Genomic DNA, 71413 nt, shown 5'->3' on the forward strand with positions numbered 1-71413 from the left:
AATGTTTTTTGTAGATCTGTAGGCCTATAGTGGGCAGGGTTTCATCACACCTACAATTACTTTCAATAGATACAAATATGTAATCTCTTTGCAGTTTGCACAGTTAACAAAAGCCCTTCATAGCATCACATCAGATCCCAGGTTGGAGTTGTGTTGACAGTAGTCATGGCCGCATCTGCGCAGGAGATGGCACCCTGGCAGGTGTACCTTGCCAGTGGCGCTAACCGGCTCTCCCATGATCACAGAGCGGGACGCTGGAACAGCATTTGCAGTGGTGCAGGAGGATATGGAACCCGCATCTCAATGGAATATGCATCAAGTGTCCCTGTGAGCGTCACCAACGTCTCAAACTCCCTGTGCATCAATGAGAGGGAGAATATGCAAGATCTTAACGATCGCTTCGCCTCCTACCTGGAAAAGGTAAATGAGATATCTTTTCACTTAATCTTTTTTTCAAACGGCTCAGCTGAAATAATTTCCTTTAACAAATGTAGGGTTTTCTTTTTTGTGATGTTAGGAGAAAGTTAGTTGTATATTCGTTGAGAAATCGAAGGACGATATTCTGGTCAGATGCGACGGCCACCCACTGCTTTTAAGTACACTCGGCCTTTTAGTTTAAGTACACTCGGCCGTCAGTTGCTCTGGTGTGATTCCTCTCTTAGTGGATAAAACAGTGAGAAGCCTACCTAGGATGTGTGTTGTATGAATGTGTAAGGCTCTATGTTGATGTCTGTGTGTCTCAGGTACACCAACTGGAGGCAGCCAACGCGCAGCTTGAGCTACAGATCAAGGAACATCTGGAGAGAAGCTCCCTTGGTGACTGTAAAGACATGGGTGGACACTTGGGAATGATCGATAACCTTCAGAACCAGGTAGACCAACATGGGGACCTATCACTGAACACCTTCCACAGTTCAACTTCTCCTCATTTTCATTCTCCTCTTAAGCATCATCTTGTGACCAGACTCATTCTCCTGTTCCTTTGTGACCTGTAACCTCTGATTTAGAAAATACTTGACAGATATAGAATTCTATCCCATCCTTTCAGCAAACAGTAGTGGGAAGAAGTAAAGGCAAATAAGTGAAAGAAGGAACCCACTGGGTACAAACGTCAATTCAACATCTATTCCACGTTGGTTCAATGTAATTTCATTGAAATGACGCTGAAACAACATTGATTCAGCCAGCGTGTGCCCAGTGGAAAGGAAGGTGTAACAGAGTTGTGGGATACAGCCAACATCTCACGGGGAAAACATTTTAAAAGCCTCAGGTCATGGCACAGTCCTTTTATGTCAGGTTTTGACCTGAGTGCATGTGCTCTTAAGTTAAAATGTTAGATTACTAATTTCATTGGAACAGTTTAACTGCATCACTGACTTGCAATGACAAAGATTGATAGTAAACATGCTAATGAAAGGTATTATCTTCTGCCTATCTGTGTTTCTCCTATAGATTTCTGAATGGTACACAACCCATGCCCAACTCAGGCTGCAGGTCGCCAATGCTCAACTGGAAGTCTATGACTATAAATACAAGTTAGTTTGTTTATAGTGTATATGTGTGGAACCACTGTGTTCTGTAGGTCCACCATGAAGGATTACGCAAACAAAGGCATGAATTTTGGTCACAAGTAAATTGTATTATTTTCCTTGTTCATGTGATCTTTGAAAGGTCACACGTGTATGGACAAGAATGAAATTCACACAAACACACACACACTCTAAAGTTCATCTGCTGTCTGGTATAGGTGTGAACAGGAGGAGAGGCGTCTCTTGGCAGCGGAGGCAGAGCTGAGCCACCTGCAGAGTATTCAGCATGAGTTAATCGATAGGGAAGGAGATCTGCACATCCAACTGGATGGAAACCTAGAGGAAATGGACGTCCTCAAGAGCAACCATGAGGAGGTGGGGTCCTTATACTGTTACTGTTTCAATGACCGTTTTTATATTGTATGGTTCCATAGGTCTAGTACCATTACGGCACATACTGTTTGCATTGATTTTCTATTGTCAATGTTGTTTCAGAGCTTTTGGAAACAACAATGACATCCACGTTTGTATTTCCTGTGTCTGTATAGGATGTGCAGGGAGTGATGGCCCAGATGTCTGGGTTGGTTAACGTGGAGATGGACTGTGCTCACTCAGTGGACCTGAATGAGAAACTGAGTCGCCTAAGGGAGCAGTGTGGGGCGATGGTCCTGAAGAACAAAACAGAGGCTGAGAGCTGGTTTCAGAGCAAGGTGGGCCACTGTCAACACAAACACTGAGTCCTGAAAATGTTATAGATACAGAATATATGATAAGATATTCTCCATGTTTGTTTTGACCCTTCAGGTGGACAGCATGAAGACCCAGGTGACCGTCTGTTCCGATGGGCCCGAGGTCGGGCAGACAGCGATAGATGACCTAAAGAGAATAGTCCAGGACCTAACTCTGGAGTTGCAGCTATTGGAGACCCAGGTAATACACCACATACGCCCAGTAAATGTACACAATGAAGTTTGTAGTCTTTTTTGTTGCACTGAAACTCTGGAGACAGAATCAGAGATGTACAGGTTTAAAATGGCTGCTCTTTCACTTTACTCACTCGCTTACAGAACCTGTCAACGGAGAGGGACGAGATGGAAGTGAACGAGCGATACAGTGTTCACCTCAGTCGGCTTCAGCAGCACTTAGACAGCCTGGAGGAGGAGCTGCTGCAGCTATGTACAGCCACAGAGCAGCAGGCTGTCCAATACCTGATGCTACTGGACATCAAGACCAGGCTGGAGAGGGAGATTGCTGAGTACAGGAGACTGCTGGATGGAGGGGGAGCCAGGTAAGACCAAGAAAGGGGTTGTCACTAGTGATTACCCAAGAAATGGGAGCTTGTGATTTGACAGAAGCTAAATTCATGTCTGAGTTCTGACAGATATTTTTGTCTTCAGCAGGAAATCAAGCTCCAACGCCATGGCTAGTGTCACGTCTCACTGTGCAATGAGCAATGGAACTGCCTTCCAACACGTCTTCATGCCAATTCAGAGTTCCTCCATTAGTGTACCAAGAGCAAGTGTGCCAAGTATTAGTGAGACCTCAAGAGAGACCTCAAGCAATTTAGAAAATAGAGGACAAGTGGTAGGTGCAGCCATTGGGGAGCAGGTTACCCGTGTGCAGAAAGTGTTTCTGCATAATGCCTCTGATAAAACAGTGCAGAGTGTACAAACTACCAATCAGGTTAGCACTGGAAAGCACTGTATCTCAACAACTCAGATTAGCGAAGATGCATCTCAGATTAAAGACACAGAAGTTGTTCAGACCACTAGTAGTGATGTTGATGTTACCAATGTTAACTGTGGAGGACAGACTGCTAGCAAGGTGAATGAAGAAGAGATAAGCATTGCCAATGACACAGTACAAGTTAGCAGTGAGGAGGCCGTAGTGGTGGTTGGTGTCAGTGATGTAAAAAGCCCAGGTCAGATAAAATGTAGGGAAACTGAGGTCCAGGAGAGAAGAGTGGAAAGTGAACATGGAGAGCATGTTATTATAGAGGAAACTATCATTGAGGAGATCAGCTGTATATCCAGAAAGAGTGACGCTGTGGAGAGCAGCAGAGTTGAAAGCGTAGGACCGGTTGATGAGCTGGAAGTCACAGCTGTAGTTGGTGATGCAGAAGATGAAGGTCAAACAAACTGTGAGGAGAGTAGAGGTCAGATAAACATTGTTCAGGGTGGTGACCTGACTAGCACAATCATAACAACAAGTGTGGTTGAAATGAAGAGTGCTGATGAGGCTAATGACCTGACTAGAAGTGTGGTTGAGATGATCAGCACAGAAATATCAATGGCATCCAGCCCTGTGGAATCTGAGGTTCCAATTGTCCACAGGGAGTACAGAGCTCAAACCCCCTTGATGGAGAGTGAAGGTATGATTAGCAGAGATGTTCAAATGATTGACCACGTCTCTACAGGTGACATAAGCACTGTGGAAACTGTAGTAGTCTCGTTCCCATCCGTGTGTCAGACTACTGACAGCGATAATGCTAATAGCATGGTAAGCGAGGCTAAGGAAACTGTGATCCAGGTGAAGAAAGTGGAAGGTCCAGTTCCAATCAGCAGTGCAGAACATGGGGGTCTGATCACCAATGTTGTACAGATTAGCAGCGCTGCAAGTGACAATACGATCAGCAGTGCCACAGGTGTAGTGGTAAAAGTGCCAGCTAGCACAGTGGAGATCATCAGTGATATGAGAAGTGGAAGCCTGATAAGTACTGGAGGTACGACTAGTGTAGGCAGTGGTGGTTTGATCAGCAGGACAGAAAGTGGGTATATGATGAATAATGTGGTAAGTGGACACATGATAACTAGTGCAGGATGTGGACATATGATAACTAGTGCAGGAAGTGGACACATGATAACTAGTGCAGGATGTGGACACATGATAACTAGTGCAGGAAGTGGACACATGATAACTAGTGCAGAAAGTGGACATATGATAACTAGTGCAGGAAGTGGACAGATGATAACTAGTGCAGGAAGTGGACAGATGATAACTAGTGCAGGAAGTGGACACATGATAACTAGTGCAGGAAGTGGACACATGATAACTAGTGCAGGAAGTGGAGGAAGTGAAGAATGGATGGTTTATGGTGGAGGTACAGGAAGAGTCAGTGGTTCAGGTAGTGGAGGCAGACTCAGTGGTCCAGGTAGTGGAGGCAGACTCAGTGGTCCAGGTAGTGGAGGCAGACTCAGTGGTCCAGGTAGTGGAGGCAGACTCAGTGGTCCAGGTAGTGGAGGCAGACTCAGTGGTCCAGGTAGTGGAGGCAGACTCAGTGGTCCAGGTAGTGGAGGCAGACTCAGTGGTCCAGGTAGTGGAGGCAGACTCAGTGGTCCAGGTAGTGGAGGCAGACTCAGTGGTCCAGGTAGTGGAGGCAGACTCAGTGGTCCAGGTAGTGGAGGCAGACTCAGTGGTCCAGGTAGTGGACATAAGATAAGTGGTACCAGTGGTGGAGATCAAATTAAATGTAATAGTATCGGCAATGGAGTCTGGACCCATGTAAATTCCGAAAGTGTCACTCAGTTTAACAGAAACGCGGGCAATGAAAGGACTGGTAGACTTAGCAGTGCAGGAAGTGGAGAATGGAAGGTTTATAGTAGAAGTAATGGACAGATCAGCAAGGCAGGAAGTGGGGGAAGAATCAGCAGTGCTGGAAGTGGGGACATGATCAGTAGTGCTGGAAGTGGAGGTAGACTAAGTAGTGCAGGTAGTGGACATATGATCAGTAGTGCAGGAAGTGGAGGTAGACTGAGTAGCAGTAGCACAGGAAGTGGAGGTAGTGGACATATGATCAGTAGTGCAGGTACTAGTGGACAGAGAATTAGTAGTACACAGGGTGGTGTCAGGATCAGCAGTGGGGGTAGTCGAGTGATTACCAGCAGTGGTGGTCCAGCCAGCAGCCCCAGCAGAGTGACCATCAGGAACACAGGAAGTGGAGGCGGTGGAGGCAGAGAGCGAATCAGCGTCTGTAAAATGGCTGCCCTCTCCATATCAGCTGCCGTGAAAGAAAGAGAAAAGGCCCAGGAGGTCCGCCGGGAATCCTACACAAAACAGGTGTCAGGTGAGAACCCCAGTTTTCAAAGTGGATTAACAAGAGACACGTTTTCAGCTCGACTGTTCTTGTAAAGTCGTATTCAATATAAGATGAATGATTATGATTGATAAAGCACATGGGTGTTCTTCACAGTGCATTCTCTCACTGTCTCAATCTCTCAGTTCATCCTGTCTGTTTCTTTTTCTTTCTTTCCTTCGCTCCCTCTCTCATTCTCTTTCACAAGTCTCTCTCACTTTGCGTTCCCCAGCCACCAGTCCTCGGGTCCAGCGGTGGGTGAGGACATCGGTGGAAGAAACTGTAGACAACAGTAAAACTGATGACGACAGTGTGCCATTCTGAGTGGACAGAGGAGCAAGGCATAATGACAAAATAGTCACACTACTTATAGTTAATACATATCTATTACATTGCGTTCCATCAACGGAGCATTAATACCTTTTAAATGACCAGTATCACAATGCACCTTCATGTTAGAAAACATGTTTTCACAGGATCTCTGTCTGCAATCATTCCTGTTACTGTGCCTTTCATCCTTGCTGTGAGTTTTCTGTTTGAACAGTAATCTATAAAGTTCTGAAATATACTCTGACGTAGTTATAGGGATGAAGGGGTGATGGAATTTGTTCTACGCCAAACAATTTTATCTTATTGGATTCGGTTTCCTTGTAAAACGCTTACACTAACATTTATCTAGATGGCAGTACATGCATTTAGGTGATCAGTTGTGGAGCGAGTCAGCTAGTCATCTCAATTGACACATTTATGCAAGTTAGTATAACTTTTAGATTTTATTTTAGTAGTTTGAAATCAATGTATTAAAGCTTCTGATGACTTATTACTTTATATTATTTTTAATGATGAAGAAAATATTTTGTTGTTATTACTTCACACTTATGAACACAATTGTTCTGAAATATTCTCATCTTATTTTGTTTTATTGTGATACATTTCAAATGTGTATTTGGAAGTGTTCTTATAATAAAGTTATAATAAAGTTTTACTTTATTCAAACATGAAACAAACTGGCTTTGGGTGTGTTCGTAAATTCACTCTGGCTATCTACTCCGATTTCAGAACACTGAGTGTAAACATCGGCAAAAAAAACCATAATTAAATTGTTTCCAGCAGCACAGTTACAGTCACCAACGCTCTAGATAACATGAAAACAGCTTAACCAGCTCTGCTACAGTTGATTGAAATGGTCAGAGTGAAGTGCTCTCTCATTTGTGTCTGGAAGTAGTTAGCAAGCTAGTCAACTTTAGCCAGTTAGCTTGAGTGCTTGACTGCAGGTGTGAGGTCAGAACGCTCTGATCAACTCTACTCCTCCGCCAGAGCGTCCAGTGAGCGCTCTGAACTGCTCCTGACAATGCTCTGAATTTAGGAACGCCCAGAGCGCACTCTGAGTGAATTTACGAATGCACCCTTAGTTGGCTCATGCTATTTAATTCCAATGACACAGTCTAAACAGCTGACAGAAAAAAAACATGTTTAGTGAGGTAGTAAGGCACTGTCTACACTACAGAGCTCAGGCCATGAATGAACAGTGTTTGGGAAGCTACTCTGAAAATATACACTGAAAAAATATATAAACGCAACATGCAAACAATTTCAAAGATTTTACTGAGTTACTGCAGGTCATATAAGGAAATCAGTCAATTGAAATAAATTCATTAGGCCCTTATCTATGGATTTCACATGACTGGGAGACAGATATGCATCTGTTGGTCATAGATACCTTAAAAAATAAGGTAGGGGAGTGGATCAGAAAACCAGTCAGTATCTGGTGTGACCAACATTTCCCTCATGTAGCACGATACATCTCCTTCGCATAGAGTTGATCAGGCTGTTGATTGTGGACTGTGGAATGTTGTCCCACTCCCCACTCCTCTTCAAGTTAATAGATATTAGCGAGAACTGGATCCACGCTGTCATACATGGGTGACATGTCTGGTGAGTATGCAGGCCATGGAAGAACTGGGAAATTTCAGCTTCCAGGAATTGTGTACAGGACCTTGCGACATGCGGCCGTGCATTATCATGCGGAAACATGAGGTGATGGTGTCAGATGAATGGCACGACAATGGGCCTCCGGACCTCTTCACGGCATCCCTGCGCATTCAAATTGCCATCAATAAAATGCAATTGTCCGTAGCTTATGCCTACTCATACGATAATGCAGGGGTTCCCAAAAACGGTCCTCGGAATCCCAAGGGGTGCACATTTCGGTTTTTTCCCCCTAGTACGACACAGCTGATTCATTATTAAGGTATCTTTACCTCAATGTCTGGGATTTTATATTTCAGCTAATGAAACATGGGACCAACACTTTACATGTTGTGTTTATATTTTTGTTCAATGTAATTCAAATATATATTTTTTTGCTTGGGAGGAAGTGTTGGCAGTGCATTTGGCCAATGACAGGCATTCCACATTTAATCCCACCCATATGTGAAAATCTAAATTTGTACTTGTTTTTTAGATTAAATGCAAAAACGAGATAACAAAAATCAAACATTTTTGGGGTTTTCCAGTTTTGTCCAACAATAAAACATTTATTAAAAAACGGGCCATTTTCTCACTCATTCATGCTCCATTTTAATGCAGAAAAGGACCTGTAACACTACTGTAGATATACTTCTGCCATCTCCACTTCCATAAAAAATGACTTCCCTTATGCAACACTGTCATCTGCATACTGCAGAGCTATCCACACACTCCACACTGCCACCATGCGTCGCTGCGACACACTTCTGTCATTTCTCTCTACCACACTGGAGCTTTTAACATCATGCTCTCTACACTCAGAATTCTATCGTATGCTGATACTTCCACCTACAAGATAATAACTGAGTTCTGTATGTGTAGATCGATTTTTTAAGGTTAGATACATACGATTTCAGGCAATTAAAACCATAGTGATGTAAGGAAGTAGGATGTTGCATAGAACGACTGAGCAGCGACTTGAGCTACTCGTTCATTCATCAAAGGTCCGGGATGACATGAGGCAAGGCCAGAATGGGAGTAGATGAATGGGAGGGATTGTAAGCACCTGGAGGTGGCTCATCAAAATGTCCATGACTTGGTATGGAGTTGACTTTTGGTATGTAAAGGGCAGGATAAACAAATATGAACACACCCCTTACACACAGCTCAAAAGAACATAGGCACAAAAGCAGCCTGTGTGTGTTAATTACATGCCATTTATCACATGCCATTCTTTCAGCCCCACACTCAAACGACATACAATGAAGTAGCGGAGTTCTGCGTGGGTAAGGCGATGTAATGTGCATTGAAGGCTGCTTCTCATTACTGTTAAATAATGCTATTGTTCAACATGACCGTTCAAATGAGAACTTGAAACAGTTGCGAAACTTTGCCTGACGCTATACGGACACAAAAAGATTAAGCTGAACTTGATGACAGTACAAGTCATTGTGATTGAGAGGAATATAGCATGGGAGTGACGCTTCACATCAAACGACTTCGTTTAGCATTCTCTCAACCAGCTTCATGAGGAATGATTTTTCCAACAGTCTTGAAGGAGTTCCCACATATGAGCACTTGTTGGCTGCTTTTCCTTCACTCTGCGGTCCAACTCAACCCAAACCATCTCAATTGGGTTGAGGTCGGTTGATTGTGGAGGCCAGGTCATCTGATGCAGCACTCCATCACTCTCCTTGTTGGTCAAATAGTCCTTACACAGCCTGGAGGTGTGTTGGGTCATTGTCCTGTTGAAAAACAAATGATAGTCCCACTAAGCGCAAACCAGATGGGATGGCGTATCGCTGCAGAATGATGTGGTAGCCATACTGGTTAAGCGTGCCTTGAATTGTAAATAAATCACAGACAGTGTCACCAGAAAGCCCCCTCACACCATCACACCTCATCCTCCATGCTTCATTGTGGGAACCACACACGTGGAGATCATCCGTTCACTCTGCATCTCACAAAGACACAGCTGTTGGAACCAAAAATCTACAATTTGGACTCATCAGACCAATGGACAGATTTCCACCGGTCTAATGTCCATTGCTCATGTTTCTTGGCCCAAGCAAGTCTCATCATCTTATTGGTGTCCTTTAGTAGTGGTTTCTTTACAGCAATTCGACCATGAAGGCCTGATTCACAGAGTCTCCTCTGAACAGTTGATGTTGAGATGTGTCTGTTACTTGAACTCTGTGAGGTATAATTTTTTGGGGCTGCAATCTAAGGTGCAGTTAACTATAATGAATTTATCCTCTGCAGCAGAGGTAACTCTGGGTCTTCCTGTCCTGTGGCGGTCCTCATGAGAGCCAGTTTCATCATAGCGCTTGATGGTTTTTGCAACTGCACTTGAAGAAACTTTCAAAGTTCTTGAAATGTTACGAATTGACTGACCTTCATGTCTTAAAGTACTGATGGACTGTCATTTCTCTTTGCTTATTTGAGCTGTTCTTGTCATAATATGGACTTGGTCTTTTACCAAATAGGGCTTTCTTCTGTATACCAACCCTACTTTGTTACAACACAACTGATTGGCTCAAACACATTAAGAAGGAAAGAAATTCCACAAATTAACTTTTGACAAGGCACACCTTTTAATTGAAATGCATTCCAGGTGACTAATTCATGAAGCTGGTTGAGAGAATACCAAGAGTGTGCAAAGCTGTCATCAAGGCAAAGGGTGGCAACTTTGAAGAATCTCAAATATATATTTATATGTTTAACACTTTTTTGGTTACTTCATGAGTCCATATGTGTTATTTCATTGTTTTGATGTCTTCACTATTATTCTATAATGTAGAAAATTGTTAAATTGAAGAAAACCCCTTGAATGAGTAGGTGTGTCCAAACTTTTGACTGGTACTGTACATGAGCTATCGCAAACTCACACGCTAATGGTAAGGATATCTGTAGGGTTAGAGCTATTCTTTTGTCCAAGGAATGTTCTTTATTACAACTTGTGAATTAGTTGTGCAGACTGGTGTGGCTTATGCTTCAGTGTGTTTATGCTGTGCCAGCCCAGAGTCGATTTTATTGAAAATAATTAGGCGTCATGGACGGACATGATTTGATTATTGGTGTTCTCCAAGGCTGTCACGAATGCTAGGAGTGGTGGTAGGAGTCAGGCGCAGAGAGCAGAGGTAAGGAAAAATTTGATTTGTTTTCTCTGGTACGACACGGTCGACGCCAACACAACAGGCGTGTGAACAAAATTACCAACCCATACACAACGGGCACACAGTCCGGAAAGAAAATAATCCAAGCAGATTGCCAGCACATCAAACAAGCACACTGACGATAAAATAATCCCGCACAAACCTGGGCGGACTAAACAGGTTTAAATAACCACAAATCAACACACACAAATGAGGAACAGGTGCAAACAATAAGACATACCAACAGAAAAGGAAAAAGGGATTAGCGGCGGCTAGTAGGCCGGCGACGACGAGCAGGCAGGGGAGCGCACCTTCGGTGGGATTCGTGACAAAGGCTCTGTATTGGGGCCCGCTAAATTCACTTTTAACATTTGCAATCCCTGGTTAAGGTTTGGCATGTTAAACCAAACTTCTCAGGCTTCATTCTTAAAAAGGCACACAAACTCTCTCTTTTTGTGTGCGAACCAACCCTTGTGTATGGGTGTACCATTGTGTACATGCTGTTTTATGTGTTCATTTTTAGATTAGATGTAGACCAGGGTTAGCTGATCTGTTTTTGTAGGAGCCCTAGCTGTGCCTTCTGTGGGAAGAGATAGCTTGTAGCTTCATCCTTAAAGCTCACCCATCTGTTTTTCTTATCTGCGGGGTGAAAAGCATCTGGCTCTCGCTTTGATTGCTTGCATAACACTGTGGGCGGATGAATTCACCATGCATGCACAAATAAAAAACAGCGCAAATCTGCTGTAGAGCGTGGAAAGGTCAGGTATTGCATACATTCCTCAATTAAACCGACCGTGTCAGTTACAATGCTCCATTGACTGTGTGTCACCAGTTCTTGTCCCATCCACACTTCAAAAGTTGTTATACTTCATGCAGAGGCACGTTGCCAAAGCTTGCAGTTAAGCCTGAGGCAAGAGGAAGTAGCGTAAAGTTTTGTTTGGATTACTGCCAGAAATCAAAATAAAGACAAGCACCTACTTTAAAGGTTAAGGCTTGTTCTGGCATGATCATATTGAATTAAATCGACATAAAATAGTATCACTTGGCTTTTGAGAAAAGCGGGGTTAATCACATTTTACACTGCTTCACCTGTTCTCAGTAACTGATATAAGATATACAGGTTGGTCATAAGTAGGGAAGGCTAGGACAGGAAGTGGTTTACAGGTTTTCATGAATGGGTTGGGATGCAGCCATAGAGTCGACATTCAGACTGTGAATCACAGGTTAACAACCACTTCTCTTATCTCAGTAAGACCCAACCCTCCCTCCCACTCAGTCTCCCGACCCATACCTCCCACTAGTCACAACCAATGTCATTTATTCTTAAGACTCTCTTAGCAAATTGGTATCTTGCGAAACATCTGTGTACATGTTTATTCTGATTTGTGGCATAGGCCAATAACTGTGCATGGCTGTAATTCATTTCATTGCACACAGCTGTAAAATGATGTAGAAGCAGTTAACAGACAAATCATCTAATAATTCAGTGGTTCATCAAACAACTCAACTCCTTGCTATGGGATCAAGTGCTGCAGCTTTTTTTCAGTGGAAGGTTGGGCTCGATTGCTTCACTTGCTAGGCCCTTTGTTACATGGAATATTGCTGAATCCAAGATGGAGAAAAGACTGGGCTTAATCAAATGGCACTGTTGACATCACACTGCCTGTATTCATCTTTTACAACATCTCAATCGCGTTTATATTGGTTCACTCCTTTTAGACCAGTTTCTACTGCACCATTAGTGTCAAAAACGTATTGTTCGTTCCACGGTAAAAGTGTCAAGTTAATTCAACACTTTAGTTACTTAGATGGAAGTGATAAGGGGATCATGCATGACATTTCCTTATATGGTAAAGATCCCCCTTTCCAAAACTGCAAGGAGCTCACAGAGAAAGCCCACGCCTGATGAACATCTTGCAAATGAATGAGACAAGATAGAACAGCCTTAACCAGTTTACTCCAGGGTTTAGGTTTGACATCTCTAAATGTAACCCTTTAGATTTACTCTTTTTTTAAAAGCAAGTTACCATAAACTATCACTATGGTTACAGAGTATTAATATGCTCCGGCTGAACTATTTAGTTATAGAATATACACTGAGTGTACAAAACATGAGGAACATTCCTCATATTGATTTCCAGCCACTTTTGCATTCAAAACAGCTGGGGCGTGGACTCTACAAGGTGTTGAAAGCGTCCACAGGGATGTTGGCCCATGTTGACTCCAATGTTTTCCACAGTTGTGTCAAGTTGGCTGGATGTCCTTTGGGTAGTGGACCATTCTTTTTACACACGGGAAACTGTTGAGCGTGAAAAACCCAGCAGCGTTGCAGTTCTTGACACACTTAAACCAGTGTGCCTGGCACCTACTAACATACCCCGTTCAAAGACACTTCAATATTTTGTCTTACCCATTCACCCTCTGAATGGCACACATACACGATTCATGTCTCAATTGTCTCAAGGCTTAACCTGTCTCCTCCCCTTCATCTACACTGATTGAAGTGGATTTAACATCAATTTAACATCAATAAGGGATCATAGCTTTCACCTGGATTCACCTGGTCAGTCTATGTGATGGAAAGAGCAGGTGTTCCTAATGTTTTGTACACTCAGTGTAGTCTATGTGACTGAAGTGAAGTGACCTAGAAGTTGGCATAATTAGTTCCAACAGAGTAATGGGCTTGTGAGAGTGAGAGTTTGTGAGAGTATATAATGGAAATGTAGAGAAAAAGTAAATATTTCATGCATCCTGTCTTTACAAACCAAACATATTGATACAACGGTAGCTAAGATGGGGAGAAGTCTGTCCATAATAAAGCGTTACTCTGCCTTCTTAACAACACTGTCAACAAGGCAGGCCCTAAAGACCCTGGTTTTGTCACACCTAGACAACTGTTCAGTATTGTGGTCAGGTGCCACAAAGAGGGACTTAGGAGCATTTCAGTTGGCTCAGAACAGGGCAGCACTGCGGGCCCTTAACAGTACACGGAGAGCTAACATTAATGATATGCAAGTCAATCTCTCATGGCTCAAAGTGGAAGAGAGATTGACGTCATCACAACTTGTTTTTGTAAGAAGTGTTGACAAGCTGAATCTACAGAGCTGTCTGTTTGAATACCCCACAAGACATGCCACCAGAGGTCTCTTCACAGTCCCCCAAGTCCTGAATAGACTATGGGAGGTGCACAGTACTACATAAAGCCATGACTACATGGAACTCTATTCCACATCAGGTAACTGATGCAAGCAGTAGAATCAGATTTAAAAAACAGGTAAAAATACACCTTTTGGAACATCGGGGACTGTAAAGAGACACACACAAAGGTACAGACACACATACATTGTAATATTTGTTGTAATAGTTGTATGGTGGTATTATTGTCACGTCCTGGCCAGTATAAGGGTTAATTAGTATTGTAGTTTGGTCAGGACGTGGCAGAGGGTATTTGTTTTATGTGGTTCAGGGTGGTGTGTTTGTTTAAAGGGTGTTTGATTTAGTATTTCCGGGGTTTTGGTTTATGGTCTAGGTTTATGTATGTCTATGTGGAGTCTAGTGAGTGTATGTCTATGGGTGATTAATTGGGGTTGGGACTCTCAATTGAAGGCAGGTGTTTTCTCTTTGCCTTTGATTGAGAGTCCCATATATTGGGGTGTGTTTGTGATTCGTGGGTGATTGTTCTGTGTTTTGCCTTGTGCCTTACCAGACTGTTTTTGTTGATCGTTCGTTCTTTGTTATTTTGGTGTTCATTTTGTATTTATTAAAAAGCAAGATGAGCATACACATACCTGCTGCGTTTTGGTCCTCCTTCACCGACGACAACCGTGACAGAATCTCCCACCTCACCAGGACCAAGCAGCAGAGGAAGGAGCAGAGGGACTTCGAGTTGGACTGGCGGGAGAAGTGGACCTGGGAGGAAGTTCTGGACGGGGCCGGACCTTGGCACCAGGCTGGGGATTATCGCCGCCTGCAGTGGGAAATTGAGGCAGCCAAGGCAGAGAGGCGGAGGTACGAGGCCATGGACGCGCTGAGGGAGAAGCACGAGAGGCACCCCCAATAATTTTTTTTGGGGGGGCACACGGGTAGTTTGGCTAGGCGTAGGAAGAGCCGGAAGCCAGCTACCCGTGGTTATATGGAGGAGCGTATGGGGTGGAGAGTGCTATGTTTCGTTGAGGAGCGCACTCTCACACCCATACGCACGCACAGTCCGGTGCGAGTTATTCCAGCCCCTCGCAGGTGCCGTGCTAGAGCGGGCATCCAGCCTGGTAGGAGGATGCCTGCGCAGCGCATCTGGTAGCCGGTACGCCTCCGAGGACCAGGCTACCCAACTCCCGCTCTACGCACGGCTACCATCAGGCCCCTGCACAGCCCAGTCTGCCCTGTACGAGCACCCCGCTCGTACAGGGCTACTAGTTCCACCCAGCCAAGGCGGGTTGTGCAGGAGGTAAGATCTAGACCGACTGTGCGCCTCCATAGCCCTGGGTTTCCAGCTCCTGTCTCTCGTGCGGAACCGGAAGTGCGTCAACCCAGTCCGACTCGTCCTGTTCCCGCTCCCCGCACTAGCCTTCAAGTGCGTAAACCCAGCCTCGCCAGTCAACAGTCGTCGGAGCTGCCCGCCAGTCAACAGTCGTCGGAGCTGCCCGCCAGTCAACAGTCGTCGGAGCTGCCCGCCAGTCAACAGTCGTCGGAGCTGCCCGCCAGTCAACAGTCGTCGGAGCTGCCCGCCAGTCAACAGTCGTCGGAGCTGCCCGCCAGTCAACAGTCGCCGGAGCTGCCCGCCAGTCAACAGTCGCCGGAGCTGCCCGCCAGTCAACAGTCGCCGGAGCTGCCCGCCAGTCAACAGTCGCCGGAGTGGCCAGACTGCGCTGAACTGCCGGAGTGGCCAGACTGCGCTGAACTGCCGGAGTGGCCAGACTGCGCTGAACTGCCGGAGTGGCCAGACTGCCCTGAACTGCCGGAGTGGCCAGACTGCCCTGAACTGCCGGAGTGGCCAGACTGCGCTGAACTGCCGGAGTGGCCAGACTGCGCTGAACTGCCGGAGTGGCCAGACTGCGCTGAACTGCCGGAGTGGCCAGACTGCCCTGAACTGCCGGAGTGGCCAGACTGCCCTGAACTGCCGGAGTGGCCAGACTGCCCTGAACTGCCGGAGTGGCCAGACTGCCCTGAACTGCCGGAGTGGCCAGACTGCCCTGAACTGCCGGAGTGGCCAGACTGCCCTGAACTGCCGGAGTGGCCAGACTGCCCTGAACTGCCGGAGTGGCCAGACTGCCCTGAACTGCCGGAGTGGCCAGACTGCCCTGAACTGCCCCGAGCTGCCAGACTGCCCTGAACTGCCCCGAGCTGCCAGACTGCCCTGAACTGCCCCGAGCTGCCAGACTGCCCTGAACTGCCCCGAGCTGCCAGACTGCCCTGAACTGCCCCGAGCTGCCAGACTGCCCTGAACTGCCCCGAGCTGCCAGACTGCCCTGAACTGCCCCGAGCTGCCAGACTGGCCAGACTGTCCCGAGCTGCCAGACTGGCCAGACTGGCCCGAGCTGCCAGACTGGCCAGACTGCCCCGAACGGCCAGAACCGGAGCTACCTCCTGATATAGGTGGGTTGGGGAGGGGGGGTGTAGCACAGTGCCATCGTTGACGGCAGCCACCCTCCCTTCCCTCCCTTTAGTAGAGGGGAATTTTTGTTTTGTTGTTTGGGGTTGTTGTTTTTGTTTTGTTTTTTGTTTTAAAGGTGCTTCCGGGGTTAGCACCTTTAAGGGGGGGGGGGGTACTGTCACGTCCTGGCCAGTATAAGGGTTAATTAGTATTGTAGTTTGGTCAGGACGTGGCAGAGGGTATTTGTTTTATGTGGTTCAGGGTGGTGTGTTTGTTTAAAGGGTGTTTGATTTAGTATTTCCGGGGTTTTGGTTTATGGTCTAGGTTTATGTATGTCTATGTGGAGTCTAGTGAGTGTATGTCTATGGGTGATTAATTGGGGTTGGGACTCTCAATTGAAGGCAGGTGTTTTCTCTTTGCCTTTGATTGAGAGTCCCATATATTGGGGTGTGTTTGTTTGTGATTCGTGGGTGATTGTTCTGTGTTTCGCCTTGTGCCTTACCAGACTGTTTTTGTTGATCGTTCGTTCTTTGTTATTTTGGTGTTCATTTTGTATTTATTAAAAAGCAAGATGAGCATACACATACCTGCTGCGTTTTGGTCCTCCTTCACCGACGACAACCGTGACAATTATACATTTTGTATTGTACATTTTGTATTGTAGATATGTAGTGGTGTAATAATGTTATATGATGTACTGTTGAACCTTTTGTTTTATATGTAATGTAAGTGCTTTAATGTGTTTGGACCCCTGCAAGAGTAGCTGCTGCCAGGGATTCCTAATAAATACAAATACAAAATACAAATATTATAATACTGCATTCAATAGTGCAGGCAAGTAGCAAGGCCCTTAAACTGGCAAACGCTGATACCATTGTGCCTGCTGGGATGGTATGAATTGATGGGGTTGAATCAGAGAAAGGCTTGTGGAAAACAAATGGCTGCATAGGCAAATAGGCATGTGGTGGCTTTGCAAATTGGGATCCAATTTGACTTGAAAATAGGGTGTGTCACAGTTTTTATCGGTGGCATGAGTCGGGGGGAAAAAGCTAGCTCTCTCATTCTTTCTCTGTGGAACCATAAAGGGAAATGCATGCATTACAGATTGGTTATTGTGTCAAAGAGAGAGGCTCCAGACTGCTTATCTAACTAGAGCCACCATGCAATGTTTTATGACAGAAACGCCTCTTTCTTCATACAAACCAGCATTGTCACTGAGGCGTAGAGTTTCAAAATGCTTGGATTATCTGCACTGATGTTAACATGATGAAATATAATCCAATCTGGGTTTGTTGAACACTCTACTCTGTAATTAGGATGTGTTCAAGAGTTGTAGTCAATTTGTAGTGGGGATAAACACTGATTGTTAGCTCTGAAGTCATTCATTCGCACCAGTTTGTGGATGGAACACCAACACGTTTGTGCATCCTCTGTAGTTTCATGGCTCTACACTTGGTCTTATTACTACACAGAGTGATGTGGATTCCAACAACAGCTTATTGGGTACATTTGCATGAAATCATTTCAGCGATGTTTATCTACATTGTTTCAAATGGAATTCCGTAATTAGTGAATTACTCTAAAATGCACAGATGTAGCTTATTCAATAAATGTAGAAGTATTGATATTGTGCATGTCCCTTTGTGTGATTAGGCCTTTAGTATTGTACCCGTTTTTTCTTAATTAGTCTACTATCTGGACTAGTTTAGCCTGACAGCAGTTTGCTTGAGGCCCCATGCACAGCATTTCCCTATCACTGATTTAATAGCACTTCGGTCGTTAGTGTCCATTCTTAGTCTAGATGGGAGTGGGGATGGGTGTGGCAGAGAATGTTGAGAAGGGCAAAGGTTACTGTGTAGGCAACATGTCCAGGAAGGGTCAGAAAGTTACATTTTCTATCTTTGGGACTGGGTCATTCAGCTGTGGAGAAACTAGCCATTTAATGTATTATATTAGTACATTGGACTGAACATTGTACTGTACCTTGTAATGTGTTTATGTCTTTATGTTTGGCATGTTTTCTACACCTCTATACCGATTACAAGGAACATTTACTTACGGACACTAATTTAAAGCAATTAAGCAATAATAATGGAAAGTAATCAATACTGTTATTCTACTTCATTCTAAAAAGCTCCACAGAGGGATTTTACAATGCTTTCAGGCATCAGTTTATGTAACCTAATGGAGGCCAGCTTTTTGCTGCACAAACTGTCTGTCAACGAGTGAAAATGAACTCGTGGGTTCAGAGGCCTACTTTACCCTTCACTGCAAGATAGCTATGGCTCCAGACTTACTGCCTGCAGCTCCTTACCCTTCAACTAAGGATTACTATGACAGAGCTGAGGAAGCTTAGGCATCTTGGTTGGCCTGTCACTCCAGTCACTCAAGAGATCAGTGGTAAAACCCTGAGTGTGCTCAGTCCCCTTCCTTTTAAATATTCCTTTTCAAACCTTCTAAGGCAAATAACTCCAGATTGCGTGTTCAGAGCATATAGGCTAGTTCTTTAAAAATCAGCCAAGTCAGCGAATGTTTGAGATAGTTTCTGACAGGGCCAGGTGCCTTGCACTGTTTGTGTATAGTGTTTTAATGTTGAGATAGGTTAAAGTAAGAACCAAGACTTGAGATCGGTTAGACATTTCAACCGATAGATTTTTCCATTCTCTGAGGGCCGGGTGTTGACACATAGGTGTGGCATGTCAATGTTTAACCCACAAGATTTAAAGGTTATAAAAGCTTATTTGTGTTACTAGGAAACTAGGAGTGACTGATAGTGACTGCAGAAGTGATTTCTGGGTAACAACTACTGTTACATTTAGTTTTATCTTACTTTTTGCATTATGATTGTCAAGTGCTATATACCACACAGTGTGCACCCTTGTTGATTTTTTCTAATCTTCCACAAGTCAAAAACACCTTAAACCAACTTAAGCCCTGTAGTCCCTCTTATAGTGACACACCTCACAAACCAGATCTAGCAGGCCCACCATTAACCTGTTAGGTATGTTGCCTTTCACTCAGTCACACCGCATATTCGTAATGTATAGATTCCTTAACACATGCTTTAATTGTTCCCATCCCCATAGTTTATATAAAGGATCATAAGAGCTTTAAAATGGTTGTGGGCTATACCTTACCTATAAGTACAGCCACTGTAAATCATGGCTCTATGTGAGGAGATGAAAGGATCAAACAAAAGGCACCCTTTTCAATTACTGGCCATAAAGACTGCAATATGGGATGTTTTAGAGGTTTTCATGTGTTGCTGACAGTGGTGTAAAGTAACTAAGTAAAAATACTTTGCGGTACTACTTAAGTCGTTTTTTGGGGTATATGTACTTTACTATTTACTCCACTACATTCCTAAAGAAAATATGTACTTTTTACTCCCATACACTTTCCTTGACACCCAAAAGTACTTGTTACATTTTGAATTCTCAGGCAGGACAGCAATATGGTACAATTCATGCACCTATAAATATAACGTCTTGTCATCCCTACTGCATCTGGCACACTCACTAAACTCAAACACTATGTTTGTAAATTATGTCTGACTGTTGGAATGTGCCCCTGGCTGTCCGTAGACAGCTTAATACAGGCGTTTACAACCTTTATGCCTGGAAGAGGCATTTTCTACACCACTGGTTGTTGAAATGATTGTTAAAAGACAATAACCTTCACCCTCATTCACCTTTCTCTCAGTCCCAAGTGTTTTCTCGCTTGGCCTGAAACACTAAGTGCATTTTAACATGCAGAGACCCAGCCAGGTGACAGGAGAGATGCATTCCTGTGACACATACAACACATATACAATACACAACCAAACAATGAAGGACTAAGTAAAAACATGGTTGTGAATAATGTAACACACTGAATGCATTTATGGTATGACAGAGTATGGAGCTTATAGGCCAGTTGCAGTTAGTGGGGAAAATGTGAGTTTGGTGTTTGCACTGTTCTACCGTCAGTTACCATCAGACTCATTAAATGTTAGCCATGGTAAAGCCACACGATGCAGCGACAGAGGAAGCTTAGAGAGAGAAGACAGAGAAACGATTGTTTCAGTAGGACAAAGTGACAATTCTTTGGCTGAGAGGGATCCTGCTGGACGAATCGTAAAAGAGACTTTATTTACACATAACATTTAGAGAGGGTTTGTTAAAACGACCTCTACTGCGGATGATAAATGAAGAGGCCTGTATGGGGCTGGGGACCAATCTTGCGTGACCACAGGTTAGACTAGTTTTTGTACAAGCAGAAACCTGCAGTGGTCCACAAAGAAACTAATCAGATCAAGCCGTGAATGAGATATGGGTTCAATCAGTGTACATAGAATTATACAAGTGTTACGACAATTATATACAAACCCTGTAATCAAAGAGACTAAAGAATAATTATCCTGCGGTGACAAACATATTTTGATGTTTTTTTAATCAATGATAGCGACTTAATGGAGTCCTAAAGTGTTACTGTAGCTTGCTCAAAAGCAGGGCACAATGGAAAAATTCAAGATGGCAAGATAGGTAGAGGATGGCATGTACCGGTAAATAACATATTTACATGCCTGCATCATCGATGAATGAACATTTTTTAAGATCCATGTCATCCCCTTACGCAGAGATTCAGCAGCTGATGATGAGAACAGGCAAGTATCATCTTGTCTTACTTTTTTTTAGGTGAAAGGGCTTTATCTAAGTTTTGGCTTTGTTCCTCCCTCGCTAATGATTTCAGGTGCACTTGAGGCTGTTAGCAACTCAATATCGTTAGCTTATAACCACAAATGTAATGGTAGTATTTTAACTATAAACATGGTGAAAGGTAGCTCAGTAGCTCAAGGCTTGAGCTGTGGTATGTTTTCCTATTCAGACAGACACAGGTTACAACCAACAAATCAAAACGTATAAATGGCATTAATAAGACCCAATAGTGTGGCTTAATTTCATGCCAATTCTTAATAACTTATAGATCGATTATTAAGTGAGCGTAACAAAAACTCATGCTATCTTAGACTGGACCGGCTTTTGATTAATTTGTTTATTAGGGAAAAACACTAATTCAATTCAATCCATGCACTGTTATCATTGTTGATTCAAGATTATACAGCGCTTAAGTGTGATTCTGCAGGCAATGAATAGTGTGTGTTGTTGACCAAAGAACTGGTTTACTTCGTAATCCAGGTGTGCACATTGCAAAGCTGCTGCCAGAACATTTTGTGAATCCAGGGCACCACATTCCTTCATGGAAGGCTGAGTTGTAAGTAGTTGTTAAAAGTTTGCATGGAGATGGCCTTGACTCAATGAGCTATCTTTAGCCAGTCCACACACACTTCTCACCATTAGTGTCCTACTGCCACAGCTAGGATGCCGTGTGTAATCAGGGGGAAAGTTACTCTTTAACCAAGGCGCAAGTTCTAAATTGTGTTTTAAGTGAAATTATATTAAAGATGAACTTTCAATGGTTTAGTGTGTTTTAATCCTGACAGTACATTATTAAGCATGTGCTCTGCAGACTGATACTCTTTGACGAGCAGAATACATGACGACTGATAAGAAATGACATCTCAGAACACGCTGCCCTTTCCACACCCCCAAGCAATTGACAGATTGAGTCTGTCATGCCTGTGTGCGCGCGTTTGCTTTTTATGACTTAAATAGAAGACTTTGGGGAGGTGTTCCTCCCACGCCTTTTATTATCTTTTCCCTCCCACCTCTAACCCCCCCCCGTGAAGTTGTATAAAACAACCAGCCCTTTTCCTCCACTCTTCACTAAGTCCTCTCCAGCTAGAGCAGTAAGACTCAATCAACATGTCCTTCTCCAGCAGCAGCTTCATGTCCTCTGGTGGATCCATGAGGGGAGCACCTATGGGCTTCTCTCACCTCTCCATGTCTGGAGGCGGCAGCCGCATTGGTGGCATGAGGGCCGGCAGCGTGTACGGGGGTGCAGGTGGCTCTGGGGTCCGCATCTCCAGTTCCAGTGCATCCAGGTCCTTCTCTGCTGGTGGTGGTTTTGGCATGGGTGGTGGTGGAGGTGGCTTCAACCTGTCTGATGGCCTGGACCTGCACGTGTCTGCCAACGAGAAGGCCACCATGCAGAACCTGAACGACCGTCTGTCCTCCTACCTGGACAAGGTCCGCTCCCTGGAGACGGCCAACGCTGATCTGGAGCATAAGATCTGCATGTTCCTGGAGGCCAAGACCTCCCCCACTGGTCGTGACTACAGTGCCTTCCATCTCTCTATCACCGAACTCCAAGGCAAGGTATGTCAGTCAACTCGTTTACAACTACAGTACACCATTATGACTACTTTTACCACTTGTTTATAAAGGCTGGGTTTTACGGCCACTGATAGCTGTTACCTTACTATTGTGGAAGAGGAAGTGGAGTGCCAGTTACTCCAAGGCACAAAATAAACACCACTACTTAGTAAGCCTTCACCAGAAACCCGATAATGTCAAGGACAATATCATAAATCTAGTTCATGGCCATTACCGCGTTGATTATTCTTAAATGTAGCTTTATCATTAATACCATTGTGCACTGTGAATGCAGTGTATGTATCCCCAGGGTCATTGATCTCTGGTTCAATGTCAGACACACTAACACACCCAAAACTGCCTCAAAATCAGATCAAGTTTATAGCGCCATTCATTTAATCACTCCAGATAAAACTGTTAAACTCCAAAACTTAATTTTCTCTTTCAGATCCAGGATGCCACACGCATCAACAGTGGAATCTACCTCAGCATTGACAACGCCAAGCTGGCAGCAGATGACTTCAGGGTCAAGTGGGTGACATCATGAATGATCACAATAAATATGCATCAATCCATACTCTCTTCAATAGATAGAGTATATCTTTAGTCCAGTAAACAAAGCTGTTTTGATTTTGCTTAGGTATGAGAACGAGCTGTCCATGAGGCAGTCTGTGGAGGCCGACATCAGTGGCCTGAGGAGGGTGCTGGATGACCTGACCATGGCCAGATCTGACCTGGAGATGCAGATTGAGGGGCTGAGAGAGGAGTTGGTCTTCCTCAAGAAGAACCACGAGGAGGTGAGTCTGAGTGACTATAGATTTAGTCAAACAAAAGTAATTGCCAAGCTTCATGACTATTTGTCATCAGCTGATTGGGGGGGAAAAAATTCATCAATGTCATGCATAATGAGTAATGCATGACTGAGCTTGACCCAGACTATCCATGATTCCTTTAGGAGCTGTTGTCCATGCGTGCCCAGATGAGCGGCCAGGTCCATGTGGAGGTTGACGCTGCACCACAGGAAGACCTCAGCAAAGTCATGGCTGAGATTCGCGAACACTACGAGGCTGTCGCTGCCAAGAACAACAGAGAACTGGAGGGCTGGTTCCACGCCAAGGTAACACTGTTTCTCATTATAAAAATGATTCCATAATTTAGGTCCACGATATCCAAAATGTCCCATCAATTGAATTGTTCATGTAAAAACATTATTTTGGATGGTGTTTTCCACAGACCGAGGCGCTGAACAAGGAGGTCGCCATTAGCACAGAAGTTATCCAAACGTCCAGATCTGAAATCTCAGAAGTGAAACGTACGCTGCAGAGTCTTGAAATCGAACTGCAATCACAAATAAGCATGGTAAGACTGTTCAGAAATCAACCAAAATTATTTGGTTTCAATGTCTGCCACCCATCAATGAATTTGCTCTACTACTTCCTGATGTTTTGTTTTGCTCTTCATTTCTCTCCAATAGAAATCATCCATGGAACATACCCTTGCAGAGACAAAGAACAGATACTCCATGCAGCTGTCAGGTTATCAAATGCAGGTGACCAACTTGGAGGAACAGTTGGTTAATCTCAGGGCTCAGCTGGAACGACAAGGACACGAATACCGGATGCTGCTGGACATCAAGACCAGACTGGAGATGGAGATCGCCGAGTACAGGAGGCTGCTGGACGGAGAGGCTAACAGGTGAGCTTTGAGTCTCATGCCTCGTGTTTCAATTGGCATAGACATACAGTCAAAAATTGTCCACAGAATGATGGGACCTAACAGCATAGTTTTTTTGCTCTTCAGCATGTCATCCTCATCCTCGTCCACAACAACACGCAAGGTGGTGACTATTGTGGAGGAAATGGTGGACGGCAAGGTGGTCAGCTCCACCAGTTCCTCTGCTGGGACACTGGTTGACTCCCCATGAGAAACATCTTGAACCAGAAATGTCACAACAAAGAACACCATGTCTCTGATGACTGCTGTCAAACTTTCCCAAAGAGATTGAGAAATAAACGTGCTCTGAGCTGTTGAAACTGACTTTTTGTGTCTTGGCATTTACTTCACATCAACTCAATACACATTTCCTGAGCATTACCTGCTCATCTAACTCTGGTAGCCTTTCCTTTTGATGTCATGTTTAACACTGACAGTTAATTAGGCTATATGGCAAAATACACTTTCACTTGCAAAATAACATAAACTTGAAAAATGTCTGACCAAATACTGGAAACTCAGCAAGAGGATGTTGCATGCACAAAGTGAATACATAGTGGGTCAATTTCCGCAACAACTAAGAGTGTTGAAGCGCAAGGCTAAACTTCTCAGCTGTTTTGGTCCCGTAGCTACCACTTTGTAGCAGCGTGAAGTTCACCCGTGGACATGCGCAGATACTCTGTGTGACTGTATAAGAGCAAAGTATTGCATCACGCTCATCTCATTATCTACGGTGCTGTTTGTTGCAACATCATCTCGCTATCTTTACCTTTAATTGCACACACAATACATTTATTATAAGCTAAGCCCTTATCATAGGCTATTTAAGCCCTTTGTACCCTATAAAAGGCCTCACCCCATAAATGTACAATAATGATGTCTACACTGCAGTTAACAATGTAATATGTCTGCTTACACCATAATTAACCTTTTGGTGACATACTATAAAGTTATGGAACAGTAAATAAACTGATTATATCTGGTCAATTGAAAGTCAAACAAATACTGTAAATATAGTAATCAGTTGTTAAGTCTAATTGCAGTCTATTTGAAGATGACCTTTGTCCATTTAACCCAGCTGGCCATTTATTGGTGTGTGCATTCAACGACAAGTGTCAATTATTCATATAAGATCCCCATTTATCAGCTTTTCTCTTTCACTGTTGGATTAAACAATTAATACCACAAACAGTGTTTTGGAACTTCAGCCAACCCAGTAATCTGGGGATCCCTTGGCAGTCAGACAAAACAAACGAATGAAGCTTACCCAAGTGACAAAACAACGCACAAACTGTAACTTGTAAACAATGTTTCTCATGGAAAAACAAACAAAAGTAAAGACGAAAGAGACTATTACAGAGAACTATAAGACACACTGACCCATGTCAGTGGATAGCTTGATTTACGAGTCAACCGTCTGAAATACAAGTGTGGAAATCCACTCTCTGCAACAATCGCCAAAATCCGCTATCTGCAACAACTGACAAAATTCACTATCTGCAACAATCGCCAAAATCCACTATCTGCAACAACTGACAAAATTTGCTATCTGCAACAATCAATGAAATCCACTATCTGCAACAATTGACTTCTGGACTAACCAAAGTCAACATTGTAGTCGGGCTGTAAAATGTACACTATCGTTCAACAGTTTTTTTGTCCATTAAAATAACATCAAATTGATTAGAAATACAGTATCAACATTGTTAATGTTGTAAATGACTATTGTAGCTGGAAACTGACGATTTTTTATGGAATATCTACATAGGCGTACAGAGGCCCATTATCAGCAACCATCACTCCTGTGTTCCAATGGCATGTTGTGTTAGCTAATCCAAGTTTATCATTTTAAAAGGCTAATTGATCATTAGAAAACCCTTTTGCAATTATGTTAGCACAACTGAAAACCATTGTGCTGATTAAAGAAGCAATAAAACTGACCTTCTTTAGACTAGTTGAGTATTTGGAGCATCAGCATTTGTGGGTTCGATTACAGGCTCACTCAAAATGGCCAGAAACAAATAACTTTCTTCTGAAACTCGTCAGTCTATTCTTGTTCTGAGAAATTAAGACTATTCCATTAGAGAAATTGCCAAGAAACTGAAGATCTTGTACAACGCTGTGTACTACTCCCTTCACAGAACAGCGCAAACTGGTTCTAACCAGAATAGAAAGAGGAGTGGGAGGCCCCAGTGCACAACTGAGCAAGAGGACAAGTACACTAGAGAGTCTAGTTTGAGAAACAGACGCCTCACAAGTCCTCAACTGGCAGCTTCATTAAATAGTACCCGCAAAACACCAGTCTCAATGTCAACAGTGAAGAGGCGACTCCGGGATGCTGGCCTTCTAGGCAGAATTCTTCTGTTTACTGTCTGTGTTCTTTTGCCCATCTTAATCTTTTCTTTTTATTGGCCAGTCTGAGATATGGCTTTTTCTTTGCAACTCTACCTAGAAGGCCAGGCCTCCGTATGCCTATGTAGATATTCCATAAAAAATCTGCCGTTTCCAGCTATAATAGTAATTTACAACATTAACAATATCTACACTGTATTTCTGATTTATGTTATTTTAATGGACAAAAAATAAGCTTTTCTTTCAAAAACAAGGACATTTCTAAGTGACCCCAAACTTTTGAACGGTAGTGTAGGTTATAATCAGAATAATCAGTTAAATCCTAAAGGAAATAGCAACTTAAAGGTGTGGCCTAATGCTGGATTCTTCTGAAACTATAGGTGCAGTGTATGGACAAAGAATAAAAGCCAAGGCTCATGTTCCCTAAACAAGGACCAAACCCAGTGCACAGTTGGATCAGGTGTCAAACAACTCGCTTGAGGAAATATTTTTCAAGGCAAAGCAGCAGGACACACAACCAGTGTTCTACGGTTCACAATGTTCAGCGGTTGTTGCTCAGCAATGCTCTGCATTTCTTTTACCAATGGGGAAACTCTGCAATGGACTATGGTGGTCTCCTTGAAAGTAATATCTGCAAATTTGAGACAGTAAGCTTACTACCCAACAATAGCTGATGTACAAATAAAAAGAAATGAAATAAAGAGCAGTGATTTGGGGATTGCTGTTACTAGTGCTCTGTCACAAAATAGAACATTGTACAGAGCTGCTGCAGGGAACCTCAGTCTGCACTAGCTAGAATTTGGGTTGTGCCAATATGTATTTGGCAAATAAAAGGAATTACATCGGCAAATGACAGGAGTAGCAAGGAGTGGAATGTTAGCTAAAAAGACTGCCACCCAGACTAGGGTATACTACTATTTCTAGGCCCCTACCTACCTGCTTTATTGACATGTTTCTTATTTTTTCCCTGACTTACCGGTCTTGTGCTGTATGGATGGAATTTTCCACACATTCACCTGTGTATAAACCTCAAACCCCCCCTCTCCCTCCCTCATTGTCTGGCATAAAAGGAGCCGTGTCCAACCACTCTGCACTCATTCCCCTCCAGCCAGAGCAGTACGACAGCAGCCTCCGTCACCATGACCTCCTTCTCAAACCGCAGCTTTGTGGCCTCTGGTGGATCCATGAGAATGGGCTATCCTCGCTATTCCGGTGGTAGCATGGGAGGTGGACAGATCAGCGCCATTAGGGCCGGCAGCGTGTATGGGGATGCAGGTGGCTCCGGGGTGCGCATCTCCAATGCCTCTAACACTTGCTCTGCTGGTGGTGGTTTTGGCCTGGGTAGTGGGGCTGGTGGCTTCAACGTGTCTCACTCTGTCGATGTGAACGAGAACAAGAAAGCCACCATGCAGAACCTGAACGACCGTCTGTCCTCCTACCTGGACAAGGTCCGCTCCCTGGAGACGGCCAACGCTGATCTGGAGCATAAGATCTGCATGTTCCTGGAGGCCAGGACCAAGACAGAATTTCATGACTGGACTGCCTTCAAGGTTACCATCCATGAACTCCAAGACAGGGTAAGGCCACCAATTCCAGGCTTAGATACTATAAAATTAACATCTGGCAGAAAGCGCTATATAGCAAAGAAGTAACATTGTACATAGGAAGACAGATTAGTGTATAGTCTATATGAAAATGAGAGGTCAGTTTAAAGCAAATGCAAACGAAAAAATGTAATTCTGTTGACAGAGCAACGTAATGGTTTATTTATTTTTAAGGGTGTCGTTGTGGAGGGGTGCAGTCCGTTTTTTTTAGGAACGGGCAGTTTCTCAGATTTGACTACTTGTCCCAATAATGCTCAATGTTTGTGAAGATGAGCTGCATCAGCTGGAAGAGATTCCAGACAAAGTTTCCCGTAAGGAGTTTTTTTTTTCTTGTGTCTCGAGCCACACCCAAACAGAGCTCCGCAGAGTCAAAACGTTTTCACTAAGGATGAGGGGGTATTTAGAAAGGGATACTTCAATATTTAGCTGAAGAATAAATGTACGCTATATTTTAGTTCAGCTGTCAGTATGTGCATTATAGCTAGTTTTGCTATCATGCTTAAAATAAAAAAAATAAAAATGTATTTTGTCATTATCAGTTGCATGTAAGCAGATACATTTTTGTCCAGCGCAACCACAAAGCCTACATAGAAATGCCTCTTTCACAATAGATTTTTCCTATTTTTTGACCTATAGTGATCAACTTTCCATCAGATGACCGCAGCTATTTTGAACCGCCATTTTGCCCTCTGCTGTCTTCTGTTCCATTGTGGAGCTTTCACTGTGGTGTATTTACAGAGCTCTGTTCTCCTAACGTTGGATACACACCACTACACCCACTACACACTGCCAAACAATGCTTCTGGTCCACAGAAGACTTTCTATGTGAAATCTGATCTCAGTAATCCACCCATAAAATCGGAGACATACCTCTGTGCCCTCTTTCAGATCGTTGATGCCACTCATTTGAACGGAGGAATCAACCTGGCCATTGACAACGCTAAGCTGGCCACAGATGACTTTCAAGCGAAGTGAGTCTGAGGATAACTGACACAGAACAACCACAGGGTGGGACTAAAAGACATTTCATGTTGTGCCTAGATAGATTATTCTCAAAATGTGTTAAACAATAATGTTGAAATCAATCACTAATTTAGACAATAAACATACAGTGCATATGGCAGAAAAATATAATCTTTGCTTGCATAAATGATCAGTAAGATAAAATAGCTGACATGAAAAAAAGTTAGAACTAAGAACCTTGTTGATGCATTGATGTTACAAAGGTATGAGAATGAGCTGGCTAGGAGGCAGGCTGTGGAGGCCGACATCAATGGGCTGAGGAGGGTGCTGGACGAGCTGACCTTGGCCAGATCTAACCTAGAGATGCAGATTGAGGGGCTGAGAGAGGAGTTGACCCACCTCAAGATGAACCACGAGGAGGTGGGTTTGACATAGACCTCAAGCAGAGGCTATGGGGTGAACGTTGCTATGATTCAACATTAGGCTACTATGTGATGATGAGGCACAGGTTTGAATATTGACCAGATATATGTTAATGCTTTCTTCCCAGGACCTCTTGGCCATGCATAATCAGATGAGCGGCCAGGTCAACGTGGAGGTGGACGCTGCACCACAGGAAGACCTCCCCAAAGTCATGGCTGAAATCCGCAACCACTACGAGGCCGTCGCTAACAAGAACTGTAAAGATCTGGAGGGCTGGTTCAATGCCAAGGTTATACTGCATCCTTTCTTTCTAGCCAATGACATGTTTATGTTTTCCAGTTATAGTCTTCAGTGAATGTAATCAGTAATGACCCCCTACAGTCTGCTGTCTTTCATTCACAGTCAGAAGAAATCAACAATGTCGTGGCAGTCAGCACAGAGAGCCTCCAATCATCCAGATCTGAAATCACTGAAGTTAAGCGCACGCTGCAAAGTCTAGAAATCGAACTCCAATCCCAACTCAGCATGGTGAGATAAACAAAAAATACAAAGTTGAAAAATTGTCTACCTATGCACTTACATCCAGTCGTCTATAAAAGCCTCTCTCTATCTCTCTTTCTTTCTTTCTTACTTATTCCTGTCAGAAAGCATCCCTGGAAGGCACCCTGGCTGATACACAGAGCCGCTATGCCAATATGCTAGCCGGCTACCAGAGGCAGGTGACCAGCCTGGAGGACCAGCTTGGTCATCTTCGTGCTGACCTGGACCGCCAGGGCCAACAGTACAGAATGCTACTGGACATCAAGACCAGGTTGGAGATGGAGATCGCTGAGTACAGGAGGCTGCTGGATGGAGAGTTTTCCAGGTGAGCCTGGATCTTTACATAAATCATAGAAAAACTATGGTCTTGAAATGTGTGTGGCAAAAATAATTGAGCCAAAGTAGGCCTTCCTAACAATATTGTCTCTGCCTCCACAGTCCCTCAACCGCCACCACCACTAATACCTTTTTGCAGAAGGTGGTGACCTATGTGCAGGAGATTGTTGACGGCGAGGTGGTCAGCACCAACTCAGACGCTGTGCAAGAGATCGTGGATGAGGATAAATCTTGAATTGGGAGCCACACAGAACAGAACACAAACCCTCTGATGCCTGCTGTCCACCTTGCTCAGAGCGATTAAGAAATAAAAGTGATTCGAGGTGATGAAACTACATTTTTGTCTCTTGCGCTTTTTTATTTAAAAAAATGCTTACATCAAAACTGTTTCCTATAAAGTAGTGACAATTTTAACAGCTGTGGTTGCCATCGAGATGGTCAATACCAATTCTAAAATGTCACCACGTTTCTTGCCCTTGGTACATTTTTTATAATTTACTGTTATTGAAGGCCCATTTACTGTTATTGAAGGCCCGCAATCAAAATGCGATGTTCCGGTGTTTTATATATATTTCCACACTATGAGTTTGGAATAATACTGTAAAATTGTGAAAATGATTTTAATGGCTTTTTAATGTAAGAGCTGTTTGAAAAGACTGCCTGAAATGTCAGCCTGTTTTAGTGGAAAGGAGTTTTGGCCTACCTGGTGACAGCACTAATAATTAATCATTAGGTTAATAAGAAAGAGAGTTCCAAATCTCTCTGCCAATAACATTTAGTTTCAGTTTTCCACTCCCCACTCAGACCACTCCCAGACAGTCTAGCAAAATGTTTGTTTCTTTTGGACAATTTGAATTGAAAACAATCACAGTAAGGTACTTAATTGTTAACCAGAAATTATTTGACAGTGATTTAAAAACAGCTATATTGGACCTTTAATGCAATCTCAGCCATCCTGTCATAGAGCAACCAGGGAGCATCGCAAATAGCCAGGACGGCAGCCAGGCAGCCAGAATAAGTAAGGTAACAAGTAAATCTTCAGTTTAGTAAGAAAATATGTATGGTCCTGTAAGTGAGTTTGGCACATGCCACAGACTTCCTGTACTGCATGCTGCAGACAACCGATTTGGAATTTAAAACATTATTTTTTTTATCAATAGTTCAGTTCACAATTACACATTTTGCTTTATTTGACAAACATGCAGTTCCAACAAAAGTTACAATTATATATATGAATTAAAATATTTTGGGAATTATGCCATAAACCAATAAATTCATTTCTGTGAAATCTCTTTTCAAAAACAGCACTGAAATTACCACATTAAAATATTCATAAGACTAGCATAGGGATATTTTTAAATAGAAACCTCTCATATTACAATGTCCCAAAAAAAATGTTGATTGTTTGGAGGTGTACAATCAACCGACAGTAAATATAATTTGGAGAGTGTTACAGTGGACTGGTCAAGAACATTCTAAATTCTAGTTTCTCTACTACATTATTGAATTTTCAGGCTTTCTTCAACATGTTATTTGGTAAATATCCAGTTGTGTAAAAATACTTAAGAAAAAATACTTTGAAGTACCACTTAAGTAGTTTTTTGAGGTACCGGTACTTCACTTTACAACTTAGATTTCTATCAACTTTGACTTTTACTCTACCACATTCCTAAAGAAAATAATGTACTTTTTACTCCATATATGTTCCCTGCTAAAGTACTTAGCAGGACAGGAAAATTGCCCAATTCACACACTTATCAATATAACATCCCTGGTCATCCCTACTGCCTCTGATTTGACTGACTCACTAAACACAAATGGTTTGTTTGTAAATTATGTCTTAGTGTGCCTCTGGCTATCTGTGAAACACAACAGGAAAATCGTGCCATCTGGTTCACTTAATATAAGGAATTTGAAATGATTTATACTTTTACTTTTGATACTTAAGTATATTTTTGCAATTACATTTACTTTTGATACTTAAGTATATTTTAAACCAAATACTTTTAGACTTTTATTCAAGTAGTATTTTACTGGATGACCCATTTTCTATTAAGGTATCCTTAATTTGACTGAAGTACGACGATTGGGTACTTTTTCCATCACTGTAAATATCATTGATTGAACATCTTGATATATACATTAGGCCTAAGGCTATATGTTGAGACAGGTAAAACAAGTGCAACAGAGTGCAAATACTTACAGTCTGTTCTTACAGTACCAGTCCAAAGTTTGGACACACTTACTCATTCAAGGGTTTTTCTACATTGTAGAATAACACTGAAGAGATAAAAACTATGAAATAACACATATGGAATCATGTAGTAAACAAAAAAGGGTTAAATAAATCAAAATGTATTTTAGATTTTAGATTCTTCAGAGTAGCCACCCTTTGCCCCTTGATGACTCTTGGCATTCTCTCAACCAGCTTCATGAGGTAGTCACCTGGAATGCTTTTCCAACAGTCTTGAAGGAGTTCCCACATACGCTGAGCACTTGTTGGCTGCTTTTCCTTCATTCTGTGGTCCAACTCATCCCAAACCATCTCAATTGGGTTGAGGTTGGGTGATTGTGGAGGCCAGGTCACCTGATGCAACAATCCATCACTCTACTTCTGGGTCAAATAGCCCTTACACAGCCTGGTGGTATGCTTTGGGTCATTGTCCTGTTGAAAAACAAATGATCGTCCCACTAAGCGCAAACCAGATGGAATGACGTATCACTGCAGAATGCTGTGGTAGCCATGCTGGTTAAGTGTACCTTGAATTCTAAATAAATCACTGACAGTGTCACCAGGAAAGCACCCTCACACCTCCTCCACCATGCTTCACGGTGGGAACCACACATGCGGAGATCATTCATTCACCTACTCTGCGTCTCACAAAGACACGGTGGTTGGAACCAAAAATCTCAAATTTGGACTCATCAGACCAAAGGAGAGATTTCCAACGGTCTAATATCCATTGCTCGTATTTCTTGGCCCAAGGAAGTCTCTTCTTATTATTGGTGTCCTTTGGTAGTGGTTTCCTTGCAGCAATTAAACCATGAAGGCCTGATTCATGTAGTGTCCTCTGAACAGTTGATTTTGAAATGTGTCTGTTACTTGAACATGACTTTTTGGCTATTCAACACCCTAAAATTGCCACTTTCTATACTTTGCCGAAATTACACAAGAATGTTACAAAACCTCCAGGGCGCCTTATTGTAGCGGGCATTGATGCAGTAACGGCCCCTCTATCTACCTTTGTTCACTTTTTTATTAGACCATTCGCAGAACAGCTCCCCTCCTTTGTAAAGGACACCAGCAGTATGATCTCAGAACAGCTCCCCTCCTTTGTAAAGGACACCAGCAGTATGGTCGCAGAACAGCTCCCCTCCTTTGTAAAGGACACCAGCAGTATGATCTCTATCATTGAATCTCTCAATCTTCTCCCTGAGAACACCTTGTTAGTTACTTTTGATGTTGAGTCGTTATACAGTAATATTCCACACGAGGGTGGTATTGAAGCTATGGAACATTTTCTTCTGCAACATGACCCTAATGAACTACCTTCCAGTGCCTGTATTATAACATTGGCTGAAATAGTACTCACACATAACTATTTCATGTTTCTAAATTATTTCTTTATTCAGACGAAGGGTACTGCTATGGGATCCCCCATGGCTCCTAACTATGCTAATTTGTATGTGGGTTACATGGAGAAACAGTCTATTTTCAATCCTCTCAAAAATGTTTTCTTGCCTTACATCATTATTTGGAAACGGTATATTGATGATATTTTTGTTCTATGGAGGGGTGATGCAAAACAGCTCCAGGCATTCCATGCTTTTCTTAACTCCTGTTCTGAACATTTGAGATTTACTATGCAATCTGATACACGTCAAATCAGTTTTCTTGATCTTCTGATCTTGTGTGAAAATAATGTTCTATACACTGATCTTTACAGGAAACCTACTGATCTTAACAGTTTGTTGAGGGCTGACAGTTGTCACCCACTTCCCTTGAAAAAATTTTGCCCTACAGCCAATTCTGTCGAATCAAAAGCATTAGCAAAAAACAATCAGATTTCGACAGAAATATGGCTGAGACGCAAAGAAAGTTCAAGGAGAGGGGGTACAAAAATGATTACCATTGATAAAATTCAAAACAAAACGAGACATGACCTTTTTCAAGGTCAGTCTCGCAAAAAGACGCATTCTTGCGTTCTAACTACCCGCTATTCAAAGTGCTCTGAACAAATTAAGGGAATCGTTCACAAACACTGGCACATTCTAAAATACGATGATAGTCTCGGTAATGTGTTTTCGGACCTTCCCTTGGTTGTATTCTCGCGGGGCAGAAATCTCAGAGACCAATTGGTACACTCTGACTTACCACCCCAAGATATTCCTGAACAACGTCTATTTGCGCCCCTACTGGATGGAAATTACAAGTGTAATGGCTGTGCTCAATGCAATGGCACTTATAAATGTAGATCCTTCAAACACCCACAAACAGGGAAATCGATCCCAATCAAAGGTGTTATTACATGCTCCACTAAGGCAGTTATTTATCTTATGACTTGTCCTTGTGGAAAAAATTATGTGGGTAAAACAAAGCGTGAATTAAAAGTACGTATCTCAGAGCATCGTAGCACCATTAGGTGCAAAAACTTGACTTACCCAGTTGGGGCCCACGTTTTGGAAGCAAACCATCCGATTTCGTCTCTGCGTTATATTGGCATTGAACATGTCACCCTCCCTAGGAGAGGAAGTGACCTTGATCATTTATTGTTGAAACGAGAAGCTGCCTGGATCTTTAACTTAAAGACCCTTGCACCCTTCGGTCTCAACATAGACTTTGATCTTAAGCCATTCTTGTGATTATTGTGACTTTGTCATTGTAATTGTTTGTAAGCTTGTGTAGTCTAAAATGAATCTATGATCGTATGCTATCCATTAGTTTTTTTGTATGGTGTTCTTTGTATGCCATTTTTATATTTGAGAATTAACCAATGACATTACGCCAAACTTGGCCATGATTACAGACACCTGTGTGTCTTTTGACACTATATAAACGAGTCACCATGAAGGCTGTCGAAACGTTGGATATAAAAATGTTGCATCTGAGCTCCTAGAGTGTGCGGCTCTCCTTTATTTTCAAGCTTTCTACTCCGCTAGCCAGCACCTCGCCTTAATAGGTGTGCGTTTCTTTTTCTTCTAACTTGAACTCTGCGAAACATTTATTTGGGCTGCAATCTGAGGTGCAGTTAATTGACTATTTCTGAGGCTGGTAACACTAATGAACTTATCTTCTGCAGCAGAGGTAACTCTGGGTCTTCCTTTCCTGTGGCGGTTCTCACGAGAGCCAGTTTCATCATAGCGCTTGATGGTTTTTGCGACTGCACTTGAAGAAACTTTCAAAGTTCTTGACATTTTACGGATTGACTGACCTTCATGTCTTAAAGTAATGATGGACTGTCATTTCTATTTGCTTATTTGAGCTGTTCTTGCCATAATATAGACTTGGCCTTTTCCAAATAAGGCTATCTTCTGTATGCCACCCTACCTTGTCACAACACAACTGATTGGCTCAAACGCATTAAAAAGGAAAGAAAAGGCTACTTTGAAGAATCTCCCATATAAAATATATTTTGATTTGTTTAACACTTTTTTGGTTTCTACATGATTCCATGTGTGTTTTTCATAGTTTTGATGTCTTCACTATTATTCTACAATGTAGAAAATAATAAAAATAAAGAAAACCCCAGGAATGAGTTGGTGTGTCCAAACTTTTGACTGGTACTGTCTGTATATATGTAAAGTAAAGTACGCATGGTGTGTATTCAGGGCTCTAAATTGTGACCATTTTGGTCGCATATGCTCCTAAATACAATATTTTACTATGCAACCTGGAATGTTAAGTTGGGAGCACTAGTGCTCTATCCCAGGTAATCATTTTAGTAATCAATTTAAATGAAAAAAAATGTAATGTGAAAAATAACAAATAATTAAGGAGCAACAATAAAATAACAGTAGTGAGACTATATACAGGGGGTACAGGTACAGAATCAATGTGCGGGGGCACCGGTTAGTCGAGGTAATGGAGGTAATAGGTACATTTAGGTAGAGGTATAGTGACTTTTCATGGGTAATAAACAGAGTAGCAGCAGCGTAAAATGGGGGTGGGGGAGGGGACAATGCAAATAGACTGGGTAGCCATTTGATTAGCTGTTTAGGAGTCTTATGGCTTGGGGGTAGAAGCTGTTAAGAAGCCTCTTGGACCTAGACTTGGTGCTCCGGTACCACTTGCCGTGTGGTAGCAGAGAGAACAGTCTATGACTAGGGTGGCTGGAGTCTTTGGCAATTTTTTGGGCCTTCCTCTGACAGCACCTGGTATAAAAGTCCTGGATGGCAGATTGATTAATGATTATGCTTCTCTGTACCGCAGCCTCTGAGTGCCATAGAGAAAACACTGAGGATATATTCGTGACCACCATGGTTGAACCATTACTTCAAAGAAAACGTCTTGTTTCTAGCCCATACCGTTAAAACTTTATGGCCGTATTACCGCCGCGATGTTTTTTTCTTTCTGTCGTGGATTGACCAGACTGCATTTTACAGACAGTATATAAATCATGTCACAGCCGTTCTGAAACTACTTGCGGGCCGCTAACTACTTGTAAATAACCTTGTTGTTATCATGTTATATCATTAGCTAGATTGCTAGCTAACAACCTGCCAACTTTACCAGTAGTAAGCAAACATTTGGTGGCACAGAAAGAAAGGAAAAGGGATAATTCTTCATTAATCCCACACCAGTGCTACCAATGAAAAAATGTTAATTTAGAATCCTGTGTGTGTTTAATGTTTGTTGACAGTTTTATACCTCAAAGTACGACTTCTGTGTTACTTTTGCCGAAGAAAATGTCCACAATATAATTTTTTAGCATTTGGATTAAGTGCTGCGCCGTCAATTCAAAATATTTTAATCAATTATGTGCACTGGAATGGCTGTTAAGTAAGCAGAAGACATTAATCATAGTATTTTAAGAACACATTCAAGCTTCATGTGCCTTTCTGATTTTGGCTTGAACAATGTTCAGTAACATCAATATTTCTTACAAAAATGATCTAGATCACTCAAGGGAGTATTGCACAGAGCTGGTGGAGTATTGTGAATTGACCTTTGGGGGACATTAGAGGCCCTAAAGGGCACAAAAGGTGGACTGGTCTCAAATCACATTGTCGCTTAACCTGTCTATCAAGAGAAAGATGTCCAGACTCACCCAGATACAGTACATCCCCCCAAGTTCTCTTAAGATAAGTAGCCTACTACCTGCAAAAAACAATAGTACCTGTTTTGCCAAAGATGCAAGTCCTAAGAAAGTCATGATTTTGTTGTGAAACAGGTTAGAATTTAGATTCCACAGATCTTGTATTGCCTCTCCTCCCTGCCCATACCTGATTAGTGAGCCTTTTCATTTGTTTTCGTTAGCTTTTGGCTAAGGGTGGAGTGATTTCACAGTATGTCATCTGAGTAGAGCCCCCTCTCCTCTCCCTCATAAAAAGGCCTGTGTCCAATGACTCTTCACTCACTCACTCTTCTCTACTCAGACCAGACAGCAACTTCCGCCACCATGACCTCCTTGTCCAGCAACAGCTTCATGTCCTCTGCATCTATGGGCTCCTTTCGCCACATGTCCATGTCTAGTGGAGGTAGACACATCAGCGCCATGAGGGGCGGCAGCGTGTACGGGGGTGCCGGTGGGTCCGGGGTGCGCATCTCCAGTGCCTCCAGCACCTTCTCTGCTGGCAGTGAGGCTGGTGGTAGCTCCAGCCTGGCCGACGCTGTCCACCTGAACGAAAACAAGAAAGCCACCATGCAGAACCTGAACGATCGTCTGTCCTCCTACCTGAACAAGGTCCGCTCCCTGGAGAAGGCCAACGCTGATCTGGAGGTGAAGATCCACCAGTCCCTGGAGAAAAAAGCCATACCTGAGGCTCATGACTGCACTGCCTTCAAAGTCATCATCAGCAAACTCCAAAACCAGGTAAGTCCCCCAAACAATCCTCTGCTAAACAGGTAGCTTCTATTGAACAGAGTCAGACTGTTGTCAAGGGAATGGTAGAGGGAATGTGGAAGAGGTTTAGAAAAATGGGCCTTAGTGTCAGTATAATGGTGTGAGCGTCGTCATGCCCTCTGTGCTCCCCTTAGATACAAAATAATAAACATTCAGAAAAGACTGTTGCTTGGATACATACATTTGTTTTTAATCAATTTGAATAGTGTTCATTGACATCAATGGATAAACTTAAAGCCATTTTATGCACAAAATGAAGCACAACGTTTATATACTTCCAACTGTTGGATTAGACCCCTCAGTAAGATAAAGCTGAGTGGGTATTTTTGCATCAACAGTTTTTTTCTGTTTCCACTCACTCTGAGCCACATCCAAACCACAGGAGGTTGGTGGCAACTTAATTAGGGAGAACGGACTCATGTTACTGGAGTGGAATGGTATCAAATACATCAAACACAAGGTTTCCAATGCCAGTATTATGAGCATCAAGCCTCCTGTGATCCAAACTGAGTTTCCCTGAGGCCTATAGACTTATGTTAAAAAGGGGTTATTTGGTAAGGCATGCTTCTTTTCTTCATTTTTGGACAAATACTTAAACATCTCTAGGAATTCACCTACATTTTTTATTTAGGAAAGCTATTCCCAAGTATTTCCACTCATGAATAGAGAGACATACAGTATGTGATCATGTACCAATGTAATCAAGGTTTGAAATGGTTATGTTTTTGTCAAATACAATATCTGTTTGGATTTCTTGCGTCAATTTGCAGAGTTAAATGATTTAAAATTATGTTCCAGCCCTCCGACCATCCGCTCAAGAAAAAAATTGGCCCTGCCTTAGGGGGTAATATATGCTTGGTTCTCATTCTGTGTTGTTAAACTTTTGAAAATGATCCAAATGACGCCAGGCACTGTAAAACAAGAGTGAAGACAGGCTACCTGAACCTGTTTCATGTCAAATTGAATGAGTTCTCTCTTTTTGCATCCCATGCAACCCATATTAGCTGTCACGTCCTGGCCAGTATATAAGGTTAATTGTTTTGTAGTTTGGTCAGGGCGTGACAGAGGGTATTTGTTTTATGTGGTTCAGGGTGGTGTGTTTGGTTTAAGGGTGTTTGATTTAGTATTTCCGGGGTTTTGGTTTATAGTCTATGTGTATATATTTCTATGTCTAGTCTGGTGAGTGTGTTTCTATGTTTATTAATTGGGGTTGGGACTCTCAGTTGAAGGCAGGTGTTGTCTATCTGCCTTTGATTGAGAGTCCCATAATTAAGGGTGTGTTTGTGATTGGTGGGTGATTGTTCTGTGTTCAGCCCTAGGCTTTGCCAGACTGTTTGTTGGTTGTTCGTTCATTCTCGTGGTTTGTTATTTTGGAAAGTTAATAAATCTCAAAATGAGCATACACGTACCTGCTGCATTTTGGTCCTCATTCACCGACGACAACCGTGACATTAGCAGATTTCAAAATAGTTTGTTTCTTTTACAGTAGGTTTGTGTAACTCTCTGTACAGTTGTGATCCAGATTACATTTCTTGCCAATTATTCTTTCAATTTATCCCAACATTTGTGATTGGCATTGTACCCGTCTTCTTTCTATTACATTGTGACAGTGACATTCCTCTGTGCCCCCTTTCAGATCTTTGATGCCACTCATATGAATGGAGGATTCTACCTGGCCATTGACAATGCTAAGCTGGCAGCAGATGACTTTCAAGTCAAGTGAGTGTGAGAATGACTGTGGTATAGCTGTATAATACATCAGCAACTATCCATTAATGCAACCTCTATGAAAATGGGGAAAAAAGTGTGGTACATGAAGTATAGTACAGATGTTGCCAAACAAAAGGCAACCTGTTGGTGTTTTGATGTTGCACAGGTATGAGAATGAGCTGGCTATGACGCAATGTGTGGAGGCTGATATTGCTGGGCTGAGGCGGGTGAGGGACGAGCTGACCATTGTAGGATCCAACCTGGAGATGGCGGTTGAGGAGCTGAAGGAGGAGTTGGTCCACCTCAAGAAGAACCACAAGGAGGTGCGCCTGAATGATTGTACTAAGTACCAAGTCATTAAAGCTTCTAAGATGGGGGGGAAGGTTGACACTTGGTCTTCTGTTATTTCTTCTTCAGGAGGTCAAGACCCTTCAGGCACAGGTGGGTAGTCAGACGGTCAACGTGGAGGTTGATGCTGCACCACAGGAAGACCTCACCAAAGTCATGGCTGAGATCCGTGAGCAGTACAATGCTGTTGCTGCCAAGAACCACAAAGAACTAGAGAGCTGGTTCAATGCAAAGGTACAATTCCAGAGCTTTTATTTTTGACCAATCATATGAGAATTTTTTTTAAGTAATTGTTTTGAATTTTTCTTCAGTGAATTTGATAGCTAACTATGCCCTTTCTGTCCTTTACAGACAGAAGAAATCCAGACAACTGTCGCCTGCAGCACAGAGACCGTCCAATCATCCCAATCTAAAATCACTGAAGTTAAATGCATAATGCAAAGTCTAGAAATCAAATTCCAATCTGAACTCAGCATGGTGAGATTAACTACAAACACCAAGTTGAAAACAATATGTCCTCTGTATTTAGGTTTATTAACCACCCATCTTCTACAGTATGTCACAGCTCCTATTCATTTCTCTTTCCCCTATTCTTGTCTAATAGAAAGCATCCCTGGAGGGCACCCTGGCTGACACACAGAACCGCTATGCCAATATGCTATTGAGTTATCAGATGCAGGTGACCAGCTTAGAGGGCCATCTTGGTCAGATACGTGGTGACTTGGAGCGCCAGGGCCAGGAATACCAGATTCTGCTGGACATCAAGACCAGGCTGGAGATGGAGATCACTGAGTACAGGAGACTGCTGGACGGAGAAATGACAAGCAGGTGAGCCTGGGCTTCTACACCTCATCCCGCACAAATATTCCAAAGTATTAAAATCAATTGAAATAAAAATTGTATGGCAAAAACAATTGAGCCAAAGTAAGTCTTCCTGACAATGTTGTCTCCCACTTTGCAGTGTCTCAACAGCCACCAAAACACACAAGGTGGTGACTATCGTCATGGAACGTGTTGACGGCAAGGTGATCAGTGAGACCAAGACCAAGTGAGACACATCTTAAAACGGGGACTTCACAGAACAGAACACGATCCCTCTGATGCCTACTGTCAACCTTTCTCAGAAGCTGTGATTCAATTGGGTTGTGTGAACTTGTATCTTGAGATTTATATAAGCCCTCTGATACCTTCAGAGAGATTCGTCAATAAAACTAAGCCCTAAAACTTTTGTTTCATTTTGGTTTTGATTTGACGGAATAATTTTATAAAATCAAAGCTATCGACAACATAGTTGTGGCAATTAGGCCAAGATTGATTCTATTGCTGTTTTGAATAGTTGAGTAGGCTGTATCATGATCTCTATTGAAAAAAGTATTATTTTGATACAGCACTCTCCCCTGTAGAGTTAGGCTATACCAAACAGATGAGCCTAGATCCTAACATAATATGCACTAACATAATTGATCAAGTCGATTTCACTGAAAATGGCAAAGGTCTACACCAGAGGAGGCTGGTGGGATGACCTATAGGAGGATGGGCTCATTGTAATGGCTGGAATGGAATAAACAGAACTGTATTAAACACATCAAATTCATAGAAACCACATGTTTGACTCCATTCCATTATTCCATTCCAGCCATTACAATGAGCCTGTCCTTCTAATGCTCCTTCCACCAGCATTCTCTGGCCTACACGCAGAGTAACATTGCATTTTTTTAAACAGCTATTTTTTGCTCCCTACTGTATGTGAAGTGTCATACTGTTTAATCAGAGGCAATGCTGCCCTCTAATGCAGTTCCATCACTTCTATGGCAGAGGGCTTCAAATACAGAAGCCATCTGCCTCGTAGGATATGAATGTGATTCAGTTTTATTTTTCTGGCATGGATAGTATAACTTCCAGCAAAACATTTTGTGGGGTTGTAGGTAGCCCAACAGGTCGCCTGTTCAACTCCAAGGCCGGGCGCTGGAATAAAAGGGGGGAAATTGATCTGGCAACTGGAGGGCTGCTGGGTTCATATCCTAACAATAATTCTCTACCGTACCTTAACCCCACAACATGCTCGCCATCCAGGGGTGCTGCAGTGCAGCTTGACTCTGTGCTCCTCTCAACTGTGTGTCTGTATGATGTGTGTGGAGGGTTGAGAAATGCAGAGAGCAGAATTCAAATTCCTGTTTGCTGTGACCACGGACAATGAAGTTGTGTTGTATTATTTTAGGCCTTTTTTACACTAGCCTACTGAGTTGAAGAGCTTTACTGCTCTGGTCTGGTAAATTTCAAGAGATTCTGAAACTGTGAAACTGTGACAGTCACCTTTAGAGTAACTGTCCAGTGTTTCCAGATTTCTATGAAATATGACCTATAATTCATTAATGAAATAGTTTTCTTTCCATTTTTTTTATTAAGTATATTAAAAAGTAGCTTTTCTGTGTTGGAATGGTGTGGGCGTATACCGGTCATTAAAAATAGTCATGCGAGTAGACCGCTGATTGGCCAGCTACTCTATGAGGAAATAGCAAGCATTCTTTAAATGTCTGTTTGAGATGAAAGTTTGAGGTGGATTACTTTATATTTATTTTAATGTGCAATCTAGGCTCCAGGGGACGCCACTGACAGAAACAATCATCTGTGGTATATAACAAAATACCAAAGTAAGGAAGTCTCTAATTACAACAATGAGAAGAATATCAATGGCTATCTAGTAAAACCTGAATCCTGTATTTGTGTTGACTTACCACAGACACATTTGGTGCATGCATTCAACAACTAGAAATTGATGAGCAGGGCTATAAGCCCGCTGTAGGTTTGTAGGCCTACAGTAAGTTAGCTAGCTAGCTAGCCCCTTTCCAATGCTCAGTCAAAGAGATTTAAAAATGATTTGAGTTCACTCAGTTTGATGGCTTTACTTTTAGAAAAATTGACATTGAGTTTTTATTCTTATGTTTGCTCTACGTCACATATATTTTCTCCTCAAGTATGGGTCTAACTTAGCTTAGCAAGCTAACATTACAAAGCTAGCCAGCTTGATTCAACAAAGCTTCCTGGCTTTGATATTAAATGTTAAATGTTAAACATGTGAAATGTTTCTGAGAAGAAGATGATGGTAGCTTGTATGAAAGGACCATAAAATATGGCAAAGCAAGTAATACGACTACAGTGGGGGAAAAAAGTATTTGATCCCCTGCTGATTTTGTACGTTTGCCCACTTACAAAGAAATGATCAGTCTATAATTTTAATAGTAGGTTTATTTGAACAGTGAGAGACAGAATAACAACAAAAAAATCCAGAAAAACGCATGTCAGAAATGTTATAAAATGATTTACATTTTAATGAGGGAAATAAGTATTTGACCCCTCTGCAAAACATGACTTAGTACTTGGTGGCAAAACCCTTGTTGGCAATCACAGAGGTCAGACATTTCTTGTAGTTGGCCACCAGGTTTGCACACATCTCAGGAGGGATTTTGTCCCACTCCTCTTTGCAGATCTTCTCCAAGTCATTAAGGTATCGAGGCTGACGTTTGGCAACTCGAACCTTCAGCTCCCTCCACATATTTTCTATGGGATTAAGGTCTGGAGACTGGCTAGGCCACTCCAGGACCTTAATATGCTTCTTCTTGAGCCACTCCTTTGTTGCCTTGGGCGTGTGTTTTGGGTCATTGTCATGCTGGAATACCCACCCACGACCCATTTTCAATGCCCTGGCTGAGGGAAGGAGGTTCTCACCCAAGATTTGACGGTACATGGCCCCGTCCATCGTCCCTTTGATGCGGTGAAGTTGTCCTGTCCCCTTAGCAGAAAAACACCCCCAAAGCATAATGTTTTATATTTGAGTGTTTCAGTGAATGGTTAGTGAGGGAGGCCCTGCTCTCTCGCTTCCCCAGTTAGTTAGTTAATTTTCATTCCAATCTCCTTTGCATTAGCGTAGCCTCTCCTGTAGCCTGTTAACTATGTGTCTGTCTATCCCTGTTCTCTCCTCTCTGCACAGGCCACACAAACGCTTCACACCGCATGGCCGCTGCCACTCTAACCTGGTGGTCCCAGTGCGCACGACCCACGTGGAGTTCCAGGTCTCCGGCAGCCTCTGGAACTGCTGGTCTGCGGCCAACAAGGCAGAGTTCATCTCAGCCTATGCTTCCCTCCAGTCACTCGACTTCTTGGCGCTGACGGAAACATGGATTACCACAGAAAACACTGCTACTCCTACTGCTCTCTTCTCGTCTGACCATGTGTTCTCGCATACCCCGAGAGCATCTGGTCAGCGGGGTGGTGGCACTGGAATCCTCATCTCTCCCAAGTGGACATTCTCTCTTTCTCCCCTGACCCATCTGTCTATCTCCTCCTTTGAATTCCATGCTGTCACAGTCACTAGCCCATTCAAGCTTAACATCCTTATCATTTATCGCCCTCCAGGTTCCCTTGGAGAGTTCATCAATGAGCTTGACGCCTTGATAAGTTCCTTTCCTGAGGATGGCTCACCCCTCACAATTCTGGGTGACTTTAACCTCCCTACGTCTACCTTTGACTCATTTCTCTCTGCCTCCTTCTTTCCACTCCTCTCCTCTTTTGACCTCACCTTCTCACCGTCCCTCCTACTCACAGGCAGGCAATACGCTTGACCTCATCTTTACTAGATGCTGTTCTTCTACTAATCTCACTGCAACTCCCCTCCAAGTCTCCGACCACTACCTTGTATCCTTCTCCCTCTCGCTCTCCTCCAACACTACTCACTCTGCCCCTACTCAGATGTTATTGCACCATCGCAACCTTCGCTCTCTCTCTCTCCTGCTACTCTCTCCTCTTCCATCCTATCATCTCTTCCCTCTGCTCAACCCTTCTCCAACCAATCTCCTGATTCTGCCTCCTCAACCCTCCTCTCCTCCCTTTCTGCATCCTTTGACTCTCTATGTCCCCTATCCTCCCGGCCGGCTCGGTCCTCCCCTCCTGCTCCATGGCTTGACGACTCATTGCGAGCTCACAGAACAGGGCTCCCGGCAGCCGAGCGGAAATGGAGGAAAACTAGCCTCCCTGCGGACCTGGCATCTTTTCACTCCCTCCTCTCTACATTTTCTTTCTCTGTTTCTGCTGCTAAAGCCACTTTCTACCACTCTAAATTCCAAGCATCTGCCTCTAACACTCTTTGCCACCTTCTCCTCCCTCCTGAATCCTCCTCTCCCTCCCCCTCCTCCCTCTCTGCGGATGACTTCGTCAACCATTTTGAAAAGAAAGTTGACGACATCCGATCCTCGTTTGTTAAGTCAATGACCCCGCTGGTCCTGCTCACATTGCCCTACCCTATGCTTTGACCTCTTTCTCCCCTCTCTTTCCAGATGAAATCTTGCGACTTGTGACGGCCGGCCGCCCAACAACCTGCCCGCTTGACCCTATCACCTCCTCTCTTCTCCAGACCATTTCCGGAGACCTTCTCCCTTACCTCACCTCGCTCATCAACTCATCCTTGACCGCTGGCTACGTCCCTTCCATCTTCAAGAGAGCGAGAGTTGCACCCCTTCTCAAAAAACCTACACTCGATCCCTCCGATGTCAACAACTACAGACCTGTATCCGTTCTTTCTTTAATCTCCAAAACTCTTGAGCGTGCCGTCCTTGGCCAGCTCTCTTGCTATCTCGCTCAGAATGACCTTCTTGATCCAAATCAGTCAGGTTTCAAGACTGGTCATTCAACTGAGACTGCTCTTCTCTGTGTCACGGAGGCTCTCCGCACTGCAAAAGCTAACTCCCTCTCCTCTGCTCTCATCCTTCTAGACCTATCTGCTGCCTTTGATGCTGTGAACCATCAGATCCTCCTCTCCACCCTCTCCGAGTTGGGCATCTCCGGCGCGGCTCACTCTTGGATTGCGTCCTACCTGACAGGTCGCTCCTACCAGGTGGCGTGGCGAGAATCCGTCTCCGCACCACGTGCTCTCACCACTGGTGTCCCCCAGGGCTCAGTTCTAGGCCCTCTCCTATTCTCGCTATACACCAAGTCACTTGGCTCGGTCATATCCTCACATGGTCTCTCCTATCATTGCTACGCAGACGACACACAATTAATCTTCTCCTTTCCCCCTCCTGATAACCAGGTGGCGAATCGCATCTCTGCATGTTTGGCAGACATATCAGTGTGGATGACAGATCACCACCTCAAGCTGAACCTCGGCAAGACAGAGCTGCTCTTCCTCCCGGGGAAGGACTGCCCGTTCCATGATCTCGCCATCACGGTTGACAACTCCATTGTGTCCTCCTCCCAGAGTGCTAAGAGCCTTGGCGTGACCCTGGACAACACCCTGTCGTTGTCCGCTAACATCAAGGCGGTGACCCGATCCTGTAGGTTCATGCTCTACAACATTCGCAGAGTACGACCCTGCCTTACACAGGAAGCGGCGCAGGTCCTAATCCAGGCACTTGTCATCTCACGTCTGGATTACTGCAACTCGCTGTTGGCGGGGCTCCCTGCCTGTGCCATTAAACCCCTACAACTCATCCAGAACGCCGCAGCCCGTCTGGTGTTCAACCTTCAAACAAAGTATTGACTTTGAGGGGGTGAATAGTTATGCACGCTCAAGTTATTTTTTTTGGTCTTATTTCTTGTTTGTTTCACCAAAAATATTTTGCATCTTCAAATTGGTAGGCATGTTGTGTAAATCAAATGATACAACCCCCCCCAAAATGTATTTTAATTCCAGGGTTGTAAAGCAACAAAATAGGAAAAATGCCAAAAGGGGTGAATACTTTCGCAAGCCACTGTAGTTTCCCTGGCACCGTTTCCAAATGCTAACATTTTAGCATTTGTGTCAATAATCCCATTCAAGTTATGGTACTGATATGAGCATGTTTCACACATCAAATCATCTATGACTTTGAGCTTCACAGTCAAATGTAGATACTTTTGGATCTACAGAGAAATGGTTAGTGGGTATTAGGTTTCTGACACTCTTATTTTGATATTGAATACATTGAGATAAAACATTAGGCTAATCACCATTTAAGGATTTTATACTACTCCCCCTTTGCAGATAGTCAAAATTTTATAGATTGCAATAAAAAAGTTACGTTATATAAAAACAATGACTGCTTTTTCGACACATTTTGTTTCCAAATGTTGTCAGTTTGATGTCATTGAACTCTGCAGGGCACAGAGATACTATATGTTAGTGTTCTGGTGTACAATCATTTTCTCTGTAGGAGGTTGTAAAACTTTGTTACGAAGGTGTAGAAACTGGTTTGTCACCACTGTCAACATGATTGCTCATGAATAGGGATGTTTTCTCTGTAGCATCATTATCATACACTTAACAAGTACAGCGGTTGGCATACTTTGAATAGACAGGTCATGCTTGTGTTGCTTTTCTTCAGGTGTAGCCTGTAAAACAGCTACAGTATATCCTACTTTGATGAATGATACAAAAGCTCTAAAAAGGGTGTGTGATGTTTTTGGCTTCAAGTTAGCGTCACCCTCTTTTTCATTGGATCAAACCCATGAAGTTTCACTTGGTGGAAAACTACGATTTTATCAGATATGGTGCTTGTGTAGTTTAGGTATTGCATATGGTAGAAACAATCTTAACTTGAGCATTTCAATAAAAAAGGCAGAGTTCTCACGCGACTCCAGAAATGTGCTTAAAAAACATTATATTTGGCCAAACTTACAGAACTGTTCTAAACATAATAATAAAATAAAAATCACAGTAAACTTTAATAAGGACGTGCTGTAATGTAAACGTAGGGAGTCAGGAAGCAGGTGCAGAAGGTGAGTTTAATGATGAAATGATACAAAAGAACAAACATGAGAAGCGTACTGAATGTGAGAGAAAAAAAATACTGCCCAATTACTGAGGCTTACATGAAGGGAGAGTAATCAGGGTGGTGATGAAGTCCAGGTGTGCTTAATGGGGAGCAGATGCGCACAATGGTTGCCAGTTTTGCGCAATGATGGTTGCCAGGACCGGTGGTTAGTGAACTGGCGACGTCAAGTGCCCGAGGGAGGGAGTAGGCGTGACAGTACCACCCCCGATGAGCGGCTCCAGCCATAGGAAAAAGCCGGCCACGAGGACAAGGAGTGGGCCGGTCCGGACGGCGGGGATGGAAATCCCGGATGATGTTGGGGTCCAGGATTTGGGCATTGATGGGCAGGAGGACACGCACAGGGCCCTCCATAAACGTGGAACCACAGGGTGGGGGAAAGTAGGTCCTCCAGCATCCTGGTCCCCAGATGGTGATTCTCATCTTTGACGAGAAGATGGTGGGGTTATGGAGTTGGAGGCCAAGGATGACTTTGTCTACGGGTGCGGTGATGATGAGGAAGGAAATTCTTTCTTGGTGCTTGGGTCCCACGGTGAGGGTGAGTGGTGCTGTGACGTGCGTAATTGTGCCGGATCCCAATGGTCGCATATCCAGGGCTTGGACAGGAAATGGAGAGGAGTGCAGGTAAGAAGTTAAGTTCAGGGAGGAGGCAAGGTTGCCACAGTCCAAAATATTAGGACGTACTCCACAGTGGTCTGGGCATCCTGCTGGAGTTGGAAAAGTCACTCACCTTCTTCTCTGCCCTTTGGAGGATGGTTTAAGACCGCCCTGAACAGAGCCATGAATCTCTCATAGGAACCCAGCTCCTCCTCTCTCCCAGATGGCTGTAACCCACTCCAACGCCCTTCCGTTCAGCAGGGAAATGACCGTGGCAACCATGGACCTCTCGCTGGTGGGGGCTCCCATCTGATAGGCAAAATAGAGGGAGCATTAGAGTAGGAAGCCACGGCATTTCAATGGAGTGCCGTCATACTTCTCCGGAAGGGACAGTCGGGCATCTCTGACCTGGGCGGACTGCTGGGTAGGTTGCGGGACTGGGTCTCTGTGACGACCCGTAGTAGGAGGCCCTCCGTCAGAGGTATGGAGAACCTCGCTAGGGGTGTCGAGGCGGTGGAGAACACAGAGGACCTCCTTCATGGTCGTACCCAGTAGAGCAGGTGTAGAAGGGGAGTTTAATAATGAAATGATGAAAGAACAAACATGAGGCGCGTACTGAACTTGAGAGAAAAAGGCTTAATGAGGGCTATATGAAGGGAGAGTAATCAGGGTGGTGATGAAGTCCAGGTGTGCTTAATGATAGGGAGCAGGTGTCTGCAATGATGGTTGCCAGGTGTGTACAATTTGGGTTGCCAGGACTGGTGGTTAGTAGACCGGTGACGTCGAGCACCAGAGAGAGGGAGCAGGAGTAGGTGTGACATGTAAACTATGATAAGAAGCCCTTTAAAGCTTTAACCTTTGTGAATAAGATATTTCTTGCAACTGATTGTCTTTTCACTGTCTTGATTCCTGAGAGAGGTGACCTCACCTTTTCTCACTTTGGCTCAAATATTATTTCTGCTACAAACATAAATGTTTAAAATAGGAATTCCAAACTCCAATCTGCACTCTTGTGGTTTTGCATCCAAGATAATTTGTTAGCCAACAGCAGAGAATACATTTATATCGGACTAACTTTCAAAAAGTGTTTTTGAGGGCCTCCCAAGTGGCGTAACGGTCTAAGGCACTGCATCGTAGTTCTTATGGCATCACTACAGACCCGGGTTTGATCCTGGGCTGTGTCGCAGCCGGCTGCAACCAGGAGACCCATGAGGTGGCGCTGTAGCGACTGTAGCGACTGTAGCGACTCCTGTGGTGGGCAGAGCACATGCACGCTGACACTGTGCCAGTTATACGGTTTTCCTCTGACATATTGGTGCGGCTAGCTTCCGGGTTAAGAGAGCAGTGTGTCAAGAAGCAGTGCGACTTGACAGGGTCGTGTTTCGGAGGACGCGTGGCTCTCGACCTTTTCCTCTCCCGAGTCCGTACGGGGCGTTGCAGCAATGGAACAAGACTGTAACTATCAATTGAATATCACAAAAAAGTTTTTACATTTAAAAAAAAATATATATATATAAGTGGTTTTGAAATCCTGTCTACTGTACACTCCTTTACAGTGTAAAGCAATGTTAAACAAGTCAACCAATTCAGTAGACTCTACTATAGAATCTTCACAGGAACTTTGATTGCGTCATGTTCATTACAATAGATGTGATTTGAAAATAAGACATGATTGATTGTTTATGTAGATGGAGTTCTCACATAACAGTAACTGTGTCATCCTTGTCTCACCCTAGTATTACTCTAAAGACCAAGTTAGGCCTCAAGGCTGTCAGGTCATCTTAACTACCAGTTCTACAGTTAGGGATTACTTTCAAATGTCATCTGTTTCTCAACAGTCAAAAATTATAATTAAATGACTTGTTCGCATTGGTGACCTTCAATGGAAAGAACTGTCTAAAATCAACAATTGATTTTGTAGGCTCAACAGGTTTGAATCTTAACAACTTTGGTATGCCTGGCGTGCCCTTTTAAAGTATGTAATTACTGTATTGAGTTCAAGTGTCGTCTGTGTCCTCCTCTCCTCTCACAGCATAAAAGGAGCTTAGACCAACTGCTCTGCACTCACTTCTCTCCAGCCAGAGCAGTAAGACATCAGCAGACTCCATCAACATGTCCTTCTCCAGCAGCAGCTTCAGATCCTCCTCAAGCAGATCCATGAAGGGCTCATCTATGGGTTCCTCACGTATGTCCATGTCTGGAGGTGGTGGCATATCCATGTCTGGTGGTGGTGGCATGTCCATGTCTGGTGGTGGCAGCCGCATCAGTGGCATTAGGGCCGGCAGCATGTATGGGGGTGCAGGTGGCTCTGGGGTGCGCATCTCCAGTGCCAGAGCCTCCAGGTCCTTCTCTGCTGGTGGTGGCAGTTTCGGTGGTGGTGCTGGCTTCGGTGCAGGCTCCAGCTTCAGTATGTCTGGTGGAGGAAGTGACAGCCATGTCATCGGCAACGAGAAGTTCTGCATGCAGAACCTGAACGACCGTCTGGCCACCTACCTGGCCAAAGTTCACACCTTGGAGAAGGCCAACGCTGAGCTGGAGCTGAAGATCCGCCAGTTCCTCGAGGCCAAGACCTCCCCCAGTGCTCGCGACTATGGTTCATCCCATGTCATCATCAGTGACCTCCAATCCAAGGTAAGCTTTTCTATGCCAGTACTGTTGCACTTTTATTTAATGCCACATATTGAAAAACTTGCACTATGTATTTATTTAGAATTTAAAACAAAAACAAAAGTATTCATTTTCTTTTCAGATGCAGCAAGCCATCCGTATGAATGGTGCTGTCCATCTAAGTATTGACAATGCCAGGCTTGCCGCTGAAGACTTCAGAATGAAGTGAGTTCACTCACCAAATTGCCAAATCTTTTGTCCACTCACTCAGACAAATATTATGACTCAATACCAGAAATGTGACCGACTGATTCCGGTCTAGTGTACAAATAAAAATATTGATGCCGTCTGTCATGTAAAAAAGCTCACACCGTGAAATAGCTCACGTTCAATGATTACAGAGCAAGTTGAGACACACTGGTACACTGTAAATAATTTCATGCTTAATGATGTAGGTATGAGACCGAGCTGTCCATGCGTCAGTCAGTGGAAGCAGACATTGCTGGGCTGAGGTGTGTTCTGGAAGATCTGAATATGTCCAAGAAGGACCTGAGCATGCAGATTGAGGGGCTGAGAGAGGAGTTGGTCTACCTCAAGAGAAACCACGAGGAGGTAGGGTTCAACTTTTCCATTTTCTGATTCCCATACTAGCCTATCTATAGTGTCGGGTCTTAAAATAACAGATCCAGCCAGACATTACTGTACAACATTTTTGTGAGCAAGTAATACATCATAATCTATGTATTCAAATCCAGAAACACTTGAACAAATCTAGAACCACTTTCTGAACCATGATGACGACCTACAGACCTAAATCTGTTTCATTGTCCTTCTGCAGGAGCTGTTGTCCATGCGTGCCCAGATGAGCGGCCAGGTCCATGTGGAGGTTGACGCTGCACCACAGGAAGACCTCAGCAAAGTCATGGCTGAGATTCGCGAACACTACGAGGCTGTCGCTGCCAAGAACAACAGAGAACTGGAGGGCTGGTTCCACGCCAAGGTAATACCGTTTCTTATTATAAAAATGATGACATAATTTAGGTCCACGATATCCAAAATGTCCCATCAATTGAATTGTTCATGTAAAAACATTATTTTGGATGGTGTTTTCCACAGACCGAGGCGCTGAACAAGGAGGTCGCCATTAGCACAGAAGTTATCCAAACGTCCAGATCTGAAATTTCAGAAGTCAAACGTACGCTGCAGAGTCTTGAAATCGAACTTCAATCACAAATAAGCATGGTAAGACTGTTGAAGAATGTTTCAATGTCTGCCACCCATCAAGGAGTTTGCTCAACTACTTCCTGATGTTTTGTTTTGCTCTGCATTTCTCTCCTATAGAAATCATCCATGGAAAATACCCTCGCAGAGACAAAGAACCGTTTCTCCATGCAGCTGTCAGGTTATCAGATGCAGGTGACCAGCTTGGAGGAACAGTTGGTAAATCTCAGGGCTGACTTGCAACGCCAGGGTCAGGAATACAAGATGCTGCTGGACATCAAGACCAGGCTGGAGATGGAAATCGCTGAGTACAGGAGACTGCTGGATGGAGAGGCCAGAAGGTGAGCCAAAGAAGCCTATTCTATTAGTCCATCAAAAGTTATTCTTAGGCTATCAAGGGTGTTTTGATTCTAAACTTTGAGCAGGTTCTAGGCTAGACTCACATTCTTAGAAGCAAAACAGTGGCCCCACCAGTTTGTACACTACCAGTAGAATCATGACAAAACCTTGCAAGGTCAAGACCTTACCATATTGTGTTGAGTACAGTCGATTATGTGCTCATTGGTGTTTTCTGTTTGGTCCACAGTGTCTCCTCCTCCTCCTCCACCAGCACCAGGAAGGTCATCACAGTGGTAGAAGAGGTGGTAGATGGGAAAGTGGTCTCCTCCACCCAATCATCAACTTCTTCACATACACGCCGCTGATGCAGTACATGAGTGTACTGAGGGAAATACAACAACTGATTATCTGACTCACTAAACATCCAGTGCATATCTGGAAGGCAACAGCAATAAAAATAATAAGTCTGAAATCTTTTGTTTGTTCAATTACTTTGTCTTCATAATAGGCTAAAATTATACCATTGTTTTTTCAAAAATGTCTGCTTTAGTTTCATGAATGATTTAATTTGTGCCTATTTAATGAAACTTCGTGAAATTGTTTCAGTTGTGAGTGGTAAGGTGGAATTCGGTGTTAGCCTGTTTACTAAGTCTGGGGTGTCACCTAGTGTTGGGTTTAGGGATGCAAGTAGATGTTAAGAAAACCTACATGTACATGTCCCAGCATGATAATCTAACATATTTACATGAAACATATTTGCATGAAATATGTTATTTCCAGCACTCATTTATTGTGAAATGTAATATGATACAATATGATACAATTCAGGTAAAAGTAAAAAGTTTGACAACCATTCCCAATCTCCACTTTGTGTCAGGATAATCAGAAGGACAAGTTACTCCAGGGTGGAACGACCCAAGCAGCCAGGTATATAGAAAATCAAGTATGAATGGGTAGGACTTAACCCCCTATTGATGCACCGGTGTTTCAATCTAAATAACATAATAAAAAAATTCACCATCAAACTCCATCAGTTTAAGCTGTTGCTTGGGCTTGCATGGGCTGCCTCTCAATCCACCGCATCCGCCTATGTCGCCCTTCCGCATCTGCAGTGGAAAGTGGCAGATCTACAGCGCTGTGTGTCAGACCAGGAGACATCCCGGAAATCGGTCTTCTCACGAAAACGTCTGCAGCATCCAAACGGTATGCTATAGATTTAACGGTATACTACAAGCAAGCCTGTTTCTCCCCCCAGTCATAGGCAGCCTGCCTGTCTCCCAGACTCTGACTAGCAGTAAAAATCTATCCTCTTCTGTGCTATGTTCAGAAAATATATTTGTAGGCCTAAATTGTGGGGGGGGAAACACTAATCATGTTTATGCAACCTAATAGTCACCCTTAGAATTCTTCCAGAAATAATTTCATTTCTATTTCAAATTGAGAAAATCTACAATAAAAATTGGCCCACCCTAGTCATAGGAATGTGACAATGCACAGCAGAAAGATGGTTTATTCTTCTTTTTCTCCTTGATTTCAATATGGAATGAGTACTGGTATTTGTATATTCTGTTTCATATTGATTAAAAGGCAAATTTTAAGGAGTACATTTGTATAATTTTGTTATCATATTGTTTTGTGACAATAGTAGCAGTTAATTCAATTGGGGCAGGCGTGGGGCATGAGATGTTCCCCCGTGATAAAATGGGGGCATGAGTCAAAAGGTTCGGGACCACTGGCCTAGCTGATTATGTAGGGTAGGCTATCAACTCAGCTATATATTTTGTATGGCAAGATGTTGCATTGGAATGTTAAGTCAGTTGATTCACAGGACTGAGAGAGGAAGGAGGTCCCTCTAGCAGGTCTTCTAGGCTCATACACGTGCAGTCAACGTGCTCTGTTCATAACCCTCCTGTGTCTTAGCTTTGTCTTTGAGTTTAGTAGCCATTTTAGATAGGCCTACTACATAGTGGAAGTTATTGAGCTTTTGAAAGGGATTGGTCTGATCTCATTGTTTTAAGTCTGACATTTAAACACACTATCAGAGGATTTTCACCAAACTGGGACAAAATAATGTCGATAGTTTTTGTTATGATACTGTAAAACACAGTTCTTTTCTGCTGGTGTTTGAAAAGATTGATGACAATCAAACCAAAAATAGTCACCACAGCAGGCTAAACCTATCTGAGCATACCACAGATCTCCCTCTCTTCCTCCTCCTCCCTGGGCAGCTGTGGGGCCCTGGCTGCGTGGCGTGCCACCCTGCCCCTGTCCTCCCCCCTCCTCCGGACCACACCCTCCCTCAGCTTCATTAACCTGGCTGCCTCCATCACTGCCCGCAGGATGGAGTACTCTGAGAGCCGCACACTAGGGTGAGACTTCATCACACACACAACTCCTCTCTGCCCCTCTGTCTTGTCAGCCCCTGTTGACCAGAGGTGATTCTAAAGCACCACTTTCCTATTCTCAACTTCAATACCCTTCAGTTAACATGTGGTTGGATTGAAATAGACCGGAGCATATTGTATCTTTCCTATATCACAGGCCAATTTTTACTCCTGACTTATTCTTTTCAAGTGTACTTGAGTAGTCCTATGAGCATCTTCTTGATGGAATCCCTATCCTTCCCCATTCAGTTATGACACTAATGTAGAAAAGGGAGATTCTCACAAACACAATGGTGATCTACGTTTTGCTCTACGACCCCCACAAGTGTCCCGGGTCTCGACTAAAGGTAACCAATACAAATTAATAGAAGTATGGAGGTAGTTTTGTGCCAACAAAAATAAAGGCTTAAATATGTGTAAAAATATATATATATATTTATTTCCTGAGCTTTCTTATATCTCCTAGGTATAGGTCAGACACTTCAAAACCTTATTCCTTATAATTCTTTTTTTGACTATCTTTTTTTGCCATTTGTGAATGGGTTTGTTATTCAATACATTTCTATGGGCTATACTGTAGCAGCAAAGGCTAAATTCAACAGTTTATAAAAAAATATACATGTATTATTTTTTGAAGGATAAAGGGGTCGTAAAATTCCAAATCAAATAGCTAAATTATCCATGTTAACAATTCCATATGTCAGCTTAGATCAATCAACTACTAATCTTACTGACAGTTGAAGTCGGAAGTTTACATGCACTTAGGTTGGAGTCATTAAAACTCACTTTTCAACCACTTTTCAACCAAATTTCTTGTTAACAAACTATAGTTTTGGCAAGTCGGATAGGACATCTACTTTGTGCATGACACAAGTCATTTTTTCAACAATTGTTTGCAGACAGATTATTTCACTTATAATTAATTCACTGTATCACAAATCCAGTAGGTCAGAAGTTTACATACACTAAGTTGACTGTGCCTTTAAACAGCTTGGAAAATTTCAGAAAATGATGTCATGGCTTTAGAAGCTTCTGATAATTGACATCATTTGAGTCAATTGGAGGTTTGCCTGTGGATGTATTTCAAGGCCTACCTTCAAACTCAGTGCCTCTTTGCTTAACATCATGGGAAAATCCAAAGAAATCAGCCTAGACCCCAGAAAAAAAATTGTAGACCTCCTCAAGTCTGGTTCATCCTTGGGAGCAATTTCCAAACGCCTGAAGGTACCACGTTCATCTGTACAAACAATAGTACGCAAGTATAAACATCATGGGACCACGCAGCCGTCATACCGCTCAGGAAGGAGACGCGTTCTGTCTCCTAGAGATGAACGTACTTTGGTGCGAAAAGTGCAATCAATCCCAGAACAACAGCAAAGGACCTTGTGAAGATGCTGGAGGAAACAGGTACAAAAGTATCTATATCCACAGTAAAACAAGTCCTATATCGACATAACCTGAAAGGCTGCTCAGCAAGGAAGAAGCCACTGCTCCAAAACCTCCATAAAAAAGCCAGACTATGGTTTGCAACTGCACATGGGGACAAAGATTGTACTTTTTGGAGAAATGTCCTCTGGTCTGATAAAACAAAAATATAACTGTTTGGCCATAATGACCATCGTTATGTTTGGAGGAAAAAGGGGGAGTGTCACGACTCCTACCAATGGTAGCTCCCCTTCCTGCTCGGGTGGTGCTCGGCGGTCATCGTCACCAGCCTACTAGCTGCCACTGATTCCCTTTTCCCCCTTTCTGTTTATTGTTTGCACCTGTTTTGTGTTGGGCTGATTAGCTGGGTTATTTTAGCCCGTAGGCCCGCCTGCTCTGTGTGCGGGATTGTTTTGTGTATTTTGCTTCTGTGCACGCTCGTGTTTGAGGGGCTTGAACGTGGGTTTCCTCAGACGGTTTCAGTCCCCAGTGTTTGGGGCACTTTGTTTTTGTGTGCGCCCTGTATCTCCGTGGGGTGGCTTGTGTTCGCCGTTGTGTAACATTGAAGCACTACCCTGTACTCTCTGCTTCCTGCGCCTGACTTCGCACCCACTACGCCCAGAGCCTTACAGGGAGGCTTGCAAGCCGAAGAACACCATCCCAACCGTGAAGCATGGGGGTGGGAGCATCATGTTGTGGGGGTGCTTTGCTGCAAGAGGGTCTGGTGCACTTCTCAAAATAGATGACATCATGAGGAAGGGAAAATTATGTAGATACATTGAAGCAATATCTCAAGACATCATTTAGGAAGTTAAAGCTTGGTCACAAATGGGTCTTCCAAATGGACACTGACCCCAAGCATACTTCCAAAGTTGTGGCAAAATGGCTTAAGGACAACAAAGTCAAGGTATTGGAGTGACCATCACAAAGCCCTGACCTCAATCCCATAGAAAATGTGTGGGCAGAACTGAAAAAGTGTGTGCGAGCAAGGAGGCCTACCAACCTGACTCAGTTACACCAGCTCTGTCAGGAGGAATGGGCCAAAATTCACCCAACTTATTGTGGGAAGCTTGTGGAAGGCTAACCGAAACGTTTGATCGAAGTTAAACAATTTAAAGGCAATGCTACCAAATACTAATTGAGTGTATGTGAAATTCTGACCAACTGGGAATGTGATGAAATAAATAAAATCTAGTTAATAATCCTCGCTACTATTATTCTGACATTTCACATTCTTAAAATAAAGTGATGATCCTAACTGACCTAAGCCAGGGAATTTTTATTAAGATTAAATGTCAGGAATTGTGAAAAACTGAGTTTACATGTATTTGGCTAAGGTGTATGTAAACTTCCGACTTCAATTGTATCTATCTACAGCGAGAATTCCTATCATAGTCTTCCCTTTAAAGCTACAGTCTGGGATTTGGGAATCTGTTCAATGGTAATCTCAATTCTTGATATACCCGTTGATTCTTTGAAGAATATAACAGAAAAATTACTCATGACCGTACCACAACTGTCTGTCTTTATCATATTACTCCATTGTTTACAAAAAACACTGTAAACAAATCTATCATGTGGTTAAATCTATCATGTGGAAGTTGGTCCTTGCATCTAGAACACTGTCTATGAATTTGAGAAGGGTTGAATTTCCCTAGCCCTCTACCTCAGCTGTTTACCAAAACCAAGTGGCGGGGACCACATTTAGTTGTATTCCGAATCACATACTGTAGCTTTAACACTCACTGGTCCAAGATGTCTTCTGTTACACTTGTATGGCCACTCCCATGACCAACCTTAGAAATAATCCACTCTTTATGCTCACCTGTTAACATATTGAACTGGTTTTTCTGACCCATTTTTTCCAAACATAGAAGTCAAGTCCTGGACAAAAAATCTGATGTTCAATGCAAGTTTTGCATTGACCATCCTTTTTAGTCCAGAACTAGGTTTCATTTTGGGTACATTTTGATCTAACATCAATTAATAATAGAGGGTTTCATAGTATGTCAAATCTAGGCCTATGCATAGCAAGGAAACTATGTAAAAGAAAGATTTGCCTAAATGAAAAACCAATACACGCAGCAAATAACAGATTTGTGTGACAGTGAAGTTAGTGAAGTGCCCTGAAGGGAGTTACATTATATTTTGATGTATACCAGTGAGATAAGGACCATGTTAAGGACCAGAAGGACCATGTTACAAAGATGTGACTAGACAGCTGAAAATGCCTTCAGGCCCAACAAACCCAAAGTTGATGATGATGAGGAATATTTCAAGAGAGCAGATAATCTGTTGAAAGAATTCATATTACATCTGATTGACTTATCTTGAATATGGGTGTTGGTAATTAAAGTTGTTGTTCAGACTGAGGCGTAGGTCATGCCAAGCAACACCACTTAAGAATGTTCACAAAATACCACCATGCCCCATTGGGCCTTATTGCTTGTATAGTCATGACAATGACCTTTTCATTTCCTGGCTGCCATCCATTTTAAAGGAACCTTTCTTCTGAGCATCGACAACGCAGGACTGGCCCATGATGACTTCAGGGAGAAGGAGGTTTTCAAACCTTATGTCACCCATGTGATCAGTACATTCATGTAAACGCATGCAGGTATTAATAAAATATAAACTATGGACAAAAAAACAAAAAAATCCTATTATCATGACATTGAACACTTTTAATAAAATCATATGCATATGATGATGTGCATGATGTTATGTTGTGGATGGTACATTATATCTATGGTTATTGATAATAATAACAACCTTGGCTTCTGAAAAGATGAAGAGGACCCTGAAAAATATGATTTTGTTGACTTTTATCTTACATGTTAAAATCTATTGAAGTGCTATGTACATGCTAATAAAGCTAAATTCGATTTGATGAGTTGTATGCAGTAAGGGGAAGCAGCACTCCCTCTGCTGGCTTTCAGACACTAGATCTGCTTTCAGACACTAGATCAACTCCAGTCCCAGTTTCTCAAGTACAAGATCTTTTCATATACAGTACAGTGCATTCGGAAGTTATTTTGTTACGTCACAGCCTTATTCTAAAAACAATTCTATCAATCTACGTACAATACCCCATACTGAGAAAGCACTAACAAGTTTTTAATTAAAACTTTTTTTTTTTTAATTATGAAATAATACAGAAGTATTCAGACCCTTTACTCAGTATTTTGTTGGAGCACCTTTGGCAGCGATTACAGCCTCAAGACTTCTTTGGTATGATGCTACAAGCTTGGCACACCTGTATTTGTGGAGTTTCTCCCATTCTTCTCTGCAGATCTTCTCAAGCTCTGTCAAGTTGCATGGGGAGCATCGCTGCACAGCTATTTTCAGGTCTCTCCAGAGATGTTCATTTCGGATCAAATCCGGGCTCTGGCTGGACCATTCAAGGACATGGAGACTTTTCCCAAAGCAACTCCTGCGTTGTCTTGGCAGAGCGCTTAGGGTCGTTGTGCTGTTGGAAGGTGAACCTTCGTCCCAGTCTGAGGTCCTGAGCAGGTTTTTTATCAAGAATCTCTCTGTACTTTGCTCTGTTCATCTTTCCCTCGATCCTGACTAGTCTCCCAGTCGATGCTGCTGAAAAACATCCCCACAGCCTGTTACTGCCACCATCATGTTTCACCATAGGGACGGTGCCAGGTTTCCTCCAGACGTGACACTTGTCATTCAGGCAGAAGACTTCAATCTTGGTTTCATCAGAACAGAGAATCTTGTTTCTCATAGTCTGACAGTCCTTTAGGTGCCTTTTGGCAAATTCCAAGTGGGCTGTCATGTGCCTTTTACTGAGGAATCGCTTCCGTCTGGCCACTCTACCAAAAAGGCCTGATTGGTGGAGTGCTGTAGAGATGGTTGTCACTCTGGAAGGTTCTCCCATCTCCACAGAGGAATTCTGAAGCTCTGTCAGAGCAACCATCAGGTTTTTGGTCACCTCCCTGACCAAGGCCCTTCTCCCCCGATTGCTCAGTTTGACCGGGCGGCCAGCTCTAGGGCGAGTCTTCGTGGTTCCAAGCTTCTTCCATTTAAGAATGATGGAGGCCACTGTGTTCTTGGGGACCTTCAATGCTGCAGACAATTGTTGGTACTCTTCCCCAGATCTGTGCCTCAACACAATCCTGTCTTGAAGCTATACGGATAATTCCTTCGACCTCATGGCTTGGTTTTTGCTCTGACATGTATTGTCAACTGTGGGACCTTATATAGACAGGTGTGTGCCTTTCCAAATCATGTCCAATCAATTGAATTTACCACAGGTGGACTCCAATCAAGTAGTAGAAACATCTCAAGGATGATCAATGGAAACAGTCTGCATACGTATGTAAATAAGGTATTTCAGTTGTATTTTTTTTTTTTTAAATTTGCAAAACTGTCTAAAAACCTGTTTCACTTTGTCATTATGGGGTATTGTGTATAGATTGATGAGGACATTTTTTTATTCCATTTTAGAATAAGGCTGTAACGTAACAAATGTGGAAAAATGGAAGGGGTCTGAATACTTTCCGAATGCACTGTATATACAGGTAACTGCCGAAATAAAGGTAACACCAACATTGTGGCCATGTGTCACAGGCGTCATAATGAGTAGACCAAGGTGCAGCGTGGAATATGTTCATCTTGTAGTTTTAATGAAAGAAGAATGAACACTTACAAATTAAACCAAAAAATGACAGCAGACAGTTCCGTCAGGTACTTTACATCTAAACGGAAAATAGCTACCCACAAAACCCAAAGGAAAAACAGGCTGCCTAAGTATGGTTCCTAATCAGAGACAACGATAGACAGCTGCCTCTGGTTAGGAACCATACTCGGCCCAACACAAAGAAATACAAAAACATAGAATACAAAACATAGAATGCCCACCCACCTATCACACCCTGGCCTAGCTAAACAGAGAAAACACAGCTCTCTTAGGTCAGAGCGTGACACCATGGCTGAATACCCGTACCTGCATTTTAAATAGTAGGCATTTGGGGTATGCAAAAAAATTACATTTTATAGCATGTGAAATATCAAAAATGTTGTATGCTTTAAATGCCAGGAAGTCGTACTCATTTCGGCTTTTCATTTAATAGAATTCGCTGCATACTATCGAGGAAGAGAATTGCCTTTTGAAACCCAGGTGTGTTTGACAACAGCTGTTAATCAGCTGAGGGGACCAGCTGTACCAAAATGAATGAATGGCGAGAATCAACGTAATTGCGCATTAGATGACACGTTGCAGTAGGATGAGCCTAGCATGCTGATATTTGTTGTTTACTGCATTTGTTTTTTACTAAACAGTACATTCTAAATAGTATGCAGTACAATAACTATACATTATGCAGTTTAAGTAAGTAGTAGGCAAGCCAGACTTTGGACACAGCCAGTGTCTAAAGGCGCCTGCATACTATGTTTGGTTTGCTTGTAGCAGAACTTGGCTAGGTGAAGCGACCATCTGTGCCTCGCACACTGCCTTAACTAAACATCTAAGCCATTGCGGGGAATTGTTTTAAGGTGGTCATACCATGGATCATTTAGCTATTTGAATTTTAGGCCCGCTTTAGGTATTAAAATGTTTTATTTAACAATTATTTGATAAAATATAGAATTTGCCCTTTACCACTACAGCCCATAGAAACACATTGAATAACACATTAATAAATGTCAAAAAATAAATCAGAAGGAATAAGGTTCTGAAGTGTCTGTACTATATTTTAGAGATATAAGAAAGCTCAGGAAACATTTGTGTCTTTTTTACTCGTATTTAACCCCTCATTTTTGTTGGCACAAAACTACCTCCATACTTCCATTAATTTGTATGGGTTACCTTCAGACAAGTCATGTGACATTTCTGGGGTCATAGAGCAAAACAGAGAAAACATTATGTTCGCGAGAGTCTCCCTTTTCATAACAGCTCATAATAGGTCAGATGCTACAAATGTTTTCGTGAGAAGACCAATTTTTGTGATGACTTAAGGATTAAAAGACTGTCGCTTGAAAAACCAGATATATATTCTATCGTTAATGCTGTCTTTGGTGTGCTTAGGTGTGCTTATCAAAACACAATTACCTTTTTTCCCACTCCTATCAAAATATTTTTTTTATTGAGTCATACAAAAGTAATACATTGCATGAAGTTTAAAATGCATTCTGTGTAATGTAATATATTTTAACACGACTCATTTTTATAAAATAATTATATATATATAATCAGTAAATTATATATATATATATATATTTATAGTACCATCAAAAGTTTGGACACACCTACTCAATCAAGGGTTTTTATTACATTTGACTATTTTCTACATTGTTATAATAATAGTGAAGACATCACAACTATGAAATAAAACATATGGAATCATGTAGTAACCAAAAAAGTGTTAAACAAATCAAAATATATTTTAGATTTGAGATTCTTCAAAGTAGGAACCCTTTGCCATGATGACAACTTTGCACACTCTTGGCATTCTCTCAACCAGCTTCATGAGGAATGCTTTTCCAACAGTCTTGAAGGAGTTCCCACATATGCTAAGCACTTGTTGGCTGCTTTTCCTTCACTCGGCGGTCCAACTCATCCCAAACCATCTCAATTGGGTTGAGGTCAGGTGATTGTGGAGGCCAGGTCATCTGATGCAGCACTCCATCCCTCTGCTTTTGGGTCAAATAGCCCTTACACAGCCTGGTGGTGTGTTTTGGGTCATTGTCCTGTTGAAAACAAATCATTGTCCCACTAAGTGCAAACCAGATGGAATGACGTTTTGGGTCAGTGTCCTTGTAACGAGAATTTTCTATCCCAATGATGATAACTAACAATTATTTCAGCTTTGACCAATCCCCGAGGTTTGCAAGACCCTGGGTTTAATAATAATTAGGCAAAGACTCAGCTTATGCAAAAGGTCCGTACAGTTTATTCAGAGAACGTTCTCAAGTCCACAGAAATTTGAACAGTCTTTATAACCCCCTCTACGCACCCACACACACACACACACACACACACACACACACACACACACACACACACACACACACACACACACACACACACACACACACACACACACACACACACACACACACACACACACACACACACACACACACACACACACACACACACACACACACACACACACACAGAGAGAGAGAGAGAGAGAGAGACAGGTTTATCACTTTTCTACCAGCCTTGGCAGTTTCTCGCCGTTCTCTCCTCTCCTCCCTAGATTAGAGAGGCCTTGGAAGGGATAAACAACAGGTCCTCCTGTCGTCAGCTTTTTCAGAGTTATCATGTGTAGTCTACCAGCCTCTGTTTTCTCCTTCTAAACATGTCCCACACATACATTATTAGAATTATAGTATTATATGTTTCAGGGTGGAATTCTTTAGTCATTCATTTAAACATATAAATTCCTTTATCAGTCCCGTTGAAAAACAAATGATAGTCCCACTATGCGGAAACCAAATGAGATGTGTGTATCACTGCAGTGAATCACTGCAGAATGCTGTGGTAGCCATGCTGGTTAAGTGTACATTGAATTCAAAATAAAACACTGACAGTATCACCAGCAAAGCACCATCACACCTCATCCTCCATGCTTCACGGTGGGAACCACACATGCGGAGATCATCCGTTCACCTACTCTGCGTCTCACAAAGACACGGTGGTTGGGACCAAAAATCTCAAATTTGGACTCATCAATCCAAAGGACAGATTTCTACCGCTCTATTGTCCATTGCTCGTGATTCTTGCCCCAAGAAAGTCTCTTCTTATTATTGGCGTCCTCTAGTAGTGGTTTCTTTGCAGCAATTCAACCCTGAAGGCCTGATTTGCGCCGTCTCCTCTGAACAGTTGATGTTGAGATGTGTCTGTTACTTGAACTCTGTGAAGCATTTATTTGGACTGCAATCTGAGCTCATCATCGTAGCTCATCATCGTAGCTCTTGATGGTTTTTGCGAATGTACTTGAAGAAACTTTAAAAGTTCTTGAAATTTTCTGACATGTCTTAAAGTGATGATGGACTGTCATTTCTCTTTGCTTATTTGAGCTGTTCTTGCCATAATATGCACTTGGTCTTTTACCAAATAGGGCTATCTTCTGTATACCACCACTATCTTGTCACAACACAACTGATTGGCTCAAACACATTAATAACCTCTCTGGGCTAGGTGGCACGTTTGCATCCCACCCTAGTCAACAGCCAGTGGAATCGCGTGGCGCGAAATACAAATACCTCAAAAATGCTATAACTTCAATTTCTCAAACATATGACTATTTTACACCATTTTAAAGACAAGACTCTCGTTAATCTAACCACATTGTCCGTTTTCAAAAAGGCTTTACAGCAAAAGCAAAACATTAGATTATGTCAGGAGAGTACCCTGCCAAAAATAATCACACAGCCATTTTCAAAGCAAGAATATATCTCACAAAAACCAAAACCCCAGCTAAATGCAGCACTAACCTTTGATGATCTTCATCAGATGACACTCCTAGGACATTATGTTATACAATAAATGCATGTTTTGTTCAATCAAGTTCATATTTATATCAAAAAACAGCTTTTTACGTTAGCATGTGATGTTCAGAACTAGCATACCCACCGAAAACTTCCGGTGAATTTACTAAATTACTCATGATAAACGTTGACAAAATACATAACAATTATTTTAAGAATTATAGATACAGAACTCCTTTATGCAAACGCTATGTCAGATTTTAAAATAGCGAAAGCATATTTTGCAATATTCTGAGTACATAGTTCGGCCATCACAGGCTAGCTAATTTGACACCCACCAAGTTTGGGGCTCACTAAACTCAGAATTACTATTAGAAAAATTGGATTACCTTTGCTGTTCTTCGTCAGAATGCACTCCCAGGACTTCTACTTCAACAACAAATGTTGTTTTGGTTCCAAATAATCTATAGTTATATCCAAATACCTCCGTTTTGTTTGTGCGTTCATGTCACTATCCGAAGGGTAACGCGCGAGCGCATTTCGTGACAGAAAAATTCAAAATATTACATTACCGTACTTAGAAGCATGTCAAACGCTGTTTAAAATCAATTTTTATGCTATTTTTCTCGTAAAATAGCGATAATATTCTAACCGGGCGACGTTGTATTCATTCAAAGACTGAAAGAAAAAATTGAGAAGTCTCGTGAATGCGCATCTCAGTCTCACTGTCCCCAGGCTGACCACTTACAAACTCTGCTGCTGTACTTTGCCCAGAGACAGCAGACACCCCATTCCACTTTCTGGCGGCGTTAGAGAGACAATGGAAGCCTTAGAAAGTGTCACGTTACAGCACAGATGCTGTATTTTCGATAGAGATGCAAAAGAAGGACAACAAATTGTCAGACAGGGCTGTTCCTGATGGAATCTTCTCAGATTTTAGCCTGCCATATGAGTTATGTTATACTCACAGACACCATTCAAACAATTTTAGAAACTTTTGAGTGTTTTCCATCCAAATCTACTAATTATATGCATATTCTCGTTTCTGGGCAAGAGTAGTAACCAGTTTAAATCGTGTACGTTTTTTTATCTGGCTGTGAAAATATTGCCCCCTAGCCCCAACAGGTTAAGGAAAGAAATTCCACAAATTAACTTTTAACATGGCACGCCTGTTAATTGAAACCCAATTGAGATGGTTTAGGATGAGTTGGACCACAGAGTGAAGGGAAAGCAGCCAACGAGTGCTCAGCATATGTGGGAACTCCTTCAAGATTGTTGGAAAAGCATTCCTCATTAAGCTGGTTGAGAGAATGACAAGAGTGTGCAAAGCTATCAACAAGGGTGGCTACTTTGAAGAATCTCAAAGACAAAATATATTTTGATTTGTTTAACACTTTTTTGGTTACAACATGATTCCATATGTGTTACTTCATAGTTTTGATGTCTTCACTATTATTCTACAATGTAGAAAATAGTACAAATAAAGAAAAACCCTGGAATGAGTAGGTGTGTCCAAACTTTTGACTGGCACTGTATATATATTTATATATATATATATATATATATGTTTTTTTATATACTCTATATATTTATATATTTTTTTTATCAGTCGTCTTCCTCAAATGAAGGGAATGATGACACAATCTTTGCAAGATGAAGGAATCTGATTTCATTGGTCCTCAACTTGCGGTTTAGTCATTTAATTTATGGTAAGTGAAGTTAGCCGTCAGTTAGTCTGCCCCTGAGCAGGTTGGTTCTGAAGTATTCATTGCCATAAAAATGTACCTGGCTAAAAGGTGAGCCACTTTCGTATGACCGGTTATTACCCCGCTAACTCCTCAAACATGCTTCGTAGGATACCCCTCTGATAACTGAAACACACACACATTAAGCCCCTTTAAACCCCCTATGCTCCTTTGAGACCCCTCTTCAAAGTCACTGAGATCTATTCTTCTAGCCATGGTAGCCAGAATAATGGCAACTGGGCATTTTTATACATGACCCTAAGCATGATGGGATGTTAATTGCTTAATTAGATCAGGAATCACACCTGTTCGGAAGCACCTGCTTTCAATACACTTGTCACGTCCTGACCAGTATAAGGGTTATTTGTTATTGTAGTTTGGTCAGGACGTGGCAGAGGGTATTTGTTTTATGTGGTTTGGGGTGGTGGTTTATTTAGTAGGGCGTTTGATTTATTATTTCCGGGTTTTTGGGTAATGTTCTATGTTTGGATTTCTATGTGTATATGCTGTAGGTTTTGTAGCGGTGCAATCTTATTTGTCTTGCAGTAACATCGGTGGAAGTTCCTCCACCACAACGCAAGACAGTGACCATGGTGGATGGAGGAGAATCAATGTGGTGGGAAAATATTTTAAAGGAAATAATGAAACAATTGTTTTTTTTTTAATGAAAAATACAAGATATAGGTTTGTGACTCACCTTCTCTCCTGTTTGTCTTGCAGCAGTAGCAGCTCCACGGTGGTATCTGTGATAAAGGAGATGGTGAGGTGGTCTCATGCCATACCTAGTCACACACCGAATGAGGTTCTAGTCATGGCAAGGGTCAACCCAACTAAATTAACTAATCAAGCTATTCTTTCTCTAAAAAAATGAATTCCCTTCATTTTCAAGATAAACCTGTTACATCTTAAACATAAGTGTGAGTTCTAGTGAATCTATTATAAAGGTATAATACTCAGGAAGCGTGATATATGTGTGTAAAAGTCCATTTAATTTCTTCCAATGATATTGTGAACCTAAGAGTGCTGCTGGTGGTTGAAGGATTAAAATGATCAATGATATTGTGAACCTAAGAGTGCTGCTGGTGGTTGAAGGATTAAAATGATCAATGATATTGTGAACCTAAGAGTGCTGCTGGTGGTTGAAGGATTAAAATGATCAATGATATTGTGAACCTAACAGTGCTGCTGGTGGTTGAAGGATTAAAATGATCAATGATATTGTGAACCTAAGAGTGCTGCTGGTGGTTGAAGGATTAAAATGATCAATGATATTGTGAACCTAAGAGTGCTGCTGGTGGTTGGAGGATTAAAATGATCAATGATATTGTGAACCTAACAGTGCTGCTGGTGGTTGGAGGATTAAAATGATCAATGATATTGTGAACCTAACAGTGCTGCTGGTGGTTGGAGGATTAAAATGATCAATGATATTGTGAACCTAACAGTGCTGCTGGTGGTTGGAGGATTAAAATGATCAATGATATTGTGAACCTAACAGTGCTGCTGGTGGTTGGAGGATTAAAATGATCAATGATATTGTGAACCTAACAGTGCTGCTGGTGGTTGAAGGATTAAAATGATCAACTGACCTTGTCTGTGGTTACTGGTATCTTCATTCTGTATCTCAGACCAAACATGTCTCTAGTGCCATAGTACTAGTGTGCAATAAAGTGTCTGTTACAACTAAGAATTGTAAAAACGACCATGAAATCACATACCTAGCAAGCAGTGGCATAAAGTACCAAGTCATTTTTTGTGTTATCTGTACTTTACTGTCCTGTGTGGCTCAGTTGGTAGAGCATGGTGTTTGCAACGCCAGGGTTGTGGGTTTGATTCCCATGGGGAACCAGTACGGGGAGAAAAAAAAAAATGTGTGAAATGTATGCATTCACTACTGTAAGTTGCTCTGGATAAGAGCATCTACTAAAATGTAATGTAAAATGTTATTTATATTTTAGACAGCTTTGACTTCACCACATTCCTAAAGAAAATAAGGTACTTTTTACTCCATATGTTTTCCCTGACACCCAAAAATACTCATTACATTTTGAATGCTTAGCAGGACTGGAAAATGGTCCAATTCACACATTTATCAAGAGAACATCCCTACTGCCTCTGATCTGGCAGACTCATGAAGCACACATGATTCGTTTGTAAATTATGTCAGTGTTGGAGTGTGCCTCTAGCTATCCATAAATGTAAAAGATATTAAAATTGGGCCCTCTGATTTGCTTAATATGAGCAATTTGAAATAATTTATACTTTTGATACTTAAGTATATTTAAAACCCAAAACTTTTACTCAGGTAGTATTTCACTGAGTGACTTTCACTTTAGTCATTTTCTACTAAGATATCTTTACTTGAACTCAAGTACAAAAATTGGGTACTTTTTCCACCACAGCTAGCAGGGAAGTGATGGTGATCACAAACATATGGGAGTGTGTGGGAGTCAGCTTTTTTACAACGAAAATACTACAGTACCTATTTTTACTACAGTGCTACCAGTATCTATACTACTTTCTCAGCTCTGTATACGTCAATAATAATGAGCATAGTGGCGATAGAGTAGTGTGCAATTGTGGCACAACATTCAGGGTGCAACATTCAGTCTTGACCTGTTACCAATGTTCTAGTAAAGAGATTCATTTGCCGCTCCGGTAGACAATATCATAATTCGGGATCATAATTCAGGACGAGACAAAAGAAAGGAGAGATTTGGTGTTGCATTAGTTTCTTTAATAATGAATTCCAGTACATGGTTTAGGAATTACATGTTATCAATAAGTGATTTTTCTGGTTGGAAAGAAACTGGAATGGCACTCACTACAACACAGACCAGACGAGATACAAAGTTTTCTATAAGTCCCTCAGTAACTTCACTGATCCCAACATACAGACATTTGCATAATAGCAAATCAGTCAAGTTCACCCCCAAAGAACATAACTCAAAAAGCACAAAAGGTATGAAAAATGTAAGAAAAGTGTAAGGAAAAACATATATATATATAGTATTTATATAAAAAAAGGAATAATACTTAAGAGGTTAAAGGTATTTAGCTACTATCAGTACTGCGGCTGCTGCTGCCACCACTGCTGCTGCTGCTGATGCTGGAGCTGCTGCTGCTCATGTCTGATCTCTCTCTTTTGTGAATTTGCTCATGTGCTTTGAGATGGCCTGACTGGCTGAAGTTCTTCCCACACTGGAGGCAGGCGAAAGGTCGCTCCCCAGTGTGGATTTGCTGGTGTGCTTTAAGATGTCCCAAACGGCCAAAGCTCTTACCGCACTGTGTGCAGCCGAATGGCCTCACCCCGGAATGTATCTTCTCGTGTGTTTTGAGGACCCCCGAGTTGCTGAATGTCTTCCCGCACTGAGAGCAGCAGTACGGTTTCTCGCCGGTGTGAATCTGCAGGTGATTGTGGTAGCTCATTTCCTTGGTGAAGCTCTTCCCACAGTGTTGGCAGCAGAAAGGCCTCTCTCCGGTGTGGCTTAGCTGGTGGGCTTTGAGCTCCTTGGACTGCCCAAAGCTCTTCCCACACTGAAGGCAACAGAAGGGCTTCTCGCCGGTGTGTAGCCGCTGGTGTGAGCGGAGGTCATCTGCTTTGGTGAAGCCCTTGGGGCAGTGGGCACAGATGTAGGGTTTCTGACCTGTGTGAATGAGCTGGTGCCTCTTCAGGTTCCCTGCCTGGCCGAAGCTTTTGCCGCACTGCGAGCAGGTATACGGCCTCTCTCCTGTGTGAATGCGCTGGTGTGTTTTGAGGTTCCCCAGAGTGCTGAAATTCTTCCCACACTGGGTGCAAGAGAAAGGCTTCTCCCCACTGAGGTTACGAGGTTTGCGTGGGGTTGTGCTATGCCCTTTCGTGCTTGTGTGACCTGGGCCTTTGCCAGCATGGGTGGACTGCAGCTCGTAGAGGCCTCCTGCACCAGGGAACTCGTTGTCCAGCCTATGGCCTTCCATGACCCCGTCATGGCTGAGCTTGTTTAGCTCGGTCCGGAGCTCTGCCATGTGGATGGACTCTAGGCTCATCTCTGTCTTGATATGGCTGGACATCAGGTTGGGCTCGTACTCAGTCTTGATGGCCCCGAGCTCGGTGGTGTAATAACACTGCAGGTCAGCGTGCTGCTCCGACCTGATGTAGTCCAGGCTGTCGGACACGTGGGTGATGTAGTCGAACACCAGGCTGGGCTCGTAGTGAGACTTCATAGAATACGAGTCGCTCTCGTAC

General features: G+C 42.7%; 5 protein-coding genes across 5 annotated transcripts in view; 4 read left to right on the plus strand and 1 right to left on the minus strand.

Moving 5' to 3' along the window:
* The first annotated feature begins 5073 nt into the window (after positions 1–5073).
* On the plus strand, positions 5074–6636 carry LOC115170606 (sericin-1-like). Its single transcript, XM_029726863.1, has 2 exons — positions 5074–5592; positions 5834–6636. Exons 1-2 carry the CDS (start codon positions 5196–5198, stop codon positions 5923–5925), a joined length of 489 nt encoding a protein of 162 aa, XP_029582723.1. The 5' UTR covers positions 5074–5195; the 3' UTR covers positions 5926–6636.
* Positions 6637–22071: 15435 nt separating this feature from the next.
* On the plus strand, positions 22072–24605 carry LOC115171032 (keratin, type I cytoskeletal 13). Its single transcript, XM_029727485.1, has 7 exons — positions 22072–22571; positions 23017–23099; positions 23209–23365; positions 23524–23685; positions 23802–23927; positions 24043–24263; positions 24369–24605. Exons 1-7 carry the CDS (start codon positions 22119–22121, stop codon positions 24490–24492), a joined length of 1326 nt encoding a protein of 441 aa, XP_029583345.1. The 5' UTR covers positions 22072–22118; the 3' UTR covers positions 24493–24605.
* A 6777-nt stretch (positions 24606–31382) lies between these two features.
* LOC115171033 (keratin, type I cytoskeletal 50 kDa-like) lies at positions 31383–41844 on the plus strand. The gene is made up of 8 exons (XM_029727486.1): positions 31383–31522; positions 38096–38532; positions 40199–40281; positions 40439–40595; positions 40690–40854; positions 40972–41097; positions 41225–41448; positions 41582–41844. The coding sequence occupies exons 2-8, from the start codon at positions 38119–38121 to the stop codon at positions 41670–41672; spliced, it is 1260 nt and encodes a 419-aa protein (XP_029583346.1). The 5' UTR covers positions 31383–31522; positions 38096–38118; the 3' UTR covers positions 41673–41844.
* A 9239-nt stretch (positions 41845–51083) lies between these two features.
* On the plus strand, positions 51084–54039 carry LOC115171034 (keratin, type I cytoskeletal 13-like). The gene is made up of 7 exons (XM_029727487.1): positions 51084–51650; positions 51769–51851; positions 52082–52238; positions 52465–52626; positions 52743–52868; positions 52968–53188; positions 53434–54039. Exons 1-7 carry the CDS (start codon positions 51132–51134, stop codon positions 53549–53551), a joined length of 1386 nt encoding a protein of 461 aa, XP_029583347.1. The 5' UTR covers positions 51084–51131; the 3' UTR covers positions 53552–54039.
* A 15864-nt stretch (positions 54040–69903) lies between these two features.
* The window catches only part of LOC115171037 (gastrula zinc finger protein XlCGF57.1-like), a 3506-nt gene continuing 1996 nt past the window's right edge, over positions 69904–71413 (minus strand). The window contains exon 2 of the mRNA XM_029727491.1: positions 69904–71413. This exon is cut by the window's right edge and continues 548 nt beyond it. Coding sequence (XP_029583351.1) covers positions 70243–71413 — 1171 coding nt within the window. The 3' untranslated portion in view covers positions 69904–70242.

Source organism: Salmo trutta, chromosome 32, assembly GCF_901001165.1.
Source record: "Salmo trutta chromosome 32, fSalTru1.1, whole genome shotgun sequence".
NCBI lineage: Eukaryota > Metazoa > Chordata > Actinopteri > Salmoniformes > Salmonidae > Salmo > Salmo trutta.

Excerpts from the sequence above, each read along its gene's own strand:
- LOC115171032 (XM_029727485.1), top strand. The coding sequence starts at position 22,119 with ATGTCCTTCTCCAGCAGCAGCTTCATGTCCTCTGGTGGATCCATGAGG. Across the intron at positions 22,572-23,016 it reads TCACCGAACTCCAAGGCAAG|ATCCAGGATGCCACACGCAT; the intron begins GTATGTCAGTCA and ends TTTCTCTTTCAG. Across the intron at positions 23,686-23,801 it reads AGGGCTGGTTCCACGCCAAG|ACCGAGGCGCTGAACAAGGA; the intron begins GTAACACTGTTT and ends TGTTTTCCACAG.
- LOC115171033 (XM_029727486.1), top strand. The coding sequence starts at position 38,119 with ATGACCTCCTTGTCCAGCAACAGCTTCATGTCCTCTGCATCTATGGGC. Across the intron at positions 38,533-40,198 it reads TCAGCAAACTCCAAAACCAG|ATCTTTGATGCCACTCATAT; the intron begins GTAAGTCCCCCA and ends GCCCCCTTTCAG. Across the intron at positions 41,098-41,224 it reads TCCAATCTGAACTCAGCATG|AAAGCATCCCTGGAGGGCAC; the intron begins GTGAGATTAACT and ends CTTGTCTAATAG.
- LOC115171034 (XM_029727487.1), top strand. The coding sequence starts at position 51,132 with ATGTCCTTCTCCAGCAGCAGCTTCAGATCCTCCTCAAGCAGATCCATG. Across the intron at positions 51,852-52,081 it reads GCTGAAGACTTCAGAATGAA|GTATGAGACCGAGCTGTCCA; the intron begins GTGAGTTCACTC and ends TTAATGATGTAG. Across the intron at positions 52,239-52,464 it reads TCAAGAGAAACCACGAGGAG|GAGCTGTTGTCCATGCGTGC; the intron begins GTAGGGTTCAAC and ends GTCCTTCTGCAG.
- LOC115170606 (XM_029726863.1), top strand. The coding sequence starts at position 5,196 with ATGATCAGTAGTGCTGGAAGTGGAGGTAGACTAAGTAGTGCAGGTAGT. Across the intron at positions 5,593-5,833 it reads CTACACAAAACAGGTGTCAG|CCACCAGTCCTCGGGTCCAG; the intron begins GTGAGAACCCCA and ends TGCGTTCCCCAG.